At 43.3% G+C, this 72089-nt stretch overlaps 1 protein-coding gene across 1 annotated transcript; it reads left to right on the forward strand.

Moving 5' to 3' along the window:
• Positions 1 to 21192: 21192 nt before the first annotated feature.
• LOC126455566 (uncharacterized) lies at positions 21193 to 35160 on the forward strand. Its single transcript, XM_050091319.1, has 3 exons — positions 21193 to 21228; positions 29208 to 29447; positions 34916 to 35160. The coding sequence occupies exons 1-3, from the start codon at positions 21217 to 21219 to the stop codon at positions 35144 to 35146; spliced, it is 483 nt and encodes a 160-aa protein (XP_049947276.1). The 5' UTR covers positions 21193 to 21216; the 3' UTR covers positions 35147 to 35160.
• Positions 35161 to 72089: the final 36929 nt, after the last annotated feature.

Here is a 72089-nt window from a genome sequence, read left to right on the forward strand (position 1 = left end):
TTCGTCAGAACGGCAATGTATGTTCCCTATTATAACAACACACGCGCATCACGAAACTAAGGAATTACGTCTATTCGAACGTGAAATAAGACTTCCAAGTGATGTTGGCGTAGAGAAGGCACACACCTTCTTTTACTCTTGTGCAATGCACAGAAGATGTCTGGACACACATATGAGTTTCAAACTCCGATTGTTTCTGTCTAGGTGGCATTCAAGCATGACATACGCTCCTGGAAATTGAAATAAGAACACCGTGAATTCATTGTCCCAGGAAGGGGAAACTTTATTGACACATTCCTGGGGTCAGATACATCACATGATCACACTGACAGAACCACAGGCACATAGACACAGGCAACAGAGCATGTACAATGTCGGCACTAGTGCAGTGTATATCCACCTTTCGCAGCAATGCAGGCTGCTATTCTCCCATGGAGACGATCGTAGAGATGCTGGATGTAGTCCTGTGGAACGGCTTGCCATGCCATTTCCACCTGGCGCCTCAGTTGGACCAGCGTTCGTGCTGGACGTGCAGACCGCGTGAGACGACGCTTCATCCAGTCCCAAATATGCTCAATGGGGGACAGATCCGGAGATCTTGCTGGCCAGGGTAGTTGACTTACACCTTCTAGAGCACGTTGGGTGGCACGGGATACATGCGGACGTGCATTGTCCTGTTGGAACAGCAAGTTCCCTTGCCGGTCTAGGAATGGTAGAACGATGGGTTCGATGACGGTTTGGATGTACCGTGCACTGTTCAGTGTCCCCTCGACGATCACCAGTGGTGTACGGCCAGTGTAGGAGATCGCTCCCCACACCATGATGCCGGGTGTTGGCCCTGTGTGCCTCGGTCGTATGCAGTCCTGATTGTGGCGCTCACCTGCACGGCGCCAAACACGCATACGACCATCATTGGCACCAAGGCAGAAGCGACTCTCATCGCTGAAGACGACACGTCTCCATTCGTCCCTCCATTCACGCCTATCGCGACACCACTGGAGGCGGGCTGCACGATGTTGGGGCGTGAGCGGAAGACGGCCTAACGGTGTGCGGGACCGTAGCCCAGCTTCATGGAGACGGTTGCGAATGGTCCTCGCCGATACCCCAGGAGCAACAGTGTCCCTAATTTGCTGGGAAGTGGCGGTGCGGTCCCCTACGGCACTGCGTAGGATCCTACGGTCTTGGCGTGCATCCGTGCGTCGCTGCGGTGCGGTCCCAGGTCGACGGGCACGTGCACCCTCCGCCGACCACTGGCGACAACATCGATGTACTGTGGAGACCTCACGCCCCACGTGTTGAGCAATTCGGCGGTACGTCCACCCGGCCTCCCGCATGCCCACTATACGCCCTCGCTCAAAGTCCGTCAACTGCACATACGGTTCACGTCCACGCTGTCGCGGCATGCTACCAGTGTTAAAGAATGCGATGGAGCTCCGTATGCCACGGCAAACTGGCTGACACTGACGGCGGCGGTGCACAAATGCTGCGCAGCTAGCGCCATTCGACGGCCAACACCGCGGTTCCTGGTGTGTCCGCTGTGCCGTGCGTGTGATCATTGCTTGTACAGCCCTCTCGCAGTGTCCGGAGCAAGTATGGTGGGTCTGACACACCGGTGTCAATGTGTTCTTTTTTCCATTTCCAGGAGTGTATAATAGATTTAGATACAAACATAGAAAAAATTCAAATGATTAATACTAATTACTACTTAAGGCGCTTTACATTACTTTTCAGCATTTATTTTGACCTGCAGTTGTTCTCGCCTACCATTGACAAATTACTGTACATTACACTGCTGAAGGCAAATGTTCAGTCCAGGCTGATAGCCAAGTAACACACACTTACATACTAAACACAACACACATTTCACATAAAAATGATTCATAAAACACTTACTACTCCAATCTTTTATCTAATGTTTACAACTTCCAACTACTGTTCATATTTCTTTCTTTGCAGCGGTACAAACGCTTTACTTTATTTGACTTGGTGTCAGATAGTAGGTATGTGGGATTCTTATTATCCTGTGTGGGCCTGCAAAAAGCAATTACTATTTCTTGTATTTTTTGTACACAGTTGATCACTTCGAGTGGGAACTTAACAAACACTAAATCACTTACTGTAGATCATAGTGTATTCTTCACACCAAAGTCATATTTTAATTTCCTGGCTTGGCCACCCTTCGATAAGTTATCCAAGACTTCTGCGTATAGCAGTTCTTTGGACTTTTCTGTCCTTGGTAATCGAGGTATTGGAACAATCCATTCGACAATTCCTCCCTACCCATTAAAACCTCAGCTGGTTATTACCCAGTCGTGGCATGCGGTAAATTGTCTGTTGATGTTAGATAGCTAACACCAAACAATTTTTGTATCTGTTCTTCCAGATTCTCCAGTCTTGCGCGAACCGCTACAATCACCATATTTATATACCTGGCGTCTAAAACCAGACGGATTTTCCCGCCGGCTTCAGCTACAGCAGCTAAGGGACTGCTGTATGGTGGCAAGGAAGGTATTGTGATTCCCCATTCAACCATTTTTCTAATTTCCTTGATGACTGACTCCTTCTTGGACCACGGTACGGAGTAAGTTGTATGACAAATGTGTTGTGAGGTATTACCTCTACATGTTCTTGTATCCCTTCATGATACCTAGTTTGTCAGAAAATATCTCTATGTATTTACATAAAAATTGATCCAATTCGACCTGCTGGCCGCTAGTAAGGTACTCTGATTTTCGTGTTTTCGAGATAACCAACTTTTCTACCTCAGTTAAACATCTTTAGCAGTGTCTAAGTAGTAAAATCCCTCATTACACATCCCATTGCGGGTTGCAACGCACGTGGCCCCCTACACATACTTTTGATACTTTTGCAGTATTTTCCATGTATTTCCTTTGTCCTCAACATTACCAGTGACACTCTCCTTCCCTCATTGAGGAAGCTTATTCCACCTGTGGAGAGGTCAATATTTGTTTCCTCTCCTGGAGAGACTCGCAACTCAGGATATAGACATCAGGGAGTCCTCGAGCTACAAGAAAGATGTTTCTAATAGCTTCCTCTCCTGCCATTATTACAACCTGAACCTGGTATTTTATCAGTTGCGGTGGGTGGCTGTAGGACCTGTCACCCTACAGTTTTTCACGGGTAATGGAGGTAGTTTTTGGGCCTGAGAAATTTCTTATACAATTCTACACTCATGACGTTCGTAGAAGCACCTGTGTCTATGATTACATTGACAGGTATGCCACATATGGTCCCTTCTAATTCAGTCGGCACAAGATCTCTATCCGTCTTCGGACATGAACGCTGTTCGTTCAGAATCTTGTTGTATCTCAGCTTTAATATGGCATTCCCATTAGAGGTACTTATGTTGCTCTGACTCCTTCGCACGGCCTGCAATGGAGAGTGTATTGCCGCCAAATTTAGTTTAACGGAACATATGTGTAGGTTTCCGTCCGTTAACTCAAATATACGCATCTTTCGATTAGAATTCTGTCACTGTTGTGCATGCGGGTTTACCCCTCGCGCATTTGGTTGGCTGTTATTACTTATTCGAATTACTAGACGGTGGTCCCTGATTCGTATTCCAGATGCCGTAATATCCTCCTTGTCTAGTATTTTTCCATTTCACATTATTGTTAGAGGTTGAGTGGTTTCTTTCCTCGTGGCCCTCTTTTCGGTTACATGACCTACCACCGCCTCCATTGCCGTTGCTATGTGGTTAGGTTTATCTTACTTAGGTTTATCTTAGGTGGAGACGCATTACCGTTCCCATGCTCGCTACTATAACTCATGTCTTCCTGTACAGCGTCAAACACGAACATAAACTGGACAAGTTCATTTTCGGATACATTGATCAACTTCTCTTTGATATTGTCAGTTAACCTAGCCTTCAGTAAGCTAATGACGTCTCTATTAGAAATCGTTTCATCCCAGTAATGCACTTTATTTATGGACATTTCGAAATACCTTCTCAAAGAGGCCTGTTCTGAGTTTTATAATTTTGGGCTGTTGATTTGCTAACGTATACGCTCTTGAACGCCAGTTGCCCAGAACTTCACTAGAAAAACTTTTTCGAATTGTTCTTGTGTATCACAAATCTCTGCCATCTGTATGGCCCTAAAGTTGATTCACCTTGAATGGCAAAATAAACTGGATTTTCTGCCTCTCATTCTAAACACTAGGTAACATGTTTTTAAAACTTTGAATGAACATAACCGGGTAAATAGATTTCTATTCATCAGTAAAAGCTTGAAAGTGTCAATGTTTAATGAAACTTTCATCGAGCAATAATAAGAAAACGGAGGCGTTGCCCCTTGTAGGGAAGCAGCCTACTCACGCCGTAATAAATTTACATCAGTCTTTCCATTGTGTGCCAGCCAGTCCGCTGTAACTAGCTCTGACGTCATAAATGTTGCGCAATACTTTAGAAATCAAGTAAATAACCTAAAATGTTTCTAGCATGTCAGGAGTAATACTAAATTAATATGTGTTGAATATCAGTTCGATAACTTTAACCATTTTCGAAATTTGGAAGTTTTTCTGTAAAAATCATTGGCGCAACAGAAAAGAGCTAGAGACTTAAAAATTTATATTTAGATTCCTTTTTCATAATTATTTAATAGAAACAGTCTTCTGAATCTCACAAATTAAGGTTTTAGTTGAAATTCTTGATTTTCTGGTATTTGTCTTAAAAATTAAGGAAGCAAGATAGATTAAGTAGGCTAATAAATAAGGCTAGGATGTTTATATTTAAGTAGAATGGAGATCCGCTATAACCATAAAGATGTGAGAAGTTTCATTGTAATAACTATAAAACTATAGCGATAGCGTATCTCCAAAGGGCAAGTTCAGAGCTCGTCTACTGCGTGTAGTGTAATTAAATTAATTCTCTTGCCCAAAATATTTTACTTAGCCACGTCAGACTTTTATTATGATTACTTACCTGTGTGCTGAATGCGCATTCAAATTGAGAGCTTCATCTGCCATCAGCAAAAGAAGCTATGATTTATTCGGTAACTTAAAGTAGTGCTTTACTAGCCCAGCAGCTAGTCGGGAGAGCCGATTTGATCAGGCGTTCCCTTAGCCGTCCGCACCGCGGCTTTATATATAAAAACGCTGCGCGAGGAAGAAAAGCTCCAGTTCTCTCCAGACGCTGAATAGCACACCATCTGTGTCGGGAGTCGCGTCGCGTCGGTATCATTGCTATAAACAGCCTCGGATGCCGCATTAAGTTACTTGGGATACGCGTAACCATGAAATCATTTTCGAGTGACGTGTTAATTCTGGGATGACTTTAATTATCTATCTTCAGTTTGCGTATGTCGTATTTTCACGTGCCGTCGCGGGACAAACATTCTACCATTATTTAGCGTGGCGTTTGGTGAACCTAATCATCAAATTATGGCCAGCATTCACTTAAACATTTAATTTGGACAGTTATAGTTGCATCAGCGCATTAGACTCTGAACTGCTCGGTTAGTTAGATTGTGTGGATTTTTTTTTATCTGTGACTTTCAGAATATACTGAACTATTTTTAGAAAATCGTTTTTGATTATGAATCCCAGACAATCTCCTAATTTCTCAGAGCTATAAGCTGTAGCTATAAGTGTATTTCTCAGATGAAGTGGGCACTAGGAATTCTAATTACAGGCTTCACGTTTTGCTAATCACTTTCTGGTTGCCAATATTGTAGTTAGAGAGCCAGTGTTGAGAGTGGCAAAACAACAGCATAAATAAAAGGAACACTTATATAACAATTAATTCCACCCGCCGCCCCACATATGGTTAATCGGCCGGGAAGTGTTTCAACATTCAAACATTTATACAACAGTAAATTTTCCACCAGCCGCCCCACACCCTCCCGCCTTGCAACTGATGAATGTTGTCTGCTAAGTGGACTGTCACTGTCCGATGTGCATGCGTATTGCTCCTCGAATGCCCATGGAAAGTCGCGCTCATTGCCGTACGCATTTTTTACATGTCACATCACAGTTTACAATACGCCTGTTGCTGTCTACTGGCCTGCGATTCTTCTCAAAACACTCAGTAACGCCTCTGTGCCACAGAGAGTGTTGCTACGTTTGATTTTGTGTGCTGTGTCTGACTCACCTGTAGCGGAACCAGAGTGACCAACATCGCTGATGGGATTTCGCTTGTTATGCGCTGTGTCGCGCACTTTAATTCCGTTTCGTAACGATCGGTAATGTCGTTATCTCTGCTACCTAATCATTTATTGAAGTCAGATTCTCTATTATTTGCTTCCTCAGCAAATTTTTGTTCGACATTTTTATTTACGTCTTCTGCAAGATTAGCAAATCGTTCAGTAAGTGACGCTACCTCTTCCTCCACAGCCAAGTGTCCGGCTTCTAAACTTTGTTGTTGCGTGGACAAGCACATTACGAATTCTGGGAAACCTCTGCACGCCCTTTTAAATTTTGTAAACGCATCCTTCGTTTCTTTCATTTCAGCAACTAATTTCCTGTCACGTTATTCCTCACGTTCTGCTTGTAAGCCATGTAATTCATTTCAAATGTTCAAATGTGTGTGACATCTTATGGGACCCAACTGCTAAGATCATCAGTCCCTAAGCTTACACACTACTTAACCTAAATTATCCTAAGGACGAACACACACCCATGCCCGAGGGAGGACTCGAACCTCCGCCGGGACCAGCCGCACAGTCCAGGACTGCAGCGCCCTAGACCGCGCGGCTCATCCCTCACGGCAAGTTCATTTCCATGCTCTGCCATTTTTTCTTCCCATATCACATTACTCTAAATTACGTAGAAGTTCAGCGAACGGCGAAAATATAGGGCTATTCTGTAACATATCCGTTTTCCTTTCTGTAACTTGTCTTTTCTGTGTCTCATCACCTATGCCTTCCATCGTATTACTTTCTGCAAAAGATGGTGTAATCAGTTCATTAATTATTCTGGTACGTTGCCGAGAATGTCCTGTCAGGTTATCTACTTGAGTGTTTTTCACTGTTTCTGGTGCAGACGAGGATTGGCTGCCTTGCTGTTCTAGCTGTTTCCTACGCCTGACCATGATTTGTCACACGAAATACACCATGTATTTGGTACAAAACACACTTAATCTTTATACAAAAAGCAACAACGCAAAAGTAAATGACTCAATGTTGCAATGCTGCAAGCTATACTACCAACACCGTAAATTGGCTTCTGTACATGTACTTCAATAATTACTCGACAATAGGAAATTCTAGACTGCCGCCCTTACCTGTTGACGATTAATTTTCTATTCCTTGTGTAGTATTACATTTATTTTTCGGCTAGTATTTTCCTCTCAGGATTGCAACTATCTTCTCATGATCAATGTCGTACGTATTTCATGAAAACAGAATGTATAGACAATTAATACATGTTGCAATAGTATGTAATACAACATTAGGCCGGCCGGGCTGGTCGAGCGATTCTAGGCACTACAGTCTGGAACCGCGCGACCGCTACGGTCGCAGGTTCGAATCCTTCCTCTGGCGTGGATGTGTGTGCTGTCCTTAGGTTAGTTAGGTTTAAGTAGTAGGGGACTGATGACCTCAGATGTTAAGTCCCATAGTACTTAGAGTCACATGAACCAACAATACAGTAATACAACAATAATACAGTAGTAATATTTTATATTATGTAGACATATATCTAATTCTGGCCCCAAAAGTGTAGAACGCAAATTTGGTGGTATCTTATGTTTGAAAATTATTTTTGGTTTTGTAATTAAATAATTTTATGTTTTTATTTAAATAAATAAAAGTAATGTTTACAAATTAGCACGTAAAATATTGCATGGGTTCTCAACCAATCACTTCCGTTAGCGACGTAAATTACCGTACAGTTCTTAGCCACATCTGCTTTAATAATCATGAATTGAGCCTTGCATCTAATTATTGTGAGTGCGTGGCGTAAATACTGTTATAAGCAATGACCAAGGATAAAAAAGTCTCTTGACGGTAAGAGTCCGTAACTATGCCTACGTAAAGTACCTATTTTTGCAACACAAAATCAACTGTGCCAGTGTGAATGATTATAATTGTAAATATTACTCACTATAATGGATTAATAGTGCATAGTTCCACAGCTTTCCTTTATAACATAACTTAAAATTACGTATTTTTTGGTTAGTAGCCAGGTCAGCTGAAAAATCAATCATTTATTGTACATCTACTTTTTTCGAAGCAAATAAACTCCTTCAGGTCCTCAAGCTCCTGTGAGACAGAAATGTTATACTACCTGCGCGACTTTTCTTTAAAGCATTAAAATTCAAATTTGCCGTGTAATGGCAGCTATCTTGTGCTCTCGACTGGCCAGTATTACACAATTGCTGTAAATACTTGGTTATTTGATACAGAGTGAGTAATCACCCTGTCCTGAAAGCATTAAATTACAGTTTAAATTAAAAATCTATTGCACAATTAATAACACATGCTGCCCAGAGATATGTGAACAGGAAGACCACGGCACTGCGGTCAGCAAAGCCTGTATGAGACAAGTGTCTGGCGCAGTTGTTGGATCTGCTACTGCTGCTACAGTCGGCGCAAGACCGATAGGACACAGCATCTCCAAGGCAGCGATGAAGTGGCGATTTTCCCGTACGACCATTTCAAGAGGGTTCCTTGAATATCAGGAATCCTGTAAAACATCAAATCTCTGACACCGCTACGGCCGGAAAAAAATCCTGCAAGAACGGCACCAACGACGACTGAAGAGAATCGTTTAACGTGACAGAAGTGCAACCCTTCCGCAGACTGTTGCAGATTCCAGTTCTGGGCCATCAATAAGCGTCAGCGAGCGAATCAGTCAATGAAACATCATCAATAAGAGCTTTCGGAGACGAAGGCCCACTCGTACATCCTTGACGACTGCACGACACAAAGCCTGACGCCTCAGCTAGGCTCAACACCGACATTTGACACTTCTGCTGGCCACCAGACTCCCCAGACATGAAAATTATTGAGCATATCTGGGATGCCTTGCAACGTGCGGTTCAGAAGAGATCTCCACCCGCTCGTACTCTTACGGATTTATGGACAGCCTCACAGAATTCATGGTGTCAATTCCCTCCAGCACTATTTCACACATAGTCGAGTCAATGCCACATTGTGTTACGGCACTTCTGCGTGCTCGCGGGAGCCCTACACGATATTAGGCAGAAGTTCCAGTTTCTTCCTCTCTTCAGTGTATATACATACGTATTAAATTTTAAGAGTCACAGGTTTTGGGAAATTAGCTCATTGTCTAGCACAACTGATAAAGATATTGTGCATAGTGGCTGAGGATATTGTACCTAGGAAGATATGATGTTTCTCGGCCAGTGTTTGAAGCCATTTATCGATTTTAGAATCCCATGCTGGAATGTGCGTAGTTTACGGCATTTCCTACGGTTTTTGTTGTGAGACATGAGTATGCCTTTTCTGTAGCATTTGTAAATATTTGTAGTTCTACACGTTTAAGTGCTGTGTAGTTTATTAATTCGTTTTGGAATTTATCGTTGTTCTTCAGTTACAGAATTTTATGGTGAGTACAACTAGTTATAAAACATCTAGACAGTTAGGACATACTTGGTCGCTCGCTCACCATCTTGTATCTTGAAACGGAAGAATGTCTTCAGTCATGGACCATGTGGTATTTTCAAATGACCTGAGCGCTATTAGTATACAATGAAGTAGTAATTTAACAGACTACTAACTTGCGCCATTGATAAGATTTTCAGTATTGCAACATCTTTCCTGGGACATGATCATGTTATACCTTATAACATTTTCTCACTTTTGCAGAAAACTTTCTTTTTCGGCGTGATTTTTGTAAGTTCAGAAAAATGGAAAGTTATCATTTAAAAATGGATTAAGAGAATATATTAAGCTTCTATTACAGAGCTGGCTAGAAGCGAAAGTTCGAAAAATGTTCCCACTTATAACACTGTTCCCTATAAATATTAACAGTTATTTACGATTATCAGTGTAATTAATTGCTAATACACTCCTGGAAATTGAAATAAGAACACCGTGAATTCATTGTCCCAGGAAGGGGAAACTTTATTGACACATTCCTGGGGTCAGATACATCACATGATCACACTGACAGAACCACAGGCACATAGACACAGGCAACAGAGCATGCACAATGTCGGCACTAGTACATTGTATATCCACCTTTCGCAGCAATGTAGGCTGCTATTCTCCCATGGAGACGATCGTAGAGATGCTGGATGTAGTCCTGTGGAACGGCTTGCCATGCCATTTCTACCTGGCGCCTCAGTTGGACCAGCGTTCGTGCTGGACGTGCAGACCGCGTGAGACGACGCTTCATCCAGTCCCAAACATGCTCAATGAGGGACAGATCCGGAGATCTTGCTGGCCAGGGTAGTTGACTTACACCTTCTAGAGCACGTTGGGTGGCACAGGATACATGCGGACGGGCATTGTCCTGTTGGAACAGCAAGTTCCCTTGCCGGTCTAGGAATGGTAGAACGATGGGTTCGATGACGGTTTGGATGTACCGTGCACTATTCAGTGTCCCCTCGACGATCACCAGTGGTGTACGGCCAGTGTAGGAGATCGCTCCCCACACCATGATGCCGGGTGTTGGCCCTGTGTGCCTCGGTCGTATGCAGTCCTGAGTGTGGCGCTCACCTGCACGGCGCCAAACACGCATACGACCATCATTGGCACCAAGGCAGAAGCGACTCTCATCGCTGAAGACGACACGTCTCCATTCGTCCCTCCATTCACGCCTGTCGCGACACCACTGGAGGCGGGCTGCACGATGTTGGGGCGTGCGCGGAAGACGGCCTAACGGTGTGCGGGACCGTAGCCCAGCTTCATGGAGACGGTTGCGAATGGTCCTCGCCGATACCCCAGGAGCAACAGTGTCCCTAATTTGCTGGGAAGTGGCGGTGCGGTCCCCTACGGCACTGCGTAGGATCCTACGGTCTTGGCGTGCATCTGTGCGTCGCTGCGGTCCGGTCCCAGGTCGACGGGCACGTGCACCTTCCGCCGAGCACTGGCGACAACATCGATGTACTGTGGAGACCTCACGCCCCACGTGTTGAGCAATTCGGCGGTACGTCCACCCGCCCTCCCGCATGCCCACTATACGCCCTCGCTCAAAGTCCGTCAACTGCACATACGGTTCACGTCCACGCTGTCGCGGCATGCTACCAGTGTTAAAGACTGCGATGGAGCTCCGTATGCCCCGGCAAACTGGCTGACACTGACGGCGGCGGTGCACAAATGCTGCGCAGCTAGCGCCATTCGACGGCCAACACCGCAGTTCCTGGTGTGTCCGCTGTGCCGTGCGTGTGATCATTGCTTGTACAGCCCTCTCGCAGTGTCCGGAGCAAGTATGGTGGGTCTGACACACCGGTGTCAATGTGTTCTTTTTTCCATTTCCAGGAGTGTATTAAATATACAAAGAATTACATTCACAATCACAGAAAAATGAAATACTTGTAAATAAATAAATGACGCATCGATTTGAAGTGGGACGTAATTTAAGAAAATTAGTATCAATGTGATAATAGTTGGCTCTTTCTAGTTACAGCAACAACATAATCGGGCAGGACATGATATAAGTCTGGGAGCTTTAGAGATTCATAAATAGCGGAAACAATGAGAGTTACCAAATCGGACAACCTAAATTCATTTGGTGTAGGTTATATGAGGGCTCCAGTCACGGTACAATAAGAGCATTTACTTCATACAGATCTGTCAAGCGTGCGAGGCATGATGCTGCTCGTAAAATGAATGAGCGGTGACACCAGAGCAATACGACAGTGATTCCGCGTTTGTGAGCGGGAATTACGCAGGGAAACAATATCTCACTGAGAGACTATTGCTGGTTTCCAACTACCGTCCACAATAGGGTGGCCACACATTTCCTGAGAGGCGTGTCGACCGCGGAGAGGCAGAAACCGTTCCGATAACAACCAGCTGCGGCGTGATACACGACGCGCCACGTGCAAAACACGGCAGCTTCTGCAAAGAGGGTAGCCAATTATGGGGCGAATTGGTCGTATAACAGCGTCCGCCGGATAACCTATCCGGCCCAGCCGCTGATGGCCAATTAGATGATTTGTTGATGGGGGAGCGTGGATATTGCCGTCCGCGCTGCGCAAATACACGGTTTCAATTGCTCGCCGCGGCGCGGCGCTGTGTGTTTACAAGAGGCCACCGACAAATGAAGAGCGATGCGTCGCCTCTGGGGAACCGGTGACCCGGAGCTCGGCGCCATTGCACGCGTTCAAGTCGAGCCCCACAGGTATAATCTCTCTCTCTCTCTCTCTCTCTCTCTCTCTCTCTCTCTCTCTCTCGCGATGAACTTTCCGTGTTGTTTATTTACTCCTGCTTTCAGAGGTGTTTTCGACCTGTGCGGAAATCCCAGTAAGAGAGCTACTGGTCTATCGTGCTGGTTTGGAAAGCAATTGCCAATAAGCATCCTTATGTTCTCCTTTAGTCGTGTTACCGTCGAATTAATCCCCAATATATACGAGAGTAGTTCAATAAATAATGTCCTACAATTTGGTTTCCCAGAACACATTTATTCTTAACCTTCCTGTAGGCGCGCCTATTCTTGTCACACGAGCAGGCGCGCGTTGTAAAATTTACATCGACATTTGTCAATAAGAACAACCATGTGCTTAACAAACTATAATATTTGTTGAAGAAAGCAGTGCACGTTCACTATCTTCAACATTTATAACACAAGCCTTTGCTCTTTTAGTTCTTTTAATAACAATTCCGCCAGTTATTCTCACTTGTGTTCGCTTTGATAACACCACTCACAGACAACTTTTTTCCTAGTGTGCTGTTTACAACCAATGCTATTAATCTATAGTATTTAACTGACGTGAATCAACTGTTTTGTCGGCCGGCCGATGTGGCCGTGCGGTTCTAGGCGCTTCAGTCTGGAACCGCGTGACCGCTACGGTCGCAGGTTCGAATCCTGCCCCGGGCATGGATGTGTGTGATGTCCTTAGGTTGGTTAGGTTTAAGTAGTTCTAAGTTCTAGGGGACTGATGACCACAAATGTTAAGTCCCATAGTGCTCAGAGCCATTTGAACCATTTGAACTGTTATGTCGTCCACAAAAGATACACGTCCCCCTTTGTTTCGCTGGGGATTCAGGGTGCTGATCTTCGGTTGTCGATGCTTCATCGCGATATTGCATAAGAAATACAGTGAGATCGGCTGGCAATGATTTGAGTTCAGCTCTAAATACGAGTTGTTCTTTCATAACACTTTTCGAGATAAATATGACTTCGCGAAGTTATTTCTTGAATTGTGAAGGAAAACAATATTTGTGAAAATATAGACATTATTTCGCGTCTCGATATCAGTTTATCACCTCTGTTGCGCGAGAATTGATGTTTCTCGCTGTCTATTTACAAACGAGTTTGTGTAGTTTACGATTTCATCAATAATGGCATGGTCAGTTATTTTCAGAAAAGTGCGTACTAACTTCATGAGTTATATCCATCACATTTCGCTTTGGATCTGGTAGAATTTGCACGATGTTTTTCTCCTGGTTTTTGACGTTTAGCACACTCGCTTTAACAGCAAAGCCTAGCTTTGTCTTTTCCAATAAAGAACACGCGCACATCTGCTATCTCTTCAGGATCATTACAACCCTCATATTGAAGTTCAGAGTCATAGCCTTAGATCTCGTATTCAGTGTTTTCATCATTCATATTCACTTGCATTCCCTCCAGGTGTTAAAAGGCTGGATAGACTTCAACACATTCTTCAAGTAGATTGCGAATTTTCTCGTCTACTATATCCTTTGAACTGAAATAAAACATCAGAAGAAATGAAATCAATAAATAAATGCAGACGTCAGTATAAACAAATCAACGTTTAATGTGCATGTATACAAAATGAAAAACATCGAAAAGGAACTGAAGACGCTTTGACATTATCGGGAAAACAGCAGCAGTGGAATACATGGAAGCGGTGGAGCAATAGCTCAAGGTTAAGGCATTGATTAGGCATAAAAACTGCTGCAGTTGTACTCTTTACAACTGCGCGCCCGCTCTAGGATTGACAAACCTTGGTGACAATATCGGTCTCAGCATATAGAAAAGCCGAAACAACCGCCATTGACACAGAATGCTAATGTGGTAACATTAAGAGTGCGATGGGAGTTCCACTTTTAAATGCAGAGGAGAGAGCTGATAGGTGGAAAGAGTACGCCGACGACCGCTATGAAAGAGAAGACTTACCTGATAACGTGATAGACGAAGAACCAGGAATCAATGTAGAAGAAGTAGTGAATCCAGTATTAGAATCGATTTTAAATTAGCTTTGTAAGAATTAAGATCAAATAAGGCAAAATTTCTCAAGCCACTGGGGGAGTGGTAACAAAACGACTGTTCACTTTGGTGTGTAGAATGTATTGACTCTGACGATATACCATCAGACTTTCGGAAAAATATTCATAGTTCAGGTGATTGTAAGAGGCGACAAGTGCCAGAATTATCGCACAATCAGTTTTACAGCTCATGCATCCAACTTGCTGACCAGAATGACGTACAGAAGAATGGAAAAGAAAGTCGAGGACGTATTAGATGAAGATCAGTTTGGTTTTAGGAAAAGCAATGTCACCTCAGAGGCAGTTATGACGCTGCGATTGATAATGCGAGCAGGACTAAAGAAAAAGCGAGTCACGTTCACAGAATTTGTCGATCTGGAAAAAGCGTTCGACAGTGTATTATGGTGCAAGATGTTCAATATTCTGAGAAAAATATGGGTAAGCTACATGGAAATGCGAGTGATCTAAAACATGTATGAAACGTCCCCTTAGAAAAATTAATAAATTACTGTGCTGATAAACCTCTTACATTATTTGATTTTCAAACAGCTGAGCAGAACTGAACGTACTCAAACATTTCGCTCATTACCTATTCTGATCAACACTAAACTGACACACAATATTTTTAGCGCAACGCAATCTGAGTTTCAATAATCCCTACAAAAGAATGGCCCTGACTAACAAAAACCTATACCTTTCATGAATCACTTACCTCACAAAAAACTTCGTTACTCAAACTACTGCAATACAGCGTGCGCCAATACTGCCAGCTGAATAAAAGATTCTAGCTACTGAAGGTACTAACTACTGATGGACATAGTTAGCAAATGAAAGATTTTGGTAGAGAACAAACAATGTATTTACCTTAATAGTGTTCAAAAGTCATTATATATATATATCAGTTCATGATATCCAGTATTACAAATTTACTCTCTCTGATGGACACACGCCCAGATCATCCGCTCTCAAAACTCCGCCTTCTCGCTCCCCACATCCACCACTGCTGGCGGCTCACCTCCAACTGCGCAACGTTGCGCGCTGTTCACATCCAATGCCCAACACTACAATAGCGACTATTCTAACAATGCCAACCAGCCACAGACTTCACACAGCACAGTCTGTGATTTTCATATAGAGCGCTACGTGGCGTTTCCAACATAAAAACCTAAACAGCCTACTTCCACATGTATAAGAGCCAAGAGGGAACAAAAAGAGTGGAAGACCAAGGACAAAGTACACGGAATAAAAAGGGTATACGAGAAGGATGAAGTCTTTCGCCCCTAATGTTAAATCTGTTCATCGAACAGCAATAACGTATGTAAAAGAAAGGTTCACAGTGAAATTATATCAGTTTTAAGATCCGCTGATGACTCTGCTATCGTCAGTGACAGCTATGAAGGATTACAAGATCTGCTGAATGAAATGAACAGTCTAATGAATACAGAATATAGACTGAGAATCATAGAAAGACAAAAGTAACGAGAAGTAGCAGTAATGAGAATAGCGTGAAACTTAATATCATAGTTGTTGATCATGGAGTAGATGAAGGAATTCTGAAACCAAGGAAGAAAAGTAAGCTATGCCGAACGGGGCAAGGAAGACATAAAAAGCAGAGTAACATTGGCAAAAAGGGCATTTCTGACAAAGAGAAGTCTACTTGTATCAAACATAGGCGTTGATTTATGGAATAAATTTCTGAGAATTTGTGTTTAAAGCACAGCACATTGTACGGTAGCGAAATATTGACGGTGAGAAAACCGGAAAAGAAGGGACTGGAATTGTTTGATATGTGATAGTACAGAAGAACGCTTAGAACGTGGTGGACTGATAAGGAATGAGGAGGTTCTTTAGAGAATAGGCGAGGAAAGGAATATATGGAAACATCACGGAATAACTTCCATGGTACTAGAGGGACCTGTAGAGGGTAAAAATTACAGAGGAAGACAGAGGTTGGGATACATCCGGCAAAAAACTGCAGATGTACGTTGCAAGCGCTACTCTGAGGTGAAGAGGTTGGCACAGGAGAGGAATTCGTAGGGCGCCTCATCAAACCAGTCAGAAGATCGATGACTCAAAAAAATCAATCTATATTTCTTTTACCTCTGTTATTTTCTGCATGGTCTCCATCACGTTTTATAGCCATATGCAAGCGTTGTACGAGAGCATGAATTCCCTGTTGCTAGAAGCTCTTGTCCTCTGCTCGCAGCCATGTTTTCATTGAACATATTACTCACTCATCATCTTCAAAGTGCATCTCACGTAGGGAATTTTTAAGTGGCCCAACCGGATGGAAGTCCGAGAGGGGCTCTTGGGCTTTAGAGTGAATGAAGAAATGATGTCTAACGCATTTTCGTGATGTGTTTCAGGTTCCTGCGCGTGGAAGTGTATTGTCGTGTTGGAGTAATATTACTGTTGGACTCTTTTCCAAACCGAGCACGTCTTCTCACATGTCTCTGAATTAATGGTTGACCGTTTTGACAACACATTCACGAGAAAAACACCACTGTTGTCGCAAAAGACTGTCATCGTGACCCAGCAACGGGAGCTGTGTTGATAATCTTATTTTTTGGTTATTGGTGGCGGCATGCCAGTGACCGCCTCTTCTGCTTCTGTGTCAATGTGATGTACGCAGGTTTCGTCACCCGTAATGATCCGTGACAGAAGGTCTTTCCATCGACGTCTCACTGCTTCACAATCCAGAGGATTTTTTTTTTTTAAAGAAAAGAAGAAACAACAAAAACACGGCTTCACATATTCAAGAGTCTGCCTATGCGCACGCTTTTCCAGTGCTCACCAGCCAACTGACGAGAACCCGTTAGCACGAATAATGCATCACGTCATTCACCAGTGGCTGTCACACGACTTCCCAAGGTGGTCCACACGGAGCTCAGTTTCTGCCTCTTCTGACGCTTTATCTCTAATTATTCATCACCTAGCAGTGTTACAATCTGCTTCATTACAATACACCGAAGACCCACGTTTATTAGCATTCACGGCGGTTTCTCTATCCATAAGCTGGAATTCAATTTTCTTGTAACGAGAGTTCTGCATAGTCGCCATTTTGGTGCTTCACTATGGAGTTAGATTCAGCTTGGAAACAAAAGGTACGTGGTATGCGTGTATTTGAACAGACGTTAAACTGTTAAAATAATCCCGCTACCAACAAGATCCCCAGATATGTCTCCGATAGAACATACGAAGGACCACCTCTAATGTCAACTTCATTCCAGAGCTAATATTCAAGTTCTCAGGGACCAGTTACAATAGTTGTGGGCTTGCTTTTCTTGACAGAATGCACGTTGAAAATCGCCTAATACACTACAGTTATCTTTTTCATATTTCCAGTGTTTCTCAAATAATTGTCTTAGGGTGAAAATGTGACCTGTTATCTATTTGTTTGCTTGTTCGCTATGTATGATGGTAATTTCCTGAAGATAATGATAGACAATACCTTGTAGGTTTCATTTAGCGACTTGAAGCCCTGTAACGTAGCAAGTTATTACGAAATAACATTCAATGCAGTAAGGCAGCCGAGTACGAGTAGCACGGTGGCTTCAGGATGGCTATGTTTTTTCTTTGCTCTTACTCAAAGCGCAGCTGACTGTTACCAGCCGTGAGAGCGATCTCAAATAACATTCAGTCGGTACGCAAATTCATACCCGCTACGAATGTATGATAATTATCACCACATTATGTTCAAACCTGGTACGCAATCTTTTGTTATTAAGGAAGGGATCTGTCAAAATTTCAGATTTTTACCTATTACAGTTACGGAGATTGAGAAAATTACTGAAATGTCCTAAAACCGACACTTACGTTTCAAAACTCAGTTAGTAACAATAACAAAATGTCTTTTGTTATCATCTGTAGTCATAGCAAAGCTCACAGTATATAAAATCACTTAACAGAAATTTTCTTTTCAAAACTTTAATTACTCTACGTTATGTAGTATAAAAAATCATTCAAAATTATTATTTGCTTATTACTTTTGTGTGAATACATGGAAATGAATGAGAGAGTGTATGCGGGACATACGTTAAAATTTAATGTCATTTTATGTAAAATATTATAAAACTGAACCGTGGGAAAATTGTGTTGCAACCACGATGCTGATGACGTATGTTGATGTGTGCTTGCTTTTGTAAGAAAGCAGCCACAATAAAAGTCTGAAGCGGAATAAGTTTCTATGTTAATTTAAAGAACTATAATGACCGCGAGAATGATCTGGAAGGATCATTCTGATTGGTCATTCAGATCAACAGCCAATCAGAATTAAGCGGTTCCCGTGTGCAGATAATTAGATAGGCAGAGAGGAGAGGAGGATCGAGAGAGTAGCTCGCTAGCCTGCTTCCGAGTGCTAGATGTCTCCGCGAGAATAGTATGTGAAATGAACAGTTAGTGAGACCATTTCTTATAGAACGTGTCGTGAGTAAAGCGGTTTAAATTATGAACATTTTGAGGAATGTGTGATGTTTTGGAATTAATTAGTTGAAGTTTTATAAGTGTGTGAAATTTTCGGTCATAATGACAATTCCGCGTGGCACATTCCGCGTTCTTGGTGGAATACTTTGGCAAGCGCTTCTAACATAAAAGACCACTGAAATTACCGAATGTTCAACTCGCTAATAGTGGTGGGTCAGTGACTGCTAGAACGAAAATTTAATGGGGTCGGACTTTCAGAAATTCTGGCTGCTTTTACGTCTGAAATATGTTGGATAGACAGTGAACTTGGAATCATAAAGCATTTGCATTATTAAATACGGACTTGATAGCCATTTCATGTGCTTCCTTACGAATAAAATGACGTTACTAGAATTTTAAAATGCTTACTGCAGTTAAACTGCATTCTCCTACCGCCTGAAATTTGTGAAAATGAACTTACAGGAACTGATTTGCAACTTGAGTTACGAGGCCTCGGTGTGGTAGGTATTAGGTGGTGGTTTCATCAACGCTGATTTACACTGCCTAGCGTGTATCTACTGCTGCAGAGTGAAGGGACGTCGGAAGAAATATAGAGGTAGATGAACTGTTCGATGAAAGTGACTGACAGAGAGTAAGGAGACGAAAGAACGTGTTACGCCGGTGCCATTTGTTACGTTATGTAACGGGTGATCAAAAAGTCAGCATAAATTTGAAAACTGAATAAATCAAGGAATAATGTAGATAGAGAGGTATAAATTGACACACATGCTTGGAATGACATGAGGTTTTATTAGAACCAAAAAAATTCAAACGTTCAAAAAATGTCCGACAAATGGCGCTTCATCTGATGAGAATAGCAATAATAAGCATAACAAAGTAAGACAAAGCAAAGATGATGTCCTTTACAGGAAATGCTCAATATGTCCACCATCAATCCTCAACAATAGCTGTAGTCGAGGAATAATGTTGTGAACAGCACTGTAAAACATGTCCATAGTTATGGTGAGGCATTGGCGTCGGATATTGTCTTTCAGCATCCCTAGAGATGCCGGACGATCACGATACACTTGCGACTTCAGGTAACCCCAAAGCCAATAATCGCACGGGCTGAGGTCTGGGGACCTGGAAGGCCAAGCATGACGAAAGTGGCGGCTGAGCACACGATCATCATCAAACGACGCGCGCAAGAGATCTTTCGCGCGTCTAGCAATATGGGGGTGGTGTTTTTTTTTTTTTGTTTTGTTCTAATAAGACCTCATGTCATTCCAAGCATGTGTGTCAATTTTTACCTCTCTGTCTACATTATTCCGTGGTTTATTAAGTTTTAAAATTTATAATGACTTTTTGATCACCCGGTACATTCATAAAATACGTAAAGTACGGTTTACAACCGATAAAAATGTCAATATTTACGTGACGTATCGTCACAAACGACAGAACGATCCCGCTCCAGTCCGCAGCTCGTGGTCGTGCGGTAGCGTTCTCGCTTCCCGCGCCCGGGTTCCCGGGTTCGATTCCCGGCGGGGTCAGGGATTTTCTCTGCCTCGTGATGACTGGGTGTTGTGTGATGTCCTTAGGTTAGTTAGGTTTAAGTAGTTCTAAGTTCTAGGGGACTGATGACCATAGATGTTAAGTCCCATAGTGCTCAGAGCCATTTGAACCATTTGATCCCACTCCGCCGCAGCCCCTTTCCCTGTTATTCTGATCACCGTTGGGGCCTTGTTGTTTCTGAGTCGTTTCGGAGCAATCTTCACACCATTTTCAGTCACATTCGGCTGCTTCTACTACAGTCGGCCTTACAGTTTGCTTCATCTAATAATACTCTGAAGAGTTCAAGAGCAGAACTGATTCAGCTATCGAACATAAAACAAAAAAAAAAAACAAAAAATAGATGGCGCAAAGGTAGAGAGGACAAAACTGCTGATAAGACCTTTTTATCGTAGGATTTTATCCAAGCGACCGCCGAGGAGTGTCTCCCGGACGACCGCGCTTTCCGTTCGCCAGGTCAGACGCTTGTCGGTGCAGCGGACAGCCGGCCGGCGCGACCAATCGACCAGAAGCCCACTCCGGCGCCTTTGTGACGCCGCAGCCTGCAGCCCGCGCCAGCGCGCCGAGGCAAATCGTTTCCGAGTGAGGGGAGCGACTTCCGCGTCCACTCGGCTGCCGCCGGCGCCTCACACACGGTTGGCGCCGCTTGCGTCTGCGAATCTCGGTCGAGGGCTTCTGCCTCCCGGAGGAGGAGGGGAAGGAGCAGTAAGAGGTGGAGAAGAAGGCGCCGGTAATTGTGGTGCGGGCGTCGTCTGGCCAGAGGAGTAGGAAGGGCGGGGAGGGGAGTGGGCGCTGGAGGTGACCGTCGAGAGGCGGCGGACAGAGAATGGCCCTCGCGAAGAAAGTGCCCACCAGCCTATAAGAGCCGGCGGCGGACACCGAGGGGCAGTCAGTTGCGGCCCGGACGTCCTTACGGAAAACTGCAGCCATGCAACTAACGGTAAAGCTGCTAGCCGGGGTCTTACCTCTATCTCTCTGTCTTTATGCGGCTCGCAGATCGCTAAGATCGCTCTCTGCCTCCTTTTATCTGTTGTTCTCTTTAGTCCGAAGATTGGTCTGATGCTGCTTTCCATGCTAGTCTTTCGTGTACAAGCCTCTTCATCAGTTCACAGTAATTGGAAGAAAGTCATCGAGTGAGATAGAAGTAATAACTGGCGTTCCTCAAGGAAGTGTCGTAGGTCCTCTGGTGTTTTGATCTACATAAACTAGTTAGGAGACAATCTGACCAGCCCACATAGATTGTTTGCAGGAGATGTTGTCATTTACCGTCTTGTAGAGTCATGAGATGATCATAACCATCTGCAAAAAGATGTACACGAGATAGCCGTATGCTGCGAAAAATGGCAGTAAACTCTAAATAACAAAAACCATGAATTGATCCACAAAAGTAGTAAAAGGAATCCGCTAAATTTCGGAGAACTTTCTCATGCTGGGAAATGAGAAGGAGCAATCAGTCTGTTTTACTTGGTAAAAAACTTTATCTAGCCAAGATCGCATAAATAATTGGAAACTCATGCCAAGTTGTCATATTGGTGGATAAAATGTAGCACATTATGCAAAGGTTTCTCACAAATACAATCAAATAGCACCTTGTGTTCATGGTCATGTCCGTATATGTAAACACATGTAATAGTTTGAATTTTACCGTATACTGTGTTTCTTAAGTCTCAACAAACATCTATGAACTCATATACGGACATGGCCATCGGCACAAGGTGCTTTTTGATGGTAAATCTTTTATTGCTGATAAACCTTTGCATAATTTGCTACATTTTACCCGCTAATATGACAACTTGACATGAGGCTCCAGCTCGCAATGAACACTTTTTGTAACAATAACTTTTGAAGACCAGAAAAAACCGTTTGTGAAAATAAGTATTTACGCAATCTTGAAAATAAAAAAAAAATTTGCGCTAAATTTCGGTAACATGATAAATCACACAAATCTAAAGATTGTGAATTCAGCTACGTACTTAGAGATTAAAATTACGAGAAACTGAAACTAGAAAAATCACATATGATAATCTTGTGGGGAAAGCTAACCGAAGACCGTGGTTTATTGGCAAAACAGAAAATGCGATGCGTCTACTAAAGAGGCTGCTTACACTTCACTTGTACGCCCTCTTCTGGAGTACTGCTGTGTGGTGTTGGATTCGCATCAAAAAATGGTTCAAATGGCTCTGAGCACTATGGGACTTAACTGCTGTGATCATCAGTCCCCTAGAACTTAGAACTACTTAAACCTAACTAACCTAAGGACATCACACACATCCATGCCCGAGGCAGGAATCGAACCTGCTACCGTAGCGGTCGCGCGGTTCCAGAATGTAGCGCCAAGAACCACTCGTCCACAACGGCCGGCGGATTCGCATCAATTAGATTTGACGGAGGACATCGAAAACGTCCAGAGAATGGCAGCTCGTTTTGCACTGTGGCGAAATGGAGGAGAGGGTGCTACGGATATGACACGCGAATGCGATGACAATAATTAAAGCAACGGTGTTTTTCGTTGCGACAGGGGCTTGTCATGAAATTTCAATCACTATGTTTTTCTACAGAGTGTGAAATATTCTGCTGGTGGCCACCGACATAGGGAGAACTGATTATCGTAATAAAATAAGATAAACCAGAGCTCGCACGAATAGATTTGTTTGTTTTTTCCCGCAAGTTATTCGAGAGTGGGACGCTAGAGAAGTAGCTTGAAGGTTGTTCAATGAACCCTCTGCCAGGCACCTAATTGTGAGTTGCAGAGTAATCATTTAGATGTACATACAGATCTTTTCGTAACTACTCCGCCTGCATCCATCCGTTTGAACTTGCTTACGGTAATCATTCCTTGGTGTACGTCTACAATTTCCCCGCTACCCTCTCTGTCTCTCTCTGTCTCTCTCTCTCTCTCTCACACACACACAGACAGTCAGACACTTCCCTGCATTAGAAAACCGACGAGTCGCTCAGGTTTTATCCCATGAACCTTTTAGTCAAGCGATGCCACAAATCCTTCTCTTTTTTTTCCGCAACTTGTTCAGTACCTCCTCGTTAGTTATTCGTTCTACCCATGTAGCGTTCTACTGTGACCAGCTGCTTTCTGGGAAGGGCAACTACAGCTCTGAGACAATTGCGATTAACAATAAAAACACTCATCACTCAATAACTACTCAAATTATCGTAATAATTGTAACAATTAAAAAATTCAAGAATGACGATGTGTTTCCAAAAGCTGCAGAGCTGTATGAAGGTGCTTCATTCGCAAGTCGCGGTTTCACGCCAATATAGACGCATCTTTAGCTGTATAATGGTTACATTTTCATAATGTAGACGGACAGTTACAGTCTCAGCATTCGGGAAGTTATCCACGTTAAGAGTCAAATAATATTGATGGCTTGTCATAATAAAACTTAGTACATCCAAAAGATGCTTTGTACATTTGTACATTTTGACAAGGACACTTTGGATGTACTCAATTTTATTATGACATCCGTCCAGTGTAGTTTGACTTTTAACATGGATAATTTTCCACTTGCTGGGACACCGTAATTGTTCATCCATATAATGAAAATACAACTATAATAAGCCTGAAGATGCGTCTATAGTGAATGAAGTCGGTAGTTGCAAATAATACGCTTTCAAAAGCTCTGCGGATTTTGGAAACACCTCATCATTTTTTACTTTTTTAATTTTTATAATTTTTGTTACAGTTTCAATTATTATTAGGTGTTGAGTGTTTTGAATTGTTATTCACAAAGTTCTACAGTAACACTAAATTTCGAAAGCTCCTCTTCTTGTCTCATCTGCTTACTGTTGACATTTCACTTTAGGCTACATTATGTTCAAATACTTACAGAAAAGCGTTCCTAACATTTAAATTTACGTGAGATGTTAAAAAATTCCACTTCTTCAGGAATACTTTTCTTGCAACTACCAGCCCGCATTTTATGTTTTCTCCCACTTCGACCATCGTCAGTTATTTTGCTGCCCAAAGAGGAAAACTCAGCTACTACTAAAAAATAATTCCCTCATCATCGTCTGATTTAGATCAATTACATTCCATTACCCTTCTTTAATTTTTGTTGACGTTGTTCTTATAATCTCTCATCAGTACAATATCCATGTCCTTCAACTGAAGATCAAAGTCTTACGCTAAATTGCAATGTATGTGGCAAACATCATAGCTTTCATTTCTTCTCCCTGAACTTCAATTCCCTTCCCAAAAGGGCACCCTGGTTTCGTCACGGTGCAGATACGTTGCAGATACTGCGTTTACGCAAGGAACGCCAATTGTAGTGAAGTACTGGATAATCTTATCCTGCTGAGGACAGGTAGACTGTATTTGCCACGGTGTAGTTTCTTTTTATGCTTGCGTAGATTTTCCGTTAGCCTACTCTGCTTATCTGACCATGATATTTTTGTCGCCGAAATCGGTAACGGGTCCCACAAAAATACTTGGCTTGGGTGAGATAAGTCTTAGCAATCGTCGACCCTGTACGCAACGACTGGAATGACAGCACTTACATAAAAATTCTTATCATAAACGGTCGCCAACACTGAGAATTCCAGTAAGACAAGCGATTAGATACATTTAGATTTGTTATATCCACTTTACTGACCACTTTAGGTAGCACTTCTGATGTTTAACGCGCCTCTGGGTTTAACACATCACTCATAATAACCCTGGCCAGAAACATCTTACAATTGTACCAGAAACATGTATCTTAAGCTTTCGGGTGCAAACGAGGTTTAGCACAGCTATTGGTTACCAAGACAACATACTACTGGGCTTTCGTCAGTCCAACAAGCCCATATTACAAATCAGTGTTACACAAAGTCTCCTCTAGCTGGGAAGTTCTCCACGTATTCCTGGGATAGAATCCTGGACAGATAGCTGCACTTTCTGAGAAATGCCATCAATCACGGGCCGGACGTCCACACCCCTCACCCCCCCCCCCCCCCCAAATTCTGTCTGCCTTTGCTCTTACCTTTTACTAAAATCTGGCATTCTAGTCTCAGTCAGATTTTTCTCCTACCTTACATTTCTCTCTTCTAAACATTACTCTTAATTACAAGTGTATTACTTCAGTTATCTCTGTTCTGTGATTTGCTGATACGGTGTTTGGCGCACGGAAATTATTAGGTACGAGTGGGAGGAAAGCTACGTGTCCAGACTACTCCTAGAATTCCATCCGAACCAATGTTCTGGTCTTCTGGGAGGCCATTTCGGAGAATTTGCCGGCCGGGGTGGCCGAGCGGTTCTAGGCGCTACAGTCTGGAACCGCGCGACCGCTACGGTCGCAGGTTCGAATCCTGCCTCGGGCATGGATGTGTGTGATGTCCTTAGTTAGGTTTAAATAGTTCTATGTTCCAGGGGACTGATGACCTCAGCAGTTAAGTCCCATAGTGCTCAGAGCCATTTTCGGAGAATAAGCGACATATCTGATCTACAAGTGCTACCGCTATCCTCTCGCATCATTCGCTCTGCCCGACGTAGAAAATCTATCGCACAAAGTCTAATTGTCCAGCGTCTATAAAATGTTTAATAGCTGCACGGCAGGACTATATCGCTGCCTACCAACTTCAGTCCTGCGTCAGATATGGAAAAATAAGAAGTTTATGAAAAAAGGTCGGCTTTTATGGATCATGCTGAAAAACGTTTCAGACCTCACCCAATAACCAACATTTGATTTTCAAAGGAACAATCAGCGATCTATAATTCGACTTCTATCGAGTGAGACCGACTCAAAAAGAAAACGTATTATTATCCTGCAGCAGATGAAAATTACAAATTTTTCAACTGATATTGAAAAACTGCACTAATTTAAAAATTTACAATGTTATGTAATGATGTATCATAGAATGACAGGTCAGTAGTTGATTATACCTCTTTTATGCTGGTATTATTAATTCTGTTGCTCCCTTCAATGAGGCAATCGAAATTGTTGTTGTTATGAAAATGCTGCCATAAGAGTAATGGGATACCTCCTCACGTCGTGTCGGACCTCCTTCTTCCCGGCGCAAGGCTGCAGCTCAACATGGCAGGCACTCAACAAGTCGTTGGCAGGGACTCAACAAGCCGTTGAAAGTCACCTGCAGAACTACTGAGCCACGCTGCACCTATAGCCGTCTGTAATTGCAAAAGTGTTGACGGTGCAGTATTTTGATCACGATCTGACCTCTCAATTATGTTCCCAAACTGTTCGATGGGATTCATGTCGGGATATCTTGCTGGCTAAATCATTCGCTCGATATATCCAGAATGATCTTCAAACCATTCGCGAACAACTGTGGCCTGTGATATGGCACATTGTCATCCATAAAAAAAATCCACCGTTGTTTGGAAACATGAGGTCTGAGAATGGCTGCAAATGGTCTCCCAGTAACCATTTCTAGTCAATGATCGGTTCAGTTGGACAAGAGGACCCACTTCATTCCATGTAAACACAGTCCACATCATTATGGAGCCACCACCATCTTGCACAGTGTCTTGTTGACAGCTTGTGTCCATTGCTTCGTGGCGTCTGCGCCACACTCGAATACCACCATTAGTTCATACGATCTTAAATCGGGACTCATCCCACCAGGCCACGGTTTTCCATTCATCTATGGTCCAGCCGATATGGTTACGAACCCAGCAGCGGCGCTGGAGGCAATGTCGTGCTGTTAGCAAAGGCACCCGCATTAGTCGTCTGCTGCCATAGCCCATTAACGCCAGATTTAAAAAATGGCTCAAATGGCTCTAAGTACTAAGGGACATAACATCTGAGGTCATCAGTCCCCTAGACTTTACAGAACTATTTCAACCTAACTAAGCTAAGGACATCACACACATCCATACCTGAGGCAGGATTCGAACCTGCGACTGTAACAGCCGCGTGGTTCCAGACTTAAGCGCCTAGAACCGCTCGGCCACGCCAAATTTCGCCACACTCGTAGTATCCCAAGTTGATTTCTGTGGTTATTTCACGCAGTGTTGCTTGTCTTGACAACTCTACGCAAACGCCGCTGCTCTCGGTAGTTACGTGAAGGCCGTGGACCACTCTGTTGTCCGTTTTCAGAGGCAATGCCTGAAATTTGGTATTCTCGACACACTCTTGACGCTGTGGATGTCGTAACAATGAATTCCCTAACGACTTCCGAAATGGAATGTTCCATGCGTGTAGCTCCAACTATCACTCCGCATTCAAAGTCTGTTAATTCGCGTCGTGTGGCCACAATCAGGTCGGAAAACATTTACATGAATCGCCTGCGTACGAAAGACAACTTTTCAGGTGAAGCTCATTTTTTCAGTGTTGAAGAGGGTAATAAATGAGAGTAAGGTTTGCTGGCTTGGAAGCAGACATTAGGAGAAGGCGAGCCCAAAGGATAGGAGAAACACTGAATGCGGTTTAGCCAGTGCAAGTCTTAGAGCTGACAGCGTATTTGTTCCTGAAGTAGAAGTCTTCATAAAGTTCATTATCTTATTATTCGTATTTCTCTTAGTGAAGCATCAAACGTGAGATTATGTAGGGGACGTTGGCGAGTAAGCTGGAAATATAACCCAGCAACGTCTCTTATTGGCCACAACTACAGTACTGGTCATTAAAATTGCTACACCACGAAGATGACGTGCTACAGACGCGAAATTTAACCGACAGGAAGAAGATGCTGTGATATGCAAATGATTAGCTTTTCAGAGCATTCACACAATTTTGGCGCCGGTGGCGACACCTACAACGTGCTCACATGAGGAAAGTTTCCAACCGATTTCTCGTACACAAACAGCAATTGACCGACGTTGCCTGGTGAAAGGTTGTTGTGATGACTCGTGTAAGGAGGAGAAATGAGTACCATCACGTTTCCGACTTTGATAAAGGTCGTATTGTAGCCTATCGCGATTGCGGTTTATCGTATCGCGACATAGCTGCTCGCGTTGGTCGAAATGCAGTTGCTGTTAGCAGAATATGGAATAGGTGGGTTCAAGAGGGAAATACGGAACGTCGTGCTGGATCCCAACGGCCTCGTATCACTAGCAGTCGAGATGACAGGCATCGTGCAGCCACGTCTCGCTCTCTGAGTCAACAGATAGGGAAGTTTGCAAGACAACAATCATCTGCACGAACAGTTCGACGACGTTTGCAGCAGCATGGACTATCAGCTCGGAGACCATGGCTGCGGTTACCCTTGACGCTGCATCACAGACAGAAGCGCCTGCGATGGTGTACTCACTGACGAACCTGGGTGCATCGCGGTGAACGCACATTGGAAGCGTGTATTCGTCATCGACATACTGGCGTATCACCCGGCTTGATGGTATGGGGTGCCACTGGTTACACGTCTCGGTTACCTCGTGTTCGCATTGACGGCGCTTTAATAGTGGACGTTACATTTTAGCTGTGTTACGACCCGTGGCTCTACCCTTCATTCTATCCCTGCGAAACCCCTCATTTCAGCAGGATAATGCACGACCGCATGTTGCAGGCCCTGTACGAGCCTTTTTGGATACAGAAAATGTTCGACCTCTGCCCTGGCCAGCACATTCTCCAGATCTCTCACCAACTGAAAACGTCTGGTCAATGGTGGCCGTACAACTGGCTCGTCACAATACCCCAGTCACTACTCTTGATGAACTGTGGTATCGTGTTGAAGCTGCATGGGCAACTGTACCTGTACACGCCATCCAAGCTCTGTTTGACTCAATGCCCACGCGTGTCAAGGCCGTTATTACGGCCAGACGTGGTTGTTCTGGGTAGTGATTTCTCAGGATATATGCACCCAAATTGCTTGAAAATGTAATCACATGTCAATTGTAGTATAATATATTTGTCCAATGAATACCCGTTTATCATCTGCATTTCTTCTTGGTGTAGCAATTTTACTGGCCGGTAGTGTATGTTATCACAGCAGCGGCGTGCTGAGAATGCAAATGGTGTATTTTTGTGCCGATAGGTGTCTCTACTGACGGTGGCGCTGGCGGCGTGCCGAGTGGCCGCGATTCCCGGAGTTCATGTGGAGGAGATCAACGGCTACGAAGACGAGGGATACGACGGCGGCTACGGCGGCGGCTATGGCGACGACCATGGAGGCCACGTCAAAATCGTCAAGATCCCGGTCCCACATCCGGTTCCGGTGGCCGTGCCGCACCCCGTGCCCGTGGCCGTGCCGCAGCCCGTCCCAATCCACATCAAGGTGAGGTCTAGGCGGCTGCTACACGACATGCTAAGGAAGGTTCCAACCTTGTGACAGTCTCGACGATTTCGTAGCATCTCTTGGATGCTCTTGCTACCAATACAGCGGAATATTTACCAAGGTGCAATGGAAATTATAGCACCCCACGGGTATGCGAATTTGGAGCAATCAGATCTCTTCTGAAAGTTTCTATCTTTTAATTTTGTCGTCTTGGGAAGCCAACTGTATTCCAGAATAGTTTAGAAAGTATTCCCGGAACTGGTCGGCGCTCCCTGCCAACGATCGTTAATCAAAAATGTTCAAATGGGTGTGAAATCTTATGCGACTTAACTGCTAAAGTCATCAGTCCCTAATCTTACACACTACTTAACTAAATTATCCTAAGGACAAACACACACCTCCATGCCCGTGGGAGGACTCGAACCTCCGGCGGGACCAGCCGCGCAGTCCATGAATGCAACGCCTTAGACCACTACTCCCCCGCGGCGATCGTTAATCCTGCTGTTTCGTTCGAATTGGTCATCAGATACATCCCATATCCAGATGGCAGCGTTTTACGCTTGAAGCTACATATGCATGTTCGCCAATATGTGTTTTTCTTTATCATGAATCATATCCTCAATACTTTGTGTCACGTATTCGAACACTTGTGGCGTCCTATACAATTTTTCCGGCTGATACTCTAATGGAAGGATTAATTAGTAGAGTAAGTACCTGTGCATGTCTTATCATTAAGTCTCACATGAAGAGACCTACTGATAGCTTACGCTTATTAGAGTGTTTCTCAAATATCTTTCTTAGTCAGTTCTGATGACTACCGTGTCATTCGTTATCCTTTGCTTCCAATTAGCTATTAAGGTTTCATTCTTACATGACATTTATGGCCTATTTCTATCTTCCGATCGCTTGCCCTTGTTCAAATTTGTATTTACTTGAACCTTCTACTGAAGGAACATTAGATTTGTGATAAGCCTTTCATAGCCTCCTCGTGTCAATTCTCTTGTGTACCTATTCTTTCTCTCTGCCTCGCGATGACTGGGTGTCGTGTGATGTCCTTAGGTTATTTAGGTTTAAGTAGTTATAAACTCTAAGGGACTGATGTCCGTACCTGTTAAGTCCCATAGTGCTCAGAGCCATTTGAACCAACCTATTCTATCTAGACCGGTGTACCTCTGTGGTACCTTTACATTTTATGTTATTAGATGGTTTCTTTCCCTTGACTCCTCATAAGTATCTTCAACATAAATTTCGATTTAAGTACGTCGTGCACTTTATTTAGTGGCAGTTGTATAGTTAATTTCTGTCATGCAGGATAGCTGCAGTGATATGTATTCGTCCACACATTTTATCCTGCTCTAACATTTTCTTGGTATAGTCTACTGATTTGCTAACATGCGTATTAGATAGCAGGCCCGATTAACGTCACACCTGTCAGACATTATGTTAAACTCCAACTTACCTTTCATTTTCTTTATCACAAACATTTGATTCTTGTAGACATTGAAGTCATTTTTAAGCTTTCCTGCTTCATTATTCACACAGTTCCAAACACCGAAGCACCTTCAGTGCTTCGCCTCAATCTATAATTTCCTTGAATTTCAGAACAGTAACTGAAAATGTATCTTTCAATGATTAATTTCTTATATAGAAACACGTATAAATATACGAATTATTATACGAAATCTCTTATCATTTTATCGCCTTCAAGTCAGATACATGATCTTCTTTCCGTTATTCTTGTTTTAAAATTTATTCCTTGAATCATATGTGAATATCTCCAATTAGTTATCAGATTCCACATTCCACAGGAATGTGTGCTGGTTTCCACACCAGCGATGAATTAGCATACCTTTGGACTCATCTAACAGTACGCGTAGGAGATCTGTATATGTGAGAAACAGTAGCTTGTGAAGTTGGCCAAGGGATTTTTATACCAGGAAGCTATTTTCCACATCTCATACTGCAAGAGTGTTGAGCAATTGTTCACAATTTTGCCGAAGATTATTAGTTTTCTGTTTCAGAATACATAAAGTCCTTTAGTTCCAGGTCGTTGTTGCTTCACCTTCTGTGAAGGTATTAGCACACAGACATCAGTACCAAAATCAGGCACTGTGCATGATTAAAGGAAATCAGAGCGCAAACGAGTGGTCTAATTAGGAAGCATGAGCAGCATAATCGGTCATTCTAACTTCCGTTCTCGGTATGGCTTGGGAAAGGTGAAAGGCGTCAGAGCCGCAATGAAAGACGCTAATAGGTGCTGCCGAGTGAAGGTATGTAGAGCAGCTGCTGCAACTACGCCACCACACCCTTCACTCCGCATTTCTCTCAGCTGCCTTCGTCGTGTACCGAAAAATGTGACAAAGAACAGGAGCATGCCAAATGATGGTACATTTCCTCCGCGTGCCCGTAAAATTGCACTCATCTATTTCTTTACATAACTCTATATACACGCTTAGATTGTTCCTTTGCGAAGGACGCTGGTACGAGGTGGTTTTCATATCATTTTATACATACAGTCCATTGTATATTTTATACCCTCATAAAATATAAATTGCATTTCATAAGTAAGAAAAATTAGTTAATCTAGTAAATTCTGCTCTTTTGAAACCAAAGTAATTACTTTTGATGCAAACATGATATACAGACACAAATATAAAACAATCCGTAAAATTATTCTTGTTATTTCGTCCTGAATGGAATGTTCTTAATAGTAATCAAAGGCAAGAGTTTCCTGTTATTACTGACAAGTTCGAAATTTCTTTATAAATAACAGAAACATGTTGTACATAAGCTCGACGAGGTGTTGAAGCGATGTTTGACGGTTTTTCTTTTTTTTTTTTTTAGTCAGGAAACTGCGATTTCTTACGTTATATGATAAATCGGTATTTTTTTTCAATTTTGTTATAAATAGTTTATTTTTAAGTAACAGATAAGACGATAACTATGTAGAGAATAAATGTTCCCTAGGATACGTGGCCCTTTAATATACCATAACTCAGTCTCTAGAAGTTTCACAACTTCCGGTTTCTAGGAGAATCTGTTAGGACACTGATCAACTACGAAAACAGAACGATCGAAATGAGGTGACGCCCGATAGGTATGCAACACACCTAACGTGCATCTAACATGTGTAAGATCTTAACTGACCAAGTCTACTGGAAAACTATCGTAGTCTGCCCTTAGCTATGAAAATCTTACGGTAGCCTAAAGTAGTTTTACAACTCTAGGCAAGACACAAAGGACGCAGTTCATTCTTATAATAGAGATGAGCTGCGCCAATTTCTTCTGGTTCACCTAGCAGCGTTCCACAGTTCTGTGCGCGGTGATTTCATTGTGCATCAGGACTGCAGATATGAACTTGCAAACAAATGAAAAAATTAATTACGCAACTGTATTTTCTCGAGATGATATTCACACTTTACCTCTCATAAATATTCTACTTTATCAATGGTCTCTTCCACTTCGTTGTGTTATGGCTCTTCTGCGCCATGTAGTTCATCTTAAAATTGTGCTAAATCTGAGCACTTGTTACACAGCCGAACCGTTGCACTATAGAGACGACGTTAATTACGTCACTGTTTGTGACACTAACATTACGAAGAAAGAATGAAATCGCAAGTTACTTGCAAGGATTTCAAAGGAAGGTGTAACGCTTAGACGATCAGAATTGTAGAACGATAAACCGAAATTTGATTTGTGAGTTGATGCCTTGTGCTTTACGTACATTCTGTAATTAATGCAGCTGAACAATGCAGTTGAACAGAAGATGTTTTGTACAGCTCAACGTCTCGAGACACAATTTTGAAAGCGTTCTGCATGATTTCCGACTATACATTTGCATGCATCCAAATATTCCCTGTGTGTAACCGTGGCCCCTGCCCGAGATGGCAGATGGTGATGAAAAACAGACTTTTAAATATGTTTCGAATAGTGGCTCCTTCAACCCGACTAAAGTGATTCACGAAAACAGCACTATCTTAAGTCCTCGTACCTGCGGTTCTCCGAACTAATGCCACATCGGCTGCTCCGCATCCACGTCTAATTACTTGGCTCTGAATTCCGTCTTCTCTTGTGAGCCGGTCTGCTGAGTTTCCCAAACTACTGATGATATTCAAGAACTGGTCGCTCTTGAATATTCCACGGAGTCTCCCTTGCAGGCGCTTAAGTGTTTACCACAGATCTCTCGGAAAATCTAACTGTTGATTTCCCACTGCATATAGTTTCACAATAACGCTCCGTGATAACATAGTGAAAGAAGATATCAACAAACCACTAATTCCGCATTTTGAAACCAATTTATTCTCCTGCTAAAGCTCATCAGTCCACATTTTTCCAAATATAAGACTAATTGTCAGTCATTACTTAAACTATACTCTTTAAGTGGTTCTGATCCCATTATAGTTACTTAACGATAGTACCTTACTGTGTACAGTTGTGCCGTCATGGAGGAATTCGAGTGTACTACACACGCTGTTTCATAGGTAATTTGTACTTATTAAGGACTCGAGTATTTTTGGGGATCTCCAGACGTTAATTAGATTATTAAAATCTGCCTAGAGAAAGGCACCGGTTTCTATCAGCTAAAACTCATCGATTTGCCAGCCTCTTTTGTCCCGAAAAAATGTATTTGCTTCTTCACGCTGAAGTAAAAAGTGCGAGCTATCTTTAATGGCTGTCGGCTTTAAATGTGCTGTTACTGTGTGTGTTTTAAAGCTGTGTAGGACAAGGATTAAGGTAATGAAATCAGCAGTACAAGAATCCAATAGTAATAAACAAATATAATATCAATTATCATTTGTGTGGCCATATTATCCGTAGCTGCTCTAAAATTCCTGAGGGTATTTTCGGTCTGTCGTTTCAACTACAAGAAAATGCGTGTTTCTTTTCACCAAAGGCGTTTCGCTTTATTGAGGTATAGCATCATCAGTGGTCTGTAGTTAAAGATATGCATAATTTGACTTATTTTTAAGATCGAAAAACAGTTCGCTAAGTGTTTTTTTTTATCTTAAAAACACAGTTCGTTAACGGTTTTTCGATCTTAAAAAAAGAAACAAATTATAAATATCTTTAATTACAGACCACTGATGATGCTTTACCTCAAGAAAGCGAAACGCGACTGGTAAAAAAAATGACACATTTTCTTGCAGTTGTAACTACAGAACGAAAATACCCTCAGAAATATAATATGTGTGATGATCACATTCAGATGTAGCTAAATTCCAGCAGAATTGCGGCTGAAAAGGCTTAATGAGGCACCAGCCGAATTTGACGGAAAAATAATCTTTTCGAAGGGTATGATGGACTAACAATGTAACAACAATATCCGTAAATTCACATCGCAAGCTCTCCTGACGTTCAGAAACATGTTTTAATGGCAAGTGGAGCAGAAAAATAACAAAAGAGAAGGAATAATATGGACAGCAGTGCTTCGGTGTGTGAGGAGGTGACATCATTGTTTTGGTTGACAGGTGCCTGAGCGTATCGAGGTTCCCGTCGTACGTACGGTGCACATACCGGTCGACAAGCCGGTGCCGGTACGTGTGGAGAAGATCGTCCCCGTGCCTGTGGTGAAGCCGGTGCCTTTCCACGTGGAGAAGCCGGTACCCGTGCCCGTGCACAAGCCCTACCCCGTCAAGGTGCCCGTCGTCAAGACCATACACCACTACATCAAGACGGGAGGCGGCCACAGCAAGTGGTGAAGCCGAGCAGAACTACCCTCTGTTGACATCTTTGTTATTGTTTTTGTTACTTTTGTAATAAAATTTTGAAATATTTGACTTGTCTTATTTTCTCGAAAATATTCCCCACATATCAATACACGAATTTACATGCCAGCAGGGACAGACTAGATGGAACAAGAAATTGTCTACAGTTTTGTACTCAAACGAGACTGCATTTATAATTGATGGAAGGGCATGAAAGGGAGGCTGTAGTTGACAGAGTAGTGAGACAGGGCTCTAACCTGTAACTGAAGCTACTGAATTTGTGCACTGAGAAGTCTGGAAAGGGAAAAAGGCCCAAGAAATTGAAATAAAAACTCTGAAGGTTATTACAGACAATTGTAATTCTGGCAGATATGGCAAAAGACTTGGCAGATCAGTTGAACAGAATCGACAGTATTTTGAAAAGAGGTTATAAGGTGAATATCAACAACAGTGAAATAAGGATAATGAGATGTAACGGTATTTTAAGGGGCATTCAAAAAGAAACTAGCCGGAGGCATAATTCCAGAAACCAGTACAAGAAGTATTGACCCTGGCTGTTGAGACACTTGTTCCACTGCGACACAAGGCAGTGAATGGCTGTTTCATAAAATTCCCGGGGCTGCGATGTTAACCAGTTCCGCACGTACAGCTGCACTTCGCCCTCCACACGAGTGAAGGAAAGGTTATGCTGACGTTCTTCTTTGACCAAGTTGGCCCCCTTCCGATTCACTTCTTGCAGCACGGAACAACAGTGAATGACCAGCGTTACTCGAAACCTTGACCATCCTTCGCTAACCGATCAAATCAAAACGACCAGGCAATCTCATCCGTGGGGTCATTCTGCTCCACGACAATGCAAAGCTTCATACGGCCGATACAGCGGCAGCACGTCTGCAGAAATTCAAATGGGAGGTTCTCGGCCACCCTCCATGCAGCCCGGACCTCTCTCCCTGTGATTACGCCATTTTTTGTCCCCTTAAAAACGCTCTGAGGGCAAACGACGCACCTCGGACGACGACGTCCAGCTGTACGTGAGGAACTGGTTAACATCGCAGCCATTCACTACCTTGTGTCGCAGTGGGACAACTGTCTCAACAGCCAGGATCAATATTTCTGACATACAGGTACTCGTTTCTATAATAATTCCTCTGGCTCGTTTGTTTTTTAATGCCCCTTATAAATCGGGATGTTTTCAGGGAATTAGATTAGAAAATGAGACTCTATAGGTATTGTATGAATTTTAGCTTTTTGGGGAGAAAAAAGGCTGGGGACGGTCGAACTAGAGAGGAACTAAAATCTAGACAAAGTATTTCTCAAAAATTGAAATTTATTGTAATCGAATATAAATTTTAAAGTTGTGAAAGCCTTCCTCAAGGTGTAGCTTTGTACGGAAGTGAAACTCGGACGCTACAGGAAAATGCTTAAGACTTGGTGGATAGACCGGATAACAAATGAAGATAGAAGTGCATAGCACAACTTGACGAAAAGACAGGAATCGGTTAATAGGACAACTTGACAAAAAGAAAGGAATCGGTTAACAGGACAATATGACGCAACAGAGACATCGTCACTTTGGTAACGGATAGGTACGATGGGACTAGAGGTTACGGAGTAAGCAGGTTGACTTTCAGTAATTAGACGGAAATACGCAGCACCAGACCAGTCTTTGGGCAGGAGACCGCAGGAACAACAACAACAGGACCAACACAAGTACCTATATCAGTATTCTAAAACTTAAAAAAAGGAAGAAATGACACCAGAAGCTACAACATTTGTGTCGATAGCTGTAATGGCAAGATGACATTTGCATACAAAACACATCCGTATTACAGAACCGCCGAAACGGTGCTCGGTTCCAGTTGCGCGTTGCTTGTCGAACGGCATCCAGGGCAACAAAAATTGGATTTTCAGTGTGTCATTTGATTACTGACCGAGTCTAATAATTTGAAATTGTTTCACAATCTGCTCATTAAAGGTTATAATCTTATGCTACAGGTTAAACACAATAAGTTAGATATTAGGAACTCTGTACATGTCTGGAGGCTACGTAATTCACAGCACAGAAATTATCCAGACTATTCATCCAGTATTTGAGAATGAGAGCAATTCGGAACTTCTAACATGCTTCGCACATAATTTCAAGCCTCTCCGCAAAATTTTCTAGCTGAGCCACGCCTCCTCCCCCTCCCCCCCACCCACCCACACACACACGCACAGAACAGCGAAAGAAAAAAAATATATCGATTACTGTTTTTTTCTGTTCATGCAATAAAACTTCAGGATGTTACATCTTAATTCATTACTTTACATTTTAAACTATTACTCCTTCACTAATGACTCTGTTTGCAATTCGTTTTGCAGACAGTATCAGACATAGCTATTGTGTGTCTTTCTACCGTCCACGCTCATTGTGCTCTTCATACACAGTCCGATAAATCAAAATAAAGAAAGAGAACACTGTACAAGTATAAACAAATATGTTGTTGTTGTTGTGGTCTTCAGTCCTGAGACTGGTTTGATGCAGCTCTCCATGCTACTCTATCCTGTGCAAGCTTCTTCATCTCCCAGTACGTACTGCAACCTACATCCTCCTGAATCTGTTTAGTATATTCATCTCTTGGTCTCTCTCTGTGATTTTTACCCTCCACGCTGCCCTCCAATACTAAATTGGTGATCCCTCGATATCTCAGAACATGTCCTACCAACCGATCCCTTCTTCTAGTCAAGTTGTGCCACAAGCTCCTCTTCTCCCCAATTCTACCTCATTAGTTATGTGGTCTACCCATCTAATCTTCAGCATTCTTCTGTAGCACCACATTTCGAAAGGTTCTATTCTCTTCTTGTCTAAACTATTTATTGTTCACGTTTCACTTCCATACATGGCTACACTCCACACAAATACTTTAAGAAACGACTTCCTGGCATTTAAATCTGTACTCGATGTTAACAAATTTTTCTTCTTAAGAAACGCTTTCCTTGGCATTGCCAGTCTACATTTTATATCCTCTCTACTTCTATCATCATCAGTTGTTTTGCTCCCCAAATAGAAAAACTGCTTTACTACTTTAAGTGTCTCATTTCCTAATCTAATTCCCTCAGCATCACCCGACTTAATGCGACTACATTCCATTATCCTCGTTTTGCTTTTGTTGATGTTCATCTTATACCCTCCTTTCAAGACACCGTCCATTCCGTTCAACTGTTCTTCCAAGTCCCTTGCTGCCTCTGAAGGAATTGCAATGTCATCAGCGAACCTCAAAGTTTTTATTTCTTCTCCGTGGATTTTAATACCTACTCCGAACTTTTCTTTTGTTTCCTTTATTGCTTGCTCAATATACAGATTGAATAACATCGGGGAGAGGCTACAACCCTGTCTCACTCCCTTCCCAACCACTGCTTCCCTTTCATGTCCCTCGACTCTCATAACTGCTACCTGCTTTCTGTACAAATTGTAAATAGCCTTTCGCTCCCTGTATTTTACCCCTGCCACCTTTAGAATTTGAGAGTATTCCAATCAACATTGTCAAAAGCTTTCTCTAAGCCTACAAATGCTAGAAACGTAGGTTTGCCTTTCCTTAATCGTTCTTCTAAGATAAGTCGTAGGGTTAGTATTGCCTCACGTGTTCCAACATTTCTACGGAATCGAAACTGATCTTCCCCGAGGTCGGCTTCTACCAGTTTTTCCATTCGTCTGTAAAGAATTCGCGTTAGTATTTTGCAGCTGTGACTTATTAAACTGATAGTTCGGTAATTTTCACATCTGTCAACACCTGCTTTCTTTGGAATTGGAATTATTATATTCTTCTTGAAGTCTGAGGGTATTTCGCCTGTCTCATACATCTTGCTCACAAGATGGTAGAGTTTTGTCAGGACTGGCTCTCCCAAGGCTGTCAATAGTTCTAATGGAATGTTGTCTACTCCGGGGGCCTTGTTTCGACTCAGGTCTTTCAGTGTTCTGTCAAACTCTTCACACAGTATCATGTCTCCCATTTCATCTTCATCTACATCCTCTTCCATTTCCATAATATTGTCCTCAAGTACATCACCCTTGTATAGACCCTCTGTATACTCCTTCCACCTTTCTGCTTTCCCTTCTTTGCTTAGAACTGGGTTTCCATCTGAGCTCTTGATATTCATACAAGTGGTTCTCTTTTCTCCAAAGGTCTCTTTAATTTTCCTGTAGGCAGTATCTATCTTACCCCTAGTGAGATAAGCCTCTACATCCTTACATTTGTCCTCTAGCCATCCCTGCTTAGCCATTTTGCACTTCCTGTCGATATCATTTTTGAGACGTTTGTATTCCTTTTTGCCTGCTTCATTTACTGCATTTTTATATTTTCTCCTTTCATCAATTAAATTCAATATTTCTTCTGTTACCCAAGGGTTTCTACTAGCCCTCGTCTTTTTACCTATTTGATTCTCTGCTGCCTTCACTATAGCTTTATAGAAAATATAGCTTTATAGAAAATACTATTAAAGTAATTGTTGCGACAATGCAGCTGCAGCCTGGAGCGCACAGACATTGTGTACGAGACAGCTCCACAATTACAGCAAAATACGTTTTGTCCTTGCACATATTACATAAATAATCTGTTTGCAAGTACAGTCGCGTAGGACGGGAATTTGTTTGGTGAATATAAATATCTTTCATTTGCCACAAAGTCGCAGACTTTAACAATGGCAGGCAGTACGCAAAGCTTATTCCAGTCCCGACGCCATTGCTACGCGTTATGCAGGTAAGTTGGGTGTCTTTTCTGTTCCGATGTTTACTGTTTCAGTTGCAACGGGAAGAGAATTCAGTTATTTTGTGACTGCTGAGAATGTGCCAACATTTTCTAAATTATTCTGGCCGTGCTGCAGTAAGACCAGCGTGGCAGGTATAGGTTTCATATATAAGAGTAGGAGATTATTGCTGTGCATACTGGTGCAGGTAACTTTATCTCGACTACTGGTAGTGTCGCGTCGCGAGAGCACTGTAAATTCTAATCAATGCTGCTCGAACTTTCTGCAGTTCCTGTACTGAATGTACACCTACGAAACTTGGGGCACTGGGCCTCGACAACATATTAAGCTTTTACTTGATCTTTTATTTGCGGGTGTAACAGCTTTTCAGACATTTGGTACGAGGCAGCTCCACGATTATAACAAAATACTCTTTGTCCTTGCACATACTACGTAAATAATCTGTCTGCAAGTCTAGTGGTGTAGGAAGGGAATTTGTTTGGTGATTATAAATATTTTTAATTTGCGACAAATTCGCACCCTTTGACGACGGCAGACAATACGCAAAGCATATTCAAGTCGCGACGCTATTACTACGTGTCATGCAGGTAAGATGGGCTTACACAAGGCAAAATATACTTCATGGGCACTTGACTAAAACTGTTTGAACAGCATTACCAGCAATTACTCTATTTTTGTTGCACTTCTCTCGGTGTTATTTTCGTGATTGTATTGAGCACCACAGCTGGTGCTAAAGTTAGCGATTAAAGAAAACGACCTCAACTGTATTATTACACATTTACGGTATTGTTTTCGTGATTACGTTGAGCAGTGCAGCTGGTACTAAAGTTAATGATTAATGAAAACGACCTCAACTGTATTATTACACATTTATAATGTTACTACCGGTTTCATTCGTCGAACATCTCGGCAACCTGAACGAACGAAACCGCTCGTAACACAATGAATGTTCAATAATACAGTTGAGGTTGTTTTCATTAATCATCAGTATTATTTTCGTAGCACATTGGGCCTCAGAATTCATATGCTAGAGTGTAACATGTAGTTAGTTGCATTGTAGGTAAGTCCAGATGACCTTCACAGGTGTAGATGGCGTGATTTGGTTTTCGAAGATGCAGAACCAATGAGATAGGCCTGCTCTGCACTAGATCCACCCACCTCTGTTAGACTAAAGCTTCCTGAATCAGGTAGTTTACATTTGGAACGTTGTTGGTTAGAGTTTGGATCGTATATTACTGACTGTCCTTACAAATTAATATCACTGTACGTCCTATAGCTAAGGAAATCTGATATGGTTGATTGATTCCTCAACGAATTTGGGATGTTGGAGTTCTAGTGTTAGATTACTAAGCCGGAACAGTGGAACTGTTATTGTTACTGCATCTCTTAAACACACTGCCTAGCCTCATGAGGATTTCTTGTTATGTCCTCCGTAGTAGAACGTAGAGTGCTTTATTTGCAGAGCGACACATAAGCAACTTCTTGTTTTTCTCCACGAGCACGAACAATAGCCTCACAAGATTAACTACCCGTACTGAGATTTCTATATGATCTCCCAGTTTCCGAATAAAGGTTATTTTGGAATGTCCTTGTTGTCTATGCTTCTTTATGGTTTCATGTGGTATCGAGACATGCAGTCGACCCATGCAAAAAAAATGAAAGTACTTGGTAGTCCAACATACTGATGTATGACATTGTAGTGGACAACAACACACGTAAGAAGCTCCATTTGAATTTCAGCAAAGAATCAGCACGTATATCAGTTTTAACCTCCTTCTCTCTGGCTACCGCATTTTTATTGATGGAGTACGCAATACCGGTTAGACAGTAGACTTTCTTGTATGATATCGCTTTTCAGAAATCAGTAATTCTGTGAAAATTTTGCTATGTCATTTATTCGGAATATCTCGTAATCGCGATCAAAAATTGTAACTATATACACTATGTGATCAAAAGTATTCGGACATCCCCAAAAACATGTTTTTCATATTGGGTGCATTGCGTTGTCACCTACTGACATATATTCCATATCAATGACCTCAGTAGTCATTAGATATCGTGAGAGAGCAGAATAGGGCACTCTGCGGAACTCACTGACTTCGAACGTGGTCAGGTGATTGGCTGTCACTTGCGTCATTCGTCTGTACGTAAGATTTCCACTTTCCTAAACATCCCTAGGGCCACTGTTTCCGGTGTGGTAGTGAAGCGGAAACGTGAAGGGACACGTACAGCAGCACAAAAGCGTACATGCCGACCTCGTCTATTGCGAGACCGCCGACAGTTGAAGAGGTAGGCATCTACCCAGACCATCACACAGGAATTCCAAACTACATCAGGATCCAGTGTAAATACTATGACAGTTAAATGGGAGGAGAGAAAACTTGGATTTTATGGTCGAGCGGCTGCTCATAAGCCACACATCACCCCGGCAAATGCCAAACGATGCCTCGCTTCGTGTAAGGAGCGTAAAATTTGAACGATTGAACAGTGGAAACACGTTGTGTGGAGTGTCGAATCACGGTACACAATGCGGCGATCCGATGGCAGGGTAGGGATATGGCGAATGCCCGGTGAACGTCATATGCCAGCGTGTGTAGCGCCAAAAGTAAAATATGGAGGCGGTGGTGTTATTATGTGGTCGTGTTTTTTCATGGATTGGGCTTGCACATCGAGTTGTTTTGCGTGGTACCATCACAGCATAGGCCTACATTAATGCTTTAAGCACCATCTTGCTTTTGAAGAGCAATTCGGGGATGGCGATTGCATCTTTCAAGACGTTCATACTGCGCGGCCTTTGGTGGAGTGGTTACAAGACATTAACATCCCTGGATCCTATGCGATGTTTTGAAACGCCGACTTCGTGTCAAGCTCAAATGGTTCAAATGGCTCTCAGAACTATGGGACTTAACATCTGAGGTCATCAGTCCCCTAGATCTCAGAACTACTTAAACCTGACTAATCTAAGGACATCAAACACACCCATGCCAGAGGCGGGATTCGAACCTGCGACCGTAGCAGGCACGCGGTTCCGGACTCAAGCGCCTAGAACCGCTCGGCCACCAAGGCCGGCTTCGTGCCAAGCCTCACAGACAGACATCGATACCTCTCCTCAGTGCAGCAATCCGTGAAGAATGGGCTGCCATTCCCCAAGAAAGCTACGAGCACCTGATTGAACGTATACCTGCGAGAGTGGAAGCTTTCATCAAGGGTGGATCAACACCATACTGAATTCCAGGATTACGTTTTTTCTAAAGAAATTACATGTAGGAGATAGAAGAACACTGCCAGTAAAGTGGCCCCTGGAAGTGGCTAAGCAGATTTCCGTGCTACACGTGTCTGCCAGTTTATATTTTGCAACACTCCCATTAGTCGAACAAGAGCGACCTTATTTCTATATGCTCATTATCTCGTGTTGAAAAATTTGACTCGTGTGCAAGCCGTGGAAAATCCAGTATCTATAATGTAATCATTTTAACGAATTCAATTATGTGGAACAATTATTTACAGGACAACTTACACTACAGACATCATTCTGACGAAGAGAAAACGAAAAGTGCCATAACCTGATTTCCCAGAAACTTCCCAGTGGAAGAGGAGCCAAAATAAGCGGACACGTGTCTCGGCTTATCCGTAGATACTCGACTATTTCTGAGGAAACGCCAGTCAAAGTTTTCGACGTAACGTGTATGCCTTTTAACGAGAAAGAAGTTCCACTGGAGCGGGACCTATCGTCGCAGCTTCACACTTTCACACCCAGTGTTCGAAACCCATTTATTATTTTTATTTTTGTGTTTCATATATCTACGCATGTCTGCAGAAGATTGCTATACGAATGTTTTGAAATTTTGGTTGAAAAAGCTTTACTCTTGTTCTCCCATTCATCTTCTGGCGAATGAATTAAAAAGGAAAAGCTGATGGGAAAGAATTATGTGAAACTGTTATCGGTGAAAATTCTGTACTGCATCTTGGTTCATGATCAGTTGCAAGCGCCAGTTCTGAGAAAGGCGATCTGTCACGCGGTGTTTGCAACGAAATTATTGTCCGCGCGGGAAATGTTTACCATTGTTAACGTCGTTTCTTTCCCGAATGAGACTCATACGAAGAAATGTCGCTGAGGCAAACCCACCTTCGCGCGATTTTCTGTGTTTCGATTGTTTCTACGTTTTTATAATCCAAGGGAGTCCACTAAATTTTCCTGAAGAATAAACATAAGAATGAAATACAAGAAAAATTAATATAAGTATGCAATATATGAATATGAGACTTCAAAAAGATTGCAATCCCTGGAAACACTAAACACACAAGTATATTACATAATAAATGTATGAGGCTTATTGTGAACCCAGTCGTAATTTTACAATTAATATATAAGGCCCTTATATTTCCTAAGAAAAATTCATGCAGTAACACTCTATGGACAAGGGTAGATAAATGAAAAAAAAGGAAACAAAATAAATAAAAACCGTCGCAAAAGTGATAGATTGCGACGCTAGCCACTGAAACATTGCTTGGGCTGAAATTATTGCGTCGGAAAAAGCATCTAAATTTCATCGAAAACTTTGACGGTTGTTTTCTCAGAAACGGTAGGGTGTCCACGGATAAACGAGACACGTGTTCACCTACTTTGACTCCTCTTCCATTCAGTTGTTGTTCTCGTGAGTCAGAAACTGCTGCTCTTTTAGCTTATCATTTTACGTATCACATGACGACTGATTGGCCAGTAAAAGACGAGATTGGCAGTCACTGCCGGCACGTGATCAACACGGCTTGGCCCAGGGCACGGAGAAACGCTCAGAACTGGACGCAAGACAGCAGCAAGGACAGCTCTGACGGTGGTTGGTACGGTTCACACGTCTCACCAAACTCTTTGGCCTCTCACAGTCTAGTGTAAAACGAATAGCGGTTTCACAGGTGCCGCTGTTCCGTGGAAGTTCCTGAACCGTCAGCATTCTTGACTGAATGAAAGAATATTGAGTTTAGTGAACTGAGGTATATAAAGAGCGTCAGGCCATGGAGTGCTCACGGAAACTACAGGCCATATACCTTACTCGGTGTTTGTGTAATGGGACAGTAGCACCGATCGTAGTTATCCAGGAAAAAGTGGAAGATAGCAAGAGAACAGAGGATATGAAGTGGAACAGAATAACCATGAGGGAGAATGCGAGAGATTAATACCAGTGATAATTGCATCATGACATAACATGTTTACCTACAGATACACTCCTGGAAATGGAAAAAAGAACACATTGACACCGGTGTGTCAGACCCACCATACTTGCTCCGGACACTGCGAGAGGGCTGTACAAGCAATGATCACACGCACGGCACAGCGGACACACCAGGAACCGCGGTGTTGGCCGTCGAATGGCGCTAGCTGCGCAGCATTTGTGCACCGCCGCCGTCAGTGTCAGCCAGTTTGCCGTGGCATACGGAGCTCCATCGCAGTCTTTAACACTGGTAGCATGCCGCGACAGCGTGGACGTGAACCGTATGTGCAGTTGACGGACTTTGAGCGAGGGCGTATAGTGGGCATGCGGGAGGCCGGGTGGACGTACCGCCGAATTGCTCAACACGTGGGGCGTGAGGTCTCCACAGTACATCGATGTTGTCGCCAGTGGTCGGCGGAAGGTGCACGTGCCCGTCGACCTGGGACCGGACCGCAGCGACGCACGGATGCACGCCAAGACCGTAGGATCCTACGCAGTGCCGTAGGGGACCGCACCGCCACTTCCCAGCAAATTAGGGACACTGTTGCTCCTGGGGTATCGGCGAGGACCATTCGCAACCGTCTGCATGAAGCTGGGCTACGGTCCCGCACACCGTTAGGCCGTCTTCCGCTCACGCCCCAACATCGTGCAGCCCGCCTCCAGTGGTGTCGCGACAGGCGTGAATGGAGGGACGAATGGAGACGTGTCGTCTTCAGCGATGAGAGTCGCTTCTGCCTTGGTGCCAATGATGGTCGTATGCGTGTTTGGCGCCGTGCAGGTGAGCGCCACAATCAGGACTGCATACGACCGAGGCACACAGGGCCAACACCCGGCATCATGGTGTGGGGAGCGATCTCCTACACTGGCCGTACGCCACTGGTGATCGTCGAGGGGACACTGAATAGTGCACGGTACATCCAAACCGTCATCGAACCCATCGTTCTACCATTCCTAGACCGGCAAGGGAACTTGCTGTTCCAACACGACAATGCACGTCCGCATGTATCCCGTGCCACCCAACGTGCTCTAGAAGGTGTAAGTCAACTACCCTGGGCAGCAAGATCTCCGGATCTGTCCCCCATTGAGCATGTTTGGGACTGGATGAAGCGTCGTCTCACGCGGTCTGCACGTCCAGCACGAACGCTGGTCCAACTGAGGCGCCAGGTGGGAAAGGCATGGCAAACCGTTCCACAGGACTACATCCAGCATCTCTACGATCGTCTCCATGGGAGAATAGCAGCCTGCATTGCTGCGAAAGGTGGATATACACTGTACTAGTGCCGACATTGTGCATGCTCTGTTGCCGGTGTCTATGTGCCTGTGGTTCTGTCAGTGTGATCATGTGATGTATCTGACACCAGGAATGTGTCAATAAAGTTTCCCCTTCCTGGGACAATGAATTCACGGTGTTCTTATTTCAATTTCCAGTAGTGTAAAATTTTCTGAAATGTCTTTGGTAGTATCAAATATTTCTGTAGGGGACATCCAACGACACGTTGAACTCATGCTACGTCGAGCTGCTGCATTAGGTTCGACCCGTCTTTGTTCCGCTCATTTTGTTGCATTGCCATAGACTTAATACAATTTTATATACCTTCCTACAAATGTGTATCGCATTTGAAAATGACCGTCTCTATAATGCACATTCACTTCAGTTTGACATGTATACCACAGCATGTAAACTGAAGGTTGAAAGGGCAGAAAGGAAAGGAAAGGCTGCATCTGGACTTTATGCGCAATCAGCAGCGACGAGTGAAATGTGTGCTGACTGAAGGACTCGAAATTGGGATCTCCTGCTTACTAGGCAGTTGCGTTAACCACAGCGACACGCGGACACAGTGTTTATCGAAATGAGCGGACTATCTCGACACGATCCCCGCCCATTCAGTTTCTCCTAGCGCCACCTATTCGTAATCCCCGTCCTCTACGCTCGCTAATTTTAGATTCCCACTGGAGGTCGAACGTAAGTGTGCATCTGCACTGAAGATTGTGGAGTCATCGCCCTTCGAGGCGAATCAGTTATATGAATGCGAGGTGTCTGTTCTTTCGAACATATCATTTGAAACTGTCTCGACCATTATGGATAATCCATCCTATACATAGTAGGCCTCTATCAAGTAGTACATGTCAGATTGTTGATGATGAGGATCATGATGATGATGATGCTAGTAGCAGCTGTTCATTGCAGTCCACATCAACACGAAGTGTAGATCAATGTCTATCAGATTTTTACCTGGGTGCTGCGACAGAACAATAAGTCTGTTATCTTTCTCTTAACGTCTCTAGAATTACCACGGATAGGTAAGAGAGTGCGCAGTTCTAGAAATGAAAGGCAAGACGAGGACGTAAGCTACACATTCACAGCGTCATCTATTTGGAATACTCTGATCGACAAGAAAGTTCTTTTCACTCTATAACCCGTGTCCGTTGCCGTCTTTGTCAACGCAGACTAGTGCTATGGCGTTCAACAAAGAGGAAACTCAAATAATTTATAGGTTTGCTGTCGGTTGACGTCGTCGACCACCGCCGATATTTCGACAGGAGCACACCCCGCCATTCTCAAGGCATAACTGCAAGGAGGAAGCAATGTGCAAGGAGAAACAAGGAAGATACCACACACAGAACAAGTAACCGCAAAGTCAACTCACAACCAAAGATAATCAACATCAGAAATATCGATAGTGACTATTAATCAACAGGTGAGGTAGCCCTGATTCTGTCCCTCTGTTTTTTGATGAGATACAGAGCCGAATTCCAAACACCATTTAGACAAAATCCACAATCTCTGATTTTAAGGTTGCTTGATAGTTTGATTTCAACAGGTCTCACAAAGAGGAAAGTGGTACGAATCAGAATCATTCAGGCTACCAGAATTTTTACAGCGAGAGAGGTGATGATAAACGGTTTTGATCATCTGACTGTGCAACTATGTTCTTACTTTAATTTCGATCCGATATGCAGGGTCTCACTGAATGAAGCCAAATTTCTATGTTAATGAAGATCCCTGACCAGCGCATTAGTAGGGGCGTTGCAAATGGGAGCAGTATTTATGTTACTCGAGAGATATACACCGTATTTTCGCATCAAGTTTCACGTTCTACCTCTTTTCAACGAGATAAAGGAATATTGACACACACATGCTCTACCCTTTCTTATCAACGAGATAAAAGCAATATTGTCATACATACACAAACATAAACACTGGCACACGAAACATTTTCAGTAAGGGCAGGTGTATTATTGTGCGAAAGAAGTAATCGTTTTCAGTTGAGTAATTGACCAACCCAATGATGGCGAACAAGTCTTCTTTGTTTACACTCCATTTACTGATCCCACCGGTAGAAGACAGTTTCGATCTCACTATGCAGGCTTTGAAGGCGTTCTTACAGCGTCCGATGGTATCTTACCTTATGCGACGAATCGTTAGACACCGAAACACAACTTAGACTGTTGCATAAAGCCTATACAACAAAAATCACTGGAGAACATACGAGGGCTATCCACAAAGTACATTACGTTTTGGAATTAAAAATAAATAAAGTATTGGAAATTTTTTTCATTATATACAGATGAAAGCCACACTTAAATACTACTTTTCTACATAGCTGACATTTAAATTAAGGCACTTATCGTAGCGATGGACGAGCTTGGAAATTCCTTCGACGTAAAATTCAGCCGCCTGCGGCTTCAACCACGTGGTTACCTCTTTTGGGACAGAAAAGGTGTGATTTTTGTGGATTTCCTGGAACGAGGCACTACAATAAACTCTCAAAGGTATTGCCAAACTCTGCACAACCTCAGAAGAGCAATACAAAACAAGAGCAGGGGAAAGTTGGGCTCAAAGATCTTGCTGATTCACGACAACGCCCGGGCCCACACGGCAAATGCCACTCGTGAAGTTCTCGAATCTTTTAAGTGGGAGTTGTTTCCTCATCCGCCGTATAGTCCCGACCTGGCACCAAGCGACTTCCACTTATTCCCAGCAATGAAGAAGTGGTTGGCTATGCAGCGTTTTGATGACGACGCACAGCTTCAAGAAGAGGTAACCACGTGGTTGAAGGCGCAGGCGGCCGAATTTTACGACGAAGGAATTTTCAAGCTCGTCCATCGCTACGATAAGTGCCTTAATTTAAATGGCAACTATGTAGAAAAGTAGTATTTAAGTGTGGCTTTCATCTGTATATAATAAAAAAAATTCCAATACTTTATTATTTTTTAATTCCAAAACGTAATGTACTTTGTGGATAGCCCTCGTATTTGGACTGCAACCTGGAGACCGGACCTCTTGCAGAGCTACGTCTTGGTGCTTTTCAGAGTTAAAAAGGCTTCGCAGTAAATTTCCTTCATGTTTTACAAATATTTATCATCTCGTACGAGATTCTTGTCTCAAACGGATGCCACACTGACATTAATACACTCCAACACAACTGTAATTAGTGAGGCGAAATGGCTGGCATATTGGATTCGCATTCCGGATGAGCTGTATTTAAATACACCTTCTACCATCCATAATTTGTATTATTCGTGCTTTCCCTAAACCACAAAGCCTAGTATCATTGGAACAGTGCCCATCAACAGTGCACGGACGATAACGTTCCCCAACCCTGTACGTCCTAATTCTGTGCCTCCTAACACTGTGCCCCTGTCATAGACACGGCGCTTTACTCTAGCCTTCCCTTACAAGGAGTCTGGACCCTAGGACAGGGAAGGAGACAGAAAAGAATACATTTAAGCCTAGGTGAATTAGCACCACAGCACGTAGACACTCGACAAGAACTATCGTGTTTATTTATCGACACAGAAAAATACTGAAACAAAGAGCAACAAAATTAAGAGAACTAAGTGCGTAATCTTCTGCGAGAAGAGTAACGAATCATAAAAGTTCGCTGGTCGTGTCAAGCTCTGAACAATGTCACCGATGTTTCGACCAGAGGGATCAAGTGACCTTCCTGTACGCCTATTGGTGACACAGGCATTTTCGAAAGTCGGCCTGATCATGTGGCAACGCGCAACAGTATTCGAGTGTGGGACATGGCACAGCAAATGCTTCGCTATGCATGGCACTATCTCTGCGATGTATGAACCTTATGAATATTGATGAATCATATTATGGACAACACTGCACCAAGCCCATTTCGGAACTTACAGTCATTTAGCCCTCAGATGCAGCTTCCTCTTTAGACACACGCCCATAGAGAATGACTGCCATTACGACCCTCTCAGCGCTCCTTTATGGTTTATAGTTATTGCGGACGCGTCGTATATAGCGATAACAAGAGTGCGTACTGCAGGAAACACGGTGTTCGTAAGACGTTCTTCAAGGGTGGCGTTCAGAATATGAGCCATAAAGTCGACCGAAACGGTACTTCGTCCTATAAGTGGCATGAGGTCTCAGCAACCCACAACGATACACGCGAAACGTCTCACACTCAGGTATTCGGGTGTGCGATGTGTTTCGTCGGTACATTAACCTTTCCTGCAAGAGTTATTCGTGTCTCTGTGAGGACTGTCCTGAAACAACTATTTTTCACTTTCTCCCAAGTCATTTCTCATTTCTCGATTTAAATATTATAAAGCAAGATGGTAGGCAATTTAGGAAACCGGTAACATAAAATGTTCTGACACTCAGTACATATTCTCATCCGATAGCCTAAAACTTACTGCCTTCCGATGTAAAATAGGTAGAGCGTTTAAAGTTCCTACGAATGAGCAAGACAGAACGACTGAGTTAGGCACCATGAACGAGCTAGCCAGAGCTAAGGGTTTCCATGAAAACTAAATAAATCAATACCCAAGAACCAGCGCACGAATGTAAAGGACAATACCAAGTGGAATACTAAGACAGGCACAATTCCATACTTCGGTTATCCTTTGTAAGAAAGAAGCTAATATTTACAAAACGTTTTAACCCGATGCTGTATTTAAAACCAACAATACGCTGCGATTCTACATCTACATCTACATCCATACTCCACAAGCCACCTGACGATGTGTGGCGGAGGGTACCTTGACTACCTCTATCGGTTCTCCCTTCTATTCCAGTCTCGTATTGTTCGTGGAAAAAAAGACAGTGTGCCTCTTTGTGGGCTCTAATCTCTCTGATTTTATTCTCATGGTCTCTTCGCTAGATATACGTAGGAGGGGGCAATACACTGCTTGGCTCCTCGGTGAAGATATGTTCTCGAAACTTCAACAAAAGCCCGTACCGAGCTGCTGAGCGTCTCTCTTGCAGAATTTTCGAGTTTATCTGTCATCTCCGTAACACTTTCGCGATTACTAAATGATCCTGTAACGAAGAGCGCTTCTCTCCGTTGGATCTTCTCTCTCTCTTCTATCAACCCTATCTGGTACGGATACCACACCGGTGAGCAGTATGCAAGCAGTGGGCGGACAAGTGTAATGTAACCTACTTCCTTTGTTTTCTGACTGCATCACCTTAGGATTCCTCCAATGAATCTCAGTCTGGCATCTGCTTTACCGACGATTAATTTTATATGGTCATTCCATTGTAAATCACTCCTAATGCCTACTCCCAGATAATTTATAGAATTAACTGCTTCCAGTTGCTGACTTGCTATATTGTAGCTAAATGATAAAGGATCTTTCTTTCTATGTACTCGCAACACATTACACTTGTCTACAATGAGATTCAATTGCCATTCCCTGCACCATGCGTCAATTCGTTGCAGATCCTTCTCCATTTCAGTACAATTTTCCATTGTTACAACCTCTCGATATACTAAAGCGTCATCCACAAAAAGCCTCAGTGAACTTCCTATGTTATCCACAAGGTCATTTACATATATTGTGAATATCAATGGTCATACGACATTCCCTTGCGGCACACCTGAAATCACTCTTCGAAAGACTTCTCTCCATTGAGAATGACATGCTGCGTTCTGTAATCTAGGAACTCTTCAATCCAATCACACAATTGGTCTGATAGTCCATATGCTCTTACTTTGTTCATTAAACGACTGTGGGGAACTGTATCAAACGCCTTGCGGAGGTCATGAACCCGGGTCTATGGCCCTCTGAGTCCCGTGGACGAATAGCGCGACCTGGGTTTCACACGATCGTCTTTTTCGAAACCCATGCTGATTCCTACAGAGTAGATTTCTAGTCTCCAGAAAAGTCATTATACTCGAACATAATACGTGTTCAAAAATTCTAGAACTGATCAACGTCTGAGATGTCGGTCTATAGTTGTGCACATCTGTTCGACGTCCCTTCTTGAAAACAGGGATGACCTGTGCCCTTTTCCAATCTTTTGGAACGCTACGCTCTTCTAGAGACATACGGTACACCGCTGCAAGAAGGGGGGGGGGGGCAAATTCCTTCGCGTACTCTGTGTAAAATCGAACTGGTATCCCATCAGGTCCAGCGGCCTTTCCTCTTTTGAGCGATTTTAATTGTTTTTCTATCCCTCTGTCATCTATTCGATATCTACCATTCTGCCATCTGTGCGACAATCTAGAGAAGGAACTACAGTGAAGTCTCCCTCTGTGAAACAGCTTTGGAAAAAGACATTTAGTATTTCGGCCTTTAGTCTGTCATCCTCTGTTTCAGTACCATTTTGGTCATAGAGTGTCTGGACATTTTATTTTGATCCACGCACCGCTTTAACATAAGACCAAAATTTCTTAGTTTACTTTCGAATTCGTTGAACGCCTCACACCTAGCCCTCCTCACACTACATTTCGCTTCGTGTAATTTTTGTTTCTCTGCAAGGCTTTGGCTATTCTTATGTTTGCTGTGAAGTTCCCTTTGCTTCCGTAGCAGTTTTATAACTCTGTTGTTGTACCTCGGTGGCTCTTTTCCATCTCTTACGATCGTGCTTGGCACATTCTCATCTACTGCATATTGTGCCGGCCGGTGTGGCCGTGCGGTTAAAGGCGCTTCAGTCTGGAACCGCGTGACCGCTACGGTCGCAGGTTCGAATCCTGCCTCGGGCATGGATGTGTGTGATGTCCTTAGGTTAGTTAGGTTTAATTAGTTCTAAGTTCTAGGCGACTGATGACCTCGGAAGTTAAGTCGCATAGTGCTCAGAGCCATTTGCACCATTTGAACTGCATATTGTACGATGGTTTTGAACTTTGTCCGCTGATCCTCAACACTGTCTGTACTTGAGATAAAGCTTTTGTGTTGAGCCGTCAGGTGCTCTTAAATCTGCTTTTTATCACTTTTGGTAAACAGAAAAATCTTAATACCTTTTTTTAATATTTCTGTTTACGGCTGCAATCACCGATGCTGTAACTGCTTTATGATCGCTGATTCCCTGTTCCGCGTTAACTGTTTCAAATAGTTCAGGTCTGTCAGCAAAAGGCCTAATATGTTATCGCCACGAGTCGGTTCTCTGTTTAACTGCTCAAGGCAGTTTTCAGATAAAGCACTTTAAAAAATTGCACTGGATTCTTTGTCCCTGCCACCCGTTATATACATTTGAGTCTCTCAGTCTATATCCGGTAAATTAAAATATCCACCCAAAACTATAACATGGTCGGGAAATCTACTCGAAATGTTTTCCAAATTTTCCTTCAGGTGTTCTGCGACAACAGCTGCTGAGCCAGGGGGATTATAGAGACATCCAATTATCATGTTTGAGCCTGCTTTAACTGTGCACGGGACTTAATTATTTATAATGCAAATAATTTTTAATTTTAGTAGCTGTCTGTCCGGTTACGCAGTCTCGTAAACGGTTGGCCCTAACTAGTATTAGTACGCAATCTGACTGCATAGAATAACAACAAAGAATGAAAGGAAATTTCCGTTAACACAATTAATTAATTAAGTCCCCAGCAACTATAGAACCTACGAAACAACAACTACGAAACAACAAAGCACAAGTGTAACTGTTCTGTGTGTGGAAGTGTGATTCAACGTACACATCTGGCACGATTCTTCCTCAATAAGACAATGTATTTTAAGCACCATTTACACTGAAGTAATTAAAAAAAACAGAAATACTATAATTGCACATAGAAACCAGAATTACACTCTAATACATGAACACAAGCCAGATGCTTTGTTGACTGAACCTGTGACCAAGAGGCATTGTTAGTTAGGAAACTTGAAACAAAAAAAATATTTTTTTTACCCTCATATATATTGACGAAAAATACACTCTGATCATTACAACATCCCCATTCGAACAGCATCGGCTGTCTAGCCCATCAGAACAACTGCACACGACATGCTCACAACTAGTCACGGCAACTTCAGAACTGCTACTTCCCACAGCAACTTCTGAACAAGCACTGCCAGTGGAGGCGGCGGAACAAAACTCTTTGGCGCAATCTCTGGCGCTGTGACTCAGTGTAGCCACCTTTCAAGGTACTGTGAAACTGCATTATTTATTGTCAACGGTAGGAAGTGCAGTGTTTCGCCTCATTCAGAAACTGTGCCCTAACGCCACTCAGAGTGAACTTTCCTATGATCAGGTTGTAGATTCGTTAACTAACTATTATGACCAACAAGTGAGTGTGGTAGCAGCTAGGTATCAATTCTTTAATTGAAAGCAACGGTGAGAAGAAATATATCGTGAGTGGGTAACAGATTTGTAAATTCAAATGTGCTTGTGGTGCTTTATATTCAGGTGTTATGTTACGTGATGTGATCGTGTACAATGTAAATGATGTCAGACTTAGAGACCAAATTTTGAAACAGTCCGTTCCATCAAATCAGCACGTAGTGCAAATACTATATCAGCACGATCCAGGTGTCGTGTGTCAATGCATCTGAGCAGCCACCATTTGTCAGGTCGAGTCGTCTCTTTTCCGTGACTGGCCCATTAGGCAGCGACAGCCCGCATGCACCACAGCAAGTAAACAGTTCTCTAAATAGGGAAACAGAATTAAGTCATGGCCTCGCTGCTATTCCTGGCACAAAGGCAAGGACTGCCCGTCCCGACAAGCACAGTGTTACGCCTGTTACAAGAAAGGTCACGTACAATCCGTATGTTGGCAACGGAACACACATACGAATTCTGTTCACTCACAAAAACCTAGTCACAAGGCCCACGTAATTAATACAGCGTATTCTAAGCCTGCTGTAAGCATTAGCAAATCTAGCAAGCAAACAGTTTCTTCATTGCTACGCCAGTCCAACAAACATTTTGTTCAGTTGCATATTAGTGGAAAACTTGCGAAATTTCAGTTGGACAAGGGTGCCTCTGTTACAATGCTAAATCGTAACACATGTGAACAGTTAGGCTCCCCGCCCGCATCTCGTGGTCGTACGGTAGCGTTCTCGCTTCCCACGCCCGGGTTCCCGGGTTCGATTCCCGGCGGGGTCAGGGATTTTCTCTGCCTCGTGATGGCTGGGTGTTGTGTGCTGTCCTTAAGTTAGTTAGGTTTAAGTAGTTCTAAGTTCTAGGGGACTTATGACCACAGCAGTTGAGTCCCATAGTGCTCAGAGCCATTAGTTAGGCTCCCCAAGCCTGTCTAAAAACAGCATTCACCTGACGGCTTATAATGGACGAGACATTTCCATTCTCGGAAATTGTGCTTTGCCTGCCACGTATCGCTCGCATACACGAACTGCAACTTTCACTGTGCTACAATCACGCTATTGTGAGAAAATAATAGGCTTTGATTCATTTGATTTGTTTGGCTTTAAAATTCCGGAGAATGTGTTGTCAGTGACTGCATTCAATGTCAATGGCTAGCCGAATTTTTTCCGGGCAGGAACTGTTGCCATTGCATTGCGGGACACAGTCGCCGCTGAACTTAAAGAATTGCAGGATAGCGGACCTGTTGCGCCCATACAAGCTAGTCAATGGGCACGTACACTGGTTTTGTTCCCCAACCTTCAGGTCGCATTCGCCTCTGTGTTGACTTTAAGTCTACAGTCAACTGACAAACTGTGACTGATATTGCCGGCCAGAGAGGCCGAGCGGTTCTAGGCGCTACAGTCTGGAACTGCTCGACTGCTACGGTCGCAGGTTCGAATCCTGCCTCGGGCATGGATGTGTGTGATGTCCTTAGGTTCGTTAGGTTTAAGTAGTTCTAAGTTCTAGGGGACTGATGACCTCAGAAGTTAAGTCCCATAGTGCTCAGAGCCATTTGAACCTTTTTTTTTTTTGTGACTGATACCCAGTGCCACGCGCAGAGGATCTCATGGACAAACTAGGTGCTGGTCGCTACTCTTCAAAAATTGATTTGTGCGACGCGTGTCTTCAAATACCGCTCGATGAAGAATCTCAAAAGGTGTGTGTATTGAATACTGACTGATCTGACCTCGTTTAAATATTTGCATTTGCATTTTGGCAGTGCTTCCGCACCCGCCATTTTCCAATGGTATTTGGAGCAGCTGACTGCTCAAGTACCAAATTGTTCAAACTATTTGGACGATACTGTCGTAGCAGGTCGTATACTTGAAGAACATATTGCAAATTTGCGTGCTTTGTTTCGTGTGTTATCTGAGGCAGGACCAAAGTGTAGGCTCGACAAGCGTGTCTTTTTTTTAATCTGGGTTGCAGTATCTTTGTCATGTCATAAACTGTCAAGGTGTACATTCTCTTCAGTCATGTTTGTTAGCCATACGTGCTCTGTCAGTTCCTCGCAGTGTCAGAATTTCAGTCACTCTTAGGGAAAATAACTATTACGTTCGGTTCATGCCGGATGCCCCACAAATCGCAGCTCCATTGCATCGCAATAATGTCACCTTTGTTTGGACAGACGAGTGCCAAGAAGCTATTCAAAAGTTTGAAAATGCATTTGCCCAGTGATCGACGCTTGGTTCACTTTGCTCCTGAAAAACCAGTTGTTTTGCAAGCTGACTCTTCCTCTTACATAATCGGCGCAGAGCAGTCACACAGAATTGCTGATAAAGAGAGGCCTATTGCTTTCGCATCAATAGTGTTGTCCAAAGTTCAGTGTAACTATTCACAAACTGAAAAAGAGGCATTGGCTATTGTGCATGGTGACACCAAATTCCACCACTATTTGTATGGCAGAAAATTCTATTTAGAAACTGACCGCAAGCCACTGCAGGTCTGGTTTCATCCGATGAAGCCGGTTACTGTACGAACTGCCCAGAACTTGCAAAGATGGGCGTTGTTGTTGTCTTAATACCAGTACGAGATTGTGTATCGTCCGAAAGCGACACTTCGACGCTTCTGCTGCATCTTGTTGTCACATCGATGCTCAGGATTCTGAATTGCTTCAATCCTTTCCTCTGAAGTATAGGAAAACTGCACAGCTGATTCAGATCTGTACATTTTGCTAAAATACATTCGCACATCTAGGCCTCACTCATTGCATAGCATAAAGAACACTGTAGGGCGCCGATACTTTGCACTTCGGCGTAGCCTCGCTATACGGCATGATGTGATTATTGTCCAGAATGACAGTGGACGGTCACGTGTGTTGATCCCCATAGCTTTGCAAAAAGAAGTGTTGCAGTTACTTTACCAAGGACACTGGGCGATTGTTCGTACGAAACAGTTTGCGCGTCGACACTGTACTTGGCAGGATATGGACATCCAAATAGATCAGAGGGCGTTTCAGTGTCAAAGCATGTGCGGGAAATTAGTCTACTCCACCACAAAAATTCTCTGCTTGACCTAAGTCGCAATCACCATGGCAACGTGTGCAGACAGACTTTGCGGGACCTTTTTGAAACACTCGTTGGTTGATTGTGGCAGACTCTTATAGCAAGTTTCTTTTTGCTGTGCCAATGAATTCGACAACTTCACGTATCACAATACAGGTGTTGTTCTCATTTCTCACCTGGAAGGTTTACCTGAAGTCATAGTGCCAGACAACGGACCTCGGTTCACGTCAAATGAATTTGAAACCTTCTGTGAACGCAATGGCATACAGCATCTATCTAGTGCATCGTTCCATCCACAGACTAACGGCGAACCGGGACGTTTTGTCGTAACCTTCAAGCAGCCGGTGGCCAAACTTCGCACCGCACACACCAGCGGTGAAGCACTGTTTCTCGCTTCCTATCGTCCGCATCCACGAGATGGACTATCGCCGGCAGAACTGCTTCACGGCCGCCGCCGTCTGACCCTGCTCCCCTTGCTCCTCCCTCCTCACCATCCGGCGCCGAAAGAATGCCCAAGTATCGCTTAGCGTCGCATGATATTGAGTCTTTCAGGGTATTTAGCGGCAGCAGACGGTGGGCGGGAGATCCCTCATCGACGTGGCGCATGCATGTATCTCATTTCAGGCCCAGACGGATTGCAGCGCCGACATCACAAACAAATTTGCTACTGCCATGTCCACGGTGATCCATCTGTATCTCTTCTCCAAAGATTCACGGATGCTGAGGACAGCGCGGCCACAACAGCCGCCCGGGCGTTTCATCACGACAAAGCGGGACGACCCATGGAGACGGAGCCTTCGGCTCCTCCGCCTCCTCTCATGCTATCGATGGAGCTGGACCCGCCCATGTTGCAGCAACCGACGCCTTCTACATCTTGATATGGGCCTCAGGAGATGGACGCGTGCCCTTCTGATCGTTTTTCGCTGGACGTTTCCGGCGGAGCGAAGACCGGATGGCGGGGTGCGACCGGAAACCTGACATCCCCTGCAGCCATAGCTTCCAGCCCAGAGCAGCGTCTACGATCTTCCCCTCCCCCCCCCCTTTCTCCCCCCCCCCCCACTGTTGTCGAGCGAGCTTCTTATACGTCGACGGTCCGTCGCTTTGGGGGAGAAAGTCAAGCGCCGGCACGCCAGTCAGGAACGATAAAGCAGAGAGGCATGTGACAAGACGCCAGTCAATTGCACGCTGACCGACTCCTCTAGGAAAACGTGACAGCAGCGGCCTCTACGCGAAGAAGACATAAGCGCCGCGCCGACTGGTCGCGGCCCGGTTCTACAGAATCGTGAAGACCAGCGACCTGGATAGAAACACCCACTGTATTACTTCACTTGTTTTACTGAAGGACATTGATTATATTGTCTGTCGCCCTTTTCTTGCGACAAATCTGTGTCATTCTCAAAGTTAAGTATTGTCATTGATTCATTTCGTAATAAAACTCTTTAATACGATTTGCTTGAATTGTTGTCTAGCGATTCGGGAGCAGACTTCCTAGGCACCCCATATTTGACAATTAGGCAGGATACAACATTTCTTAACACGTAATGTGATTGTTATTCTTTCGAATATTACAATAATAAGACGAATATAAAACCAGGATCATAGGTGAATGTATTGCGTCAAAATCTTTAGTGTACATCTTTATGCAGATGTAGGTTATAATTTGAGAAAGAAGTATCTAAGTGAGTGCATCTGGATAATAATATTATACGTCAATGATTCACGGACTGTGAGAAAACCATAAAAGCAGATTCGACATGTTTAAAAACTGATGTCTGATGATGGTGTTGAAAACAAAGTCAACTGACAGGTTAAGAACTGAGGAAAGAAGTATATGAGGAATAGTAACTTCGAGATGAAATAGGATGAGATGGAATAGTATGATAGAATACGTGTTAAGAGATCAGGGAAAACATCCGTGGCACTAGAGGGAGACATACAAGACAAAAAATTGTATGGTAAGAGAGGGATATGCCCTGCAAATAATGGACGATGTTCGGTGTGCTACTCCTATATTGAAGAGAAAATTGTGGGGGCCGTATCAGGACACTTTGAAAATTATGAGGCCAAAAAATTTGGCTGCGTTGACTACGAGATGGTTTTTGTTGCACTAGAATAGCTGAAAACTATTCAGGTAGATCAGAAATCCATTCATCAGTCACGCATGAATACAAATTTGACATAGCTTTAACACAAATTTTTGAGCCTTGGATGGTCCACAACGAGACTGCCTCTAACTCCGAAACCTTTTATACAAAGTTCTTAAGAGATGGGAAAAATACGTCCACCTCATGACGGAGTCGTAAATCCCTGAAATGCACAGTGCAAATGAAATTCAAAAGAATCGTGACTGATAACATAATGTGGTTTCAGTCGACATCAGTAACAGCTATGGTAAATCCTAAACTAAAGTGTTCTCATAAAAAATATGATAAAGGTATAAAAATGGCAATTAAGGGCAAAAAATCCTTGCCTTAGTTTAAACCGATGAACTGGCAGACATTAGAAAGATTAAAGAAGAAGCTAGGCAAGCATTAGTAAAGGTAGGATTTGTAATTGAACAGGGTTCCAGACGTCTTAGAAGAAAGCCGTCACCCCGAAAACCTTCGTTACCACAGTAGGAAAAACATTCTAGAGATGGGCCGATAACACAAGCGTCCTCCTTTGGAAACCTTGATAAGGTGATACAATCATTTGAATTTACAAGTTGTATCGACATACAAAAATCCATCGAACTTGATGACGTAAGCAGATTTACTTGAACAGAGAGAAATACTTATCCAGATATTATTTAAAGCTTTAGTATAAAAGACGAAAGTAAAACGAGTAAAATAACGGTACTAACGAAGCACGCATTCCCGAAAAAGTTAAACGCTTTTGATAAATCCTCAGAGAAACGAAAAACACTTTAATATCGAAGAGACTTGTGGAGATAAAGAAGGAAAAACTCATTCTGTGACTGCTTAAACGTACAAAATTAGGGATGAAGAAGAAATAATAGTGTAATTTTGATACTATATTCTGAGCGAGATTTCTTCGTGAAGGAAGAATTGTGTGAACATCAGATACAGCAATTTCAGTACAGTGTGTGCAGTGTGCTGTGATGACGAGGTGCTCTTTCGGAAGCAATCAGCCATTAACGGATCTAATACGAGGAGAGAAGGGTCGCGCAGCCTTCGCGGTCTGCTCACCAGCTGGTTCTGCTCCGCTCTGGGCAGTGTTTAGCGTGACAGGGTGGGTCCACTTTGTTGCCACGTCCCGTTCGCTTATCTGCACTTGCCTTGCGCTCTGTGACACGCGTGAGATTGATGCAGTGCCGAATGTCCCCACGGAGTTCGCTCAGGTCTTGCTATCAAAATGCGTCGAACGTCGAAGTTCTACGCATCTGATGCTTTCCCGATATCGTGAAATTAAACCTGGCAGACTGCATACATTTTTTCCTGTACTGATCGATAAAACGAATTGTGATTTAAAGGGCAATAACGCTTTGTTCGCGAGGTATGAGATCTCAATATAGATAGCGGATGTATATTCCACTGTCCCTCTCCGAGTCCATTACGTAGGTAAATCATTTGTTCGATCCAATTTTCTGAGAATGGTGATACCTAACGTTGTAGCATATATCGCGCAGGTGTCTTCATTTCATCTGTTGACTTAGTTCCTCAGCAATAATGGTACTGTGAAAAGCGTACACAAATCGAAATCCAAGGCGAACCACAAGTGTAAACCGACGATTCAGTCTACAGTTAGCTACAAAAATAATGAGACCACCGATCATACAAGAGAAATATTTTGGGATTAAAATACTCAGGGCCGCGCGGGATTGGCCGAGCGGTCTGGGCGCTACAGTCGAGGACTGTGCGGTTGGCCCCCGCGGAGGTTCGAGTCCTCCCTCGGGCATTGGTGTGTGTGTTTGTCCTTAGGATAATTTAGGTTACGTAGTGTGTAAGCTTAGGGACTGATAACCTTAGCAGTTAATTCCCATAAGATTTCACACACATTTGAACAAAATACTCAGGAAAAGTGGATATAATTTTCTGGAAGATTAGGAATAAAGATCACGATGGATACGAATATTTATCATTGCCTTTCGTGGTAAATGCTATAGTCCAGCGTTTGCTAACCTTTAAAAAAATTGCGAAATCCTTTTAAATATATTCCCTCTTAAAGTACATTTCCCCTACGAGGAAGACCTTTAAGAATTTTGAGTATTGCAATTAGGACAAAATTATAATAGAATTAGGTCATTAAATTGTGTACAAATATAATACAACGGCCAGTGAATATATTATAGATAAATAAATGTAGAGGAGGTTGAAGTAGAATAACTACTGGAGTACTCTAGCTTTTGTTAATAAAAATATAAAACAAAGAATCCTTTCACATTTTTATGTAAGGGCGTCCACAATCAAAGTTACAGTGTCAGAACACTGTATAAAGAGAACCACCATTCAGAGTATCGCCAATTTTGACCAGTATATTAGTGACGCAGGGGGAAACGTCATAGAACAAAAAAATTAACGAAAATTTTAGCAACCGGCGGCACCCTAAGAATCTTAACGTAAATGGGATTGGCTACAAATGGTAGATGAATCGAAGTAGGACGGCTATGATTTGAGTTGCACGCCACACATCCGTACGTCCGATGACCGTGACTACACAAGTTCGGCAGTCAACAGTTTTTGCATTCTTAGTTAGATAGGCTCAGCCACCGCGGCAAAGTCGTACCACAGCGGAAGGGAAAAATCTGTTTTTAATTGCTCTGAGGTCAAAAACCACACAATAAGCAAAATGACTTTGGTTTTTAATTGTACTGGGAGAAAAAATCGATAAATGACAGAGTCACAAGGTTGCAAATTGTCATGGGACTGACACAAGACATGTTCCATATGCTGTCCACCTGTTTCTGCCATAAGTTGAAATCAAGAAACCGCATGTTCCACAACGGACCGGAGTGTCTCAGGGGTCACGTTCAGAATGCGTTGCGCAATGCGCACCTCCAATTCCGTTACGTTCGTAATTGGAGCACTGAAAACAACATATCTCAGATAACCCCACAACAAGAAGTCACACGGATTAAAATCATGTGACCCTGATGGTCAGGCTGCAGGGAAATGACAGTTCATAACTTTAAACTTTCCAAAACACATCTGCGGCAGCTGCTTCACTGGTTGTGCACTGTACATAGGAGCGGCATCTTGCATAAAAAAGATCCTACCCACACATCTGCGCTGCTGAAGATTTGGAATGACGTCGGTGCGCAAAAGACTCTTACAGTGGTTACTAGTGACGGAAGAGGAAACAGGACCTGTAAGTCCCATCTTCTAGAAAAAATACGGGCCTGCGATAAACGATACCGTCAGCCCACACCACACAGCAATGTTTGCAGTACATAGCGGTAGCGGTTGACGTGTGAGCGGATTTTCCGTTGTCCATAGTCTGCAGTCTTGTGTATTGACATGTCCTTGGGAATGAGCTTCGTCTGTCCACACAGTGTTCCACGGTCATTCATTGTCCACTTCCATGCGAGCAAGAAATTCTAGACCAAACATTTGTCTTACTGGCAGGTCAACAGAAAGTAGCTCCTGAATTTGTGTGATTTTGTATGGATTATAATGCAGGATGCTTCGTAGGATTTTATGCGCCTCCCCCCCACTGCATGTCCAATGTCAGGGTAGCTCCCTGTGCGCTGCATGTTTGCATATCACCGCTCGGCCCCTCCTACAGTGCTGTGGGTACGTCTCCGACAGACGTCGGATCAACTTTCTTCCCTCTGTCACACTGTACTCCAAAAATACCTCTGAGCCGTGCTGCGGCTCAAGTTGGTGCTGTTTGTAGGTTGCCTTCAAGGTCCGGGCAATCACAGAGGGTGGGCTTATTGGTAGTTGGGAGCTCCAATGTTAGGCGCGTAATGGGGCCCCTTAGCGATATGGCGGCTAAGGAGGGGAAGAAATCCAGTGTGCACTCCGTGTGCATTCCGGGTGGAGTCATTCCTGATGTGGAAAGGGGCCTTCCGGATGCCATGAAGAGCACAGGGTGCAGCCAGCTGCAGGTGGTGCCACATGTCGGCACTAATGACGTGTGTCGCTTTGGATCTGAGGAACTTCTCTCTGGATTCCAGCGGCTATCTGATTTGGTGAAGGCTGCCGGTCTTGCTTACGAGATGAAGGCAGAGCTCACCATCTGCAGCATCGTTGACAGCACCGACTGCGGACCTTTGGTGCAGAGCCGGGTGGAGGGTCTGAATCAGAGGCTCAGACGGTTTTGCGACTGTGTTGGCTGCAGATTCCTTGACTTGCGCCATAGGGTGGTGGGGTTTCGGGTTCCGCTGAATAGGTCAGGAGTTCACTACACTCAGCTGGCGGCTACACGGGTAGCGGAGGCTGTGTGGCGTGGACTGGGCGGTTTTTTAGGTTAGAAGGCCTCGGGAAGTACGGGGTGGGCTGCAATCTCAAAGGGTGCATGGCAACTACAGGACGTGCTTGGATCAAGGAACCGTCGGAATTGTAGTTGTAAATTGTTGTAGTTGTGTTGGGAAAAGTCCCTGAGCTTCAAGCGCTAATAGAAAGCACAGAAGCTAAAATCGTTATAGGTACAGAAAGCTGACTAAAGCCTGAAATAAGTTCTGCAGTAATTTTTACGAAGTCTCAGACGATGTTCAGGAAAGATAGATTAGGCAGAATTGGTGGTGGAGTGTTTGTGTCTGTCAGTAGTGGTTTATCTTGTAGTGAAGTCGAAGTAGATACTCCGTGCGAATTGGTATGGGTGGAGGTTATACTTAACAGCCGAACGAAGTTAATAATTGGCTCCTTCTACCGACCCCCAGACTCCGATGATATAGTTTCTGAACAGTTCAGAGAAAATTTGAGTCTCGTAACAAATAAATAACCCACTCATACGGTTATAGTTGGTGGGGACTTCAACCTTCCCTCGATATGTTGGCAAAAATACTTGTTCAAAACCGGTGGTAGGCAGAAAACATCTTCCGAGATTGTCCTAAATGCTTTCTCCGAAAATTATTTCGAGCAGTTAGTCCACGAACCCACGCGAATTGTAAATGGTTGCGAAAACACACTTGACCTCTTAGCCACAAACAATCCAGAGCTGATAGAGAGCATCATGACTGATACAGAGATTAGTGATCACAAGGTCGTTGTAGCTAAGCTCAATACCGTTTCTTCCAAATCCACCAGAAACAAACGCAAAATAATTTTATTTAAAAAAGCGGAAAAAGTGTCACTAGAAGCTTTCCTAAGAGACAATCTCCATTCCTTCCGAACTGACTATGCAAATGTAGACAAGATGTGGCTCAAATTCAGAGAAATAGTAGCAACAGCAATTGAGAGATTCATACCTCATAAATTGGTAAGAGATGGAACTGATCCCCCGTGGTACACAAAACAAGTCCGAACGCTGTTGCAGAGGCAACGGAAAAAGCATGCGAAGTTCAGAAGAACGCGAAATCCCGAAGATTAGCTAAAATTTAAAGACGCGCGAAATTTGGCACGGACTTTAATGCGAGATGCCTTTAATAGGTTCCACAACGAAACATTGTCTCGAAATTTGGTAGAAAATCCGAAGAAATTCTGGTCGTATGTAAAGTACACAAGCGGCAAGACGCAGTCAACACCTTCGCTGCGCAGTGCCGATGGTACTGTTACCGACGACTGTGCCGCTAAAGCGGAGTTATTGAACGCAGTTTCCAGAAATTCCTTCACCAGGGAAGACGAATGGAATATTCCAGAATTTGAAACACGAACAGCTGCTAGTATGAGTTTCTTAGAAGTAGATACCTTAGGGGTTGCGAAGCAACTCAAATCGCTTGATACTGGCAAGTTTTCAGATCCAGATTGTATACCTATTAGGTTCCTTTCAGATTACGCTGATACAATAGCTCCCTACTTAGCAATCATATACAACAGCTCGCTCACCGATAGATCTGTACCTACAGATTGGAAAATTGCGCAGGTCGCACCAGGGTTTAAGAAGGGTAGTAGGAGTAATCCATCTAACTACAGACCTATATCATTAACGTCGGTTTGCAGTAGGGTCTTGGAGCATATACTGTATTCAAACATTATGAATCACCTCGAAGGGAACGATCTATTGATACGTAATCAGCATGGTTTCAGAAAACATCGTTCTTGTGACACGCAGCTAGCTCTTTATTCGCACGAAGTAATGGCCGCTATCGACAGGGGATCTCAAGTTGATTCCGTATTTCTAGATTTCCGGAAAGCTTTTGACACCGTTCCTCACAAGCGACTTCTAATCAAACTGCGGGCCTATGGGGTATCGTCTCAGTCGTCCGACTGGATTCGTGATTTCCTGTCAGGAAGGTCGCAGTTCGTAGTAATAGACGGCAAATCATCGAGTAAAACTGAAGTGATATCAGGTGTTCCCCAGGGAAGCGTCCTGGGACCTCTGCTGTTCCTGATCTATATTAATGACCTGGGTGACAATCTGAGCAGTTCTCTTAGGTTGTTCGCAGATGATGCTGTAATTTACCGTCTAGTAAGGTCATCCGAAGACCAGTATCGGTTGCAAAGTGATTTAGAAAAGATTGCTGTATGGTGTGGCAGGTGGCAGTTGACGCTAAATAACGAAAAGTGTGAGGTGATCCACATGAGTTCCAAAAGAAATCCGTTCGAATTCGATTACTTGATAAATAGTACAATTCTCAAGGCTGTCAATTCAACTAAGTACCTGCGTGTTAAAATTACGAACAACTTCAGTTAGAAAGACCACATAGATAATATTGTGGGGAAGGCGAGCCAAAGGTTGCGTTTCATTGGCAGGTCACATAGAAGATGCAACAAGCCCACTAAAGAGACAGCTTACATTACACTCGTTCGTCCTCTGTTAGAATATTGCTGCGCGGTGTGGGATCCTTACCAGGTGGGAATGACGGAGGACATCAAAAGGGTGAAAAAAAGAGTAGCTCGTTTTGTATTATCACGTAATAGGGGAGAGAGTGTGGCAGATATGATACGCGAGTTGGGATGGAAGTCATTACAGCAAAGACGTTTCTCTTCGCGGTGAGATCTATTTACGAAATTTCAGTCACCAATTTTCTCTTCCGAATGCAAAAATATATTGTTGAGCCCAACCTACATAGATAGGAATGATCATCAAAATAAAATAAGAGAAATCAGAGCTCGAACAGAAAGGTTTAGGTGTTAGTTTTTCCCGCGCGCTGTTCGGGAGTGGAATGGTAGAGAGATAGCATGATTGTGGTTCGATGAACCCTCTGCCAAGCACTTAAATGTGAATTGCAGAGCAGTCATGTATATGTCATGTAGATGTCCTCTGTTGTAGGCCAGACTGTATCGTTTAGTTGACATGGTTGCGGTGTTTTGTCTTCTTCTCGTATTGACTGGCGCCACTTGGATTCGCAAGCGTTGCCTGTCCGCTAGTGGGCCGGCCGGTGTGGCCGAGCGGTTCTAGGCGCATCAGTCTGGAACCGCGCGACCGCTACGGTCGCAGGTTCGAATCCTGCCTTGGGCATGGATGTGTGTGATGTCCTTAGGTTAGTTAGGTTTAAGTAGTTCTAAGTTCTAGGGGACTGATGACCTCAGATGTTAAGTCCCATAGTGCTCAGATCCATTTGAACCATTTTTTTGTCCGCTAGTGGCACCAGCGGCGGTTATCGATATGTAGTAACTGTGGCCCTATCTTTGGGGCGACGTCGTGGTTCTTCCGAACCGTGTCAGTGTGCAGAGTGTGCAGTTCGGTTGGGGCCTCAGGAGGAGCCAGGTCTGCGCAGTACCAAAACACGCCGGGACCGCTGGCGGCGCGCGTGGACTTCCGGATCGAAGGCCTGTGGTCACAAGAATGCACGACTTCGTCGTAACCCGGATCCGGCAAGTTCTAAGTTGAGTGCATTTGGATTCAAGTAGAGAAACCTCCACCACTGTGAGATCTTGCGATTCTCCAGTGACTTGGGTTCGTGTTGCTGCTCGTAGTGTTGGCGAGGCAAAGAGCAGCGAGTGGAGTGCTTGGGGAAGGCCTGTCTGATTAGCTTTCCTGGACTTCTAATTACTATTTATTGCATTCAGTTTGTTCCTATTTGTTGTACTCAACCAGCGGTATCTTTCCTGCCACGTGGCCGCTAACGTCCCAGTTATCTGCCCTGGGGGTTAGTGTATGTAACGGCAGTGTACGTTTCCTCGTCTTGCCGATGCTGTCCGGTGAAGTGTGTTGTTTTGACAGCGTTCTTGATTTTAGGTTGGTTGGCGATTCTTCTACTCTGGTGGTAGTGATTCCTTTCCCGTTCTGGGCTCTCTAATCACAGTGTTCTGCGGGCAGAGCCCAGACCGATGGTTCCGGCTTTGGCGTATTTTTACATCTTTGCATTTGGTTTATTGGACGTCAGGTAGCATCAGAAAGATTATCATTAGTCATTCGTTAGACTGCCACTAGTCTGAGTTACCATCTTGTGAAGTGCATGCAACTCTTGGCAGCCTGTCTCATTGCTCGCGAAAGTGTTTCTTTGCCGGACCTACTCAGAGGTCGATTCCTGATGCACCATCTGTGACTGGCCGTTGTCTTTTATTATTGTATTTGCTGTTTTATTGTATGTTTCTAAATTTTTTATATGATTGCCAGTCTTTGCGTTATAGCAGGTTTAAGTGATTGTGCTAACAAGCTTATCATCATTTTGTCTCACCTGTTTGGTGATCAGCTGCTTGACCTTTTACATTAACCTTTGTGGTTGTATTTGCTGTTTTACTGTATGTTTTTTTTTGTAATTTTTTTATATAATTAGCGTTCTTGACGTTACAGCAGGTTTAAAAGGTTGTGCTACCAAGTTTGCCATCATTTTGTCTCACCCGTTTGGTGATCAGTCTTTTTAAGTTAAGCTTGCTATTGAATTGCTGTTTTACAGTATGTTTGTTAATTTTTTTAATAATTGCCGTTCATGGTGTTAAAGACCTTCAGCCGTGACTCTGGTTACTTGCCTTAAAATTCTAATTGGGTTGACATTGGCTTGTTTTTAAAACATTATTTGCTGTGGCTGTATTTTATGCTCATTTGGTAAATTGTAACGTACTGAAAGCACTATTAATTACACATTTGTTTATTCCTTCATTAATAGCGTGTGATATCTTTATTTATTGCTGAGCTTGGAATCACCATTTTAAAATAAATGCGTGTAACTGCAAAAGGGAACCAATAGTAACTGATTAGGCCCCGTCCACAATCGTAACCGAATCCTGCCTCCCTTGACAACCAGGTTTCAACCTCTGTTTTCGAATTTTTTAATCATTTTCTGCAGACACTCAGCAGACATCGGACCAATGACTGTTTTCGTACTCTTGTGTGTCCGGAACTTCTGCTGGGCTACTGGTGCATAGCTTTACCATCAGCGCGTGGTCCTTCATGGAGACAATCATATTGGGCGTCTCGGACGCAAACTGAAAAACAGCCGTGCTGCAGGTGTCTGTTGGTGTGCATATTATGACGCTTACAGTGCAATCTATTGGTGAGATTTTCGTTCAATACTTTTGTTCCCCGATTTTTTCCCTTGCGTCAGTAACAATCAGCACAAATTTGACGTCGTTCTGAGCAGTGGTTGTCTTTCTAGAGCGTTTTCAAAGTGGCACTGTAACTATCGACGTCCTGTATTTTACAGGATCAGAGTTGAATCGGGAACCATGTACACTGTCCAGTGACATTAATGTGACGACCTGTCAAAAACGTGAATAACCACCTTTTGCAGCGCTGACCACTGCAAGACGTGCAGAAGAATCACTGAGGTTCTGGAAGGTGCCGACAGGGGTATGGAGCTATGCCGAGACTCCACGTCGCCAAACCAACAATAAGGGTCCACATCCATTTGCAGTACGCAGGAGAGTTGAAGTTATCAGAAAATCTAACGAAAGTCGGCAGCCGATTCTCAACCACTTACTGTCATAACAACAACAACAGGGACGATTAGCCAAGATAATTGAATGTAGACTACGAGAAGCCATCATATCACTCATCGTCACAATTTACTTTGACGACCGTGGTTTCTGTTCAGTAATCTGTATTCCCCGATTAAAATTAGATTAAAACAGGGTCCAAACCTATTTAAATGCTCAGTCTCGAAAGTTATAATAACATAATCATTTTTTGGTGTAAAGATGGGGCGCCTTGGAGTGTCACCCAGAAAAAAAAATTGGAAAAATAGCTGGGAGTGACCAAAATGTGATGCCACTGTACTGGCCAGTGATGCCTCCTAAGTTGGATAAGCGACTTAAAAGGTCAGATGTTAACTGTCTTTTGTCCTTGGTTTCTTGTCAGCTCTCATGACCCTTGTGTGATGTCCTTAGGTTAGTTAGGCTTAAGTAGTTCTAAGTCTAGGGAACTGATGACCTCAGATGTCCCAAATGTTAAGTCCGATAGTGCTTAGAGCAATTTTAACCATTTTCCACAGTGGGCAAATGTGTTCTGAAACCTACTGCGTCTTTAACTGATCTCAGTAGGTGATGGATTTTGTCAGAGGCCTGAAGATAGATATGATCTTGTGTCTTTTCAGCAGACGGCTTACCTTGCCCCACTCACAGGACGGCAGGAAAGAAAGTTTCTTTTCCTGCTCTTCGTCGGCGGTCTTACCGTGATTCTTGCTTGACATTATTTTATGCGATGAATGACAAAAGGCAAACATAAGGAATATTCATAAATTACAAACTCGGTTCAGTCCTGGCTGACCTTGAGGGATATATATATATATATATATATATATATATATATATATATATATATATATATATATATGTGTGTGTGTGTGTGTGTGTGTGTGTGTGTGTGTGTGTGTGTGTGTGTGGATACGTGTAGCACAGCATATAGCTCCGAATATCACTTCACACAGTTAACAACAAACACATTATGTGCTCACTAAATTAGTCTACCCAGCGCTTATGACGACGGGTCATAAATCCCACTTCGTCTTGACTTTCGTAGGAACCAATAGCAGATTAAGTTCCGGGGCTATCTTCCAACAAATTGGAATGACCTGCTTCTCAGCCAAGTAATTTGGTACATCGGGTTATCATACTGCTTCTCCAAATGATATTCAGATTTTCCAAACTTTCATAATGTCCATGTCCCTCATAACTTCCACCACTTTTCGTCGGATGGCAATCCTGCACTTACCAATCACAAACGACTGAGTAGGGTAGGCCACGACTTTCGATCACGGATTTACTTCAGACTTCGTACGCTTTTAGTAGTGCGTTGTGACAACATAATGCACAAGTAGTTAGGCAAACTACTTAACGCAATTTCGAGAAAATGGCTAGAGAAGTCCTACGAGTCAATGATGTATCAGTGCGTTGCAACTACCAACATAACATGTTGGCTGTCATGCGGTTAGCGTTGATGTTCCGTAACTGATGCATCCCTGGATCGAGTCCAGATTTTTTTTTTTCAACACTGATCATATTATCTCACACAATTACATTTGAGAGTTAATATGATGAAAACACAAGTATGATTGCACTAACGTTTATTGTTTCCAGTGTTATTTCGCTGTTTACTATTTTTTATTATTACAACAAATATGCAATTTCTATAGGCATGTTAAAGACTTTATCAAGCTTGTTTACTCTTTATTGGCAACACTCAAGAAATTGTTTCTCATACAGATGCTGTTAAAATACGTTCAATCGTACATCGCCAGTTTTTCGTAATGATTTTTACGAAAATGTTGCGTTACGAGTGCTTTGTATCCAAATTTTAGAAAGAAAGTGAAATTTTGCAAAATGTCAACGAGGCTTTGTTTTTTCTCAGACACTAAATTCATCGTGCATGAGGGACAACTGCATCCATTGGATGTTGCAGATGCAGTTCTAATTTATGTTTTCATAGGAGGTTTCGGAATGACGGCAGGCTTACATATCCAAAGAAACTTTGCGAACAACTCGTTTGATCGTTTACTTCTCAATATCATAAACAAAACATTTCTTGTGAAACAAATTCCACATAACCACTAGGGCGTTTTGCTAACCCACGTCATTATATTAGACTAAAGATTTTCACTCTTAACTTTTGTATTACGGACTCATCGTCAACCCTTTTTTGTGATATGTTACAATACAGCATCACCGGTCTATTGCGGCCTAACTGTGTTGGTGAGGCAGTAAATTTCCACAGGGCAGTGACTGCGTCACTGCAATTCACTTTGGAGGTGTGGCGGTGGGACTTGTAGTCCCGTACCACCCTCTGACGGTGACAGTACTACATGAGTCAGGCAGAAAAAGGGATGCGTCCGTGGTGGGCGTGCCAGACCTATCGTTAGCCATGGTCGGAATCCGTTTCCTCTAGGATGGTTGGGGGAACCGGATGTCGATGCCAGCGGCGTGGAAGTGTGGTCCCAACGTGGCGTAACCCATGGACAGTATCCCGCAAGGCATCCACTTTCTCATAGAGCCGCCGCGCATTGTTGCGTA

Source organism: Schistocerca serialis, chromosome 2 (assembly GCF_023864345.2).
Source record: "Schistocerca serialis cubense isolate TAMUIC-IGC-003099 chromosome 2, iqSchSeri2.2, whole genome shotgun sequence".
Classification (NCBI taxonomy): Eukaryota; Metazoa; Arthropoda; class Insecta; order Orthoptera; family Acrididae; genus Schistocerca; species Schistocerca serialis.

What these genes read in the sequence shown, in the direction of transcription:
- LOC126455566 (XM_050091319.1), top strand. An exon ending in CCGTCCCAATCCACATCAAG is followed by an intron (nt 29,448 to 34,915) that starts GTGAGGTCTAGG and finishes TTTGGTTGACAG; the next exon opens with GTGCCTGAGCGTATCGAGGT.